Source organism: Thamnophis sirtalis, unplaced genomic scaffold, assembly GCF_051295495.1.
Source record: "Thamnophis sirtalis isolate CommonGarterSnake01/CBP01778 unplaced genomic scaffold, rThaSir2_p1.2 scaffold_3, whole genome shotgun sequence".
Taxonomy (NCBI): domain Eukaryota; kingdom Metazoa; phylum Chordata; class Lepidosauria; order Squamata; family Natricidae; genus Thamnophis; species Thamnophis sirtalis.
In genome coordinates this window covers 151430043-151502131 of record NW_028261383.1, presented here as the reverse complement: position 1 = coordinate 151502131, position 72089 = coordinate 151430043, and the positions used below count along the sequence as shown (strand labels likewise).

Sequence of the window (72089 nt, the reverse complement as noted above, 5' to 3'; positions counted from 1 at the left end):
ACTATTTGTGCCAATCAGGGCATTTGCACATGCGCAAGGAGCGTATAGCGCCTGCACTATGCTCCACCGAACAGCTGGAGCATCACAGGCAGTGGGTACGTATGCACATGCTGCGCACGTGCACATGGTGAGCGCCTGGCCCCATTGCACCGTACCGGTTGCAACAGGATATGGATCCCACTACTGCTTCCCACCAAAGGTGGTTCCCCTTTTTCTATTTGCATTTTTACATGCTTTCGAACTGCTATGTTGGCAGAAGCTGGGACAAGTAACGGGAGCTCACTCCGTTATGTGGCACTAGGGATTCGAACTGCCAAACTGCCGACCTTTCTGATCAACAAGTTCAGCATTTTAGCCACTGAGCCACTGCATCCCCTATTGACTTTTTAATATTATAAGTAATATTTAAAAAGTGCCAACTTCTATCATACATTTTATTTTAATCATGATTCAGGCCCAAACAAGCCTCATAAACTTGATACATAGCTGTGAAAGTTTTATACAATCTGAAGAGAAACCAGAGTATCTCTAACAATCTTTGGACCATTGTATTTACTCCTATACTTAACAGCATTGCACCCAGGTAAACCAGGGAGTGACCCAAACAATCTGAGAGCATATATGTTATTTTCCACTTTTAACACCAATACTTTTTAATTATATCTTAATGTCAGTACTTTTTAACATATTGTAAAAACTAATGTGTATTGTTCGTCTTTAACCGTAATAAAGATTTACTTACTTACTGATACATAGCTGCAGCTAAATGTTAAACATGCTCCCTTGTTCAGAAAAAGGAGAATGATAAGCAGTGGTAACAGGGAGGAACTGGCTAGTAGTAAATCAATGGTTTATAATAGGTTCTAGAGGAGGGGTTCCCAACCGTGCGAGACAATATTCCTGGGGTTGCAAAAACTTGGGTTTAGAAGTTTCAGAATAGAATAGAATAATAGAATGGAATGGAATGGAATGGAATGGAATGGAATGGAATGGAATGGAATAGAATTGAATTGAATTGAATTGAATTGAATTGAATTCTTTATTGGCCAATTGTGATTGGACACAAGAAATTTGTCTTTGGTCTATATGCTGTCAGTGTACATTAAAAAAATACATTTATCAAGAATCATAAGATACAACACATGATAGTCATAGGTTACCAAGTAAGCAATCAAATTATACTAGGAAACAAATAAAACAATATAAATCATAGAGATACAAGCAACATGGTTATAGTCATAAGGTAATAGAAATAGGTAATAGGAAGGATGAGAAGAATAATAGTAATACATTCTTAGTAAATAGTTTGACAGTGTTGAGGGAATTATTTGTTTAGCAGAGCGATGGCATTCGGGCAAAAACTGTCTTTGTGTCTAGTTGTTCTGGTGTGTAGTGCCCTATAGTGTTGTTTTGAGGGTAGAAGTTGAAACAATTTATGTCCAGGATGTGAGGGGTCTGTAGATATTTTCACTGTGTGTGTGTGTGCGTGTGTGTATGTATGTATGTATGTATGTATGTATGTATGTATGTGTGTATGTATGTACATTGTCAGGCTGGGTTTTGGGATTAAAGTGTGATCGGAGATGCCATCTTTCTATAAATCTTGGTGGGGGGCTTTGTTTCAGTAAGTGGAATGATTTGTTGTGTGGTTGTATCATGATTGGTAGATTGGTCTTGATTGGTGCTGGCTGTGTGTCTATTGTTGTTTCGTGTTGTAATGGCCTGGGTGGTGGGTGGGGCTCGTTTGTTGACTAGGGCTGGTTTCCAGATGTCTGGTAGGCGAGAGGTATCATCACGTTTATTCATGTTGTGGAGGTGTTTCTCTACTTCGATAGCTTCCATAATTATTCTCTTGTTGAAGTGTTTTGTTTTGGAGATTAACCTGGTTGCTTCAAAATTAATTTCATGTCCTGTAGCTTTAAGATGCTGGAAAAGGGAGGAAGTTTTTTTATTTTTTTCTTACTGCGTTCTTGTGTTCTGCGATATGTGCATTTATTCTCCTGTTCGTTTGTCCTATATATGTTGCAGGGCAGATTTTGCATGGTATTTCATAGACTCCTTGGTTTTCTAGCTGGATTTTGTCTTTGGGGTTTCTTAAGATGTTGGCTATTTTTTGGTCAGTGTTGAAGACTGTCTTGATATTGTGTTTGTGGGGAATTTTGCTGATTTTATCTGTGGTGCCTTTGATGTAAGGGAGGAGGGTGATGCCGTTGTCCTGTTTTGTTTCTTGGTTTTTGGGGGGAGTCTCCCTTTGGATTAGGTTGGTAATTGTGTTTCTTTGGAATCTGTTGGAGATTAATACATTTGTGAGAGTGTGTAATTCAGTTTTCAGGTGGTCTTTGTTGGCTAGGCGTTTGGTTCTGGAGATGGGGGTCTTGGCTACAGAGTTGATCTGTGCAGGGTGGTGATGGGATTGTGCGTTTAAGTAGCGGTTGGTGTGTGTTTTTTTCCGGTAGATGGTGTGTCCTAGGGAGCCATTGGGTTTTTTGTAGATTAGGATGTCCAGAAAGGGGAGTTGGTTGTTTGCTTCTATTTCCATGATGAATTGTATTTTGGGGTGTAGGCTGTTGAGATATGTGAGGAAGTTGTCCAGTTTTTGTTTCCCATGTGGCCAAATCACAAAAGTGTCATCAACATATCTAAGCCAGAGTTTGTGTTTGTGTTCAGATTTATCTAATACGTTAGTTTCAAAATGTTCCATGTATAAGTTTGCGATGACGGGTGAGAGGGGTGATCCTATGGGTGCGCCTTCTATCTGTTTGTATCTTTGTCCATTTTGGATGAAGTATGTGTTGGTTAGGCAGTGGTTGGTCAGGTCCAGGATGTGTTTAGGGGGGTTGTGTTTGTTCTGGATAGCTGTCAAGGCTTCTTTTATAGGCACTTGGGTGAAGAGGGATATGACATCGAAACTCACGAGTAGGCCACTGGGTTGTAAGTTTTGTTTCTTTATTGTTTCTATGAAGTGGAATGAGTTTTGTATGTGTGAGGTGATGGATTCTGCATAGGGTTGGAGTTGTTTGGTGAGGAATTTGGCAAGATTCTGTAGAGGTGATCCTATGGAGCTGACTATGGGTTTGAGTGTTGTTCCTTCTTTGTGTATTTTGGGAAGGCCATAGAGTTTGGGGCATCTGGAAGATTTCTCTCTGGGGATGATTCTTTGCTGGATCTCTTCACTGATGGGAGAGGCTTTTATTTTGGATTTGGTGGTTTTTTTCAGGTAGGTGGTGGGGTCTGTGTTTAGAGGTTTGTAAACGGGGTATTGGAGTAGGTTGAATAGTCTGGCTTGGTAGTCAGACGTGTCCATCACCACTATGGCGTTAGCTCTGTCTGCTGGGAGAATGATTATGTTGTTGTCTTTTCTCAGGTTAGTGAGTGCTTTTTCTTCTTGTTGTTGTAAGTTGCTTCTGGGTGGATTACTGGAGCAAAGGACGTTGCTGACTGCAAGTCTGATTTTATTGGCTTCATCTGGGTTGATTTTGGTGAGTGTAGCTTCAACTCGCATATGATGTCTTCAGTGGGGATGCGTTTAGGGGTGACTGCAAAGTTGAATCCTCTGGAAAGGACATTGGTTTCAGCTGTGCTGAGGGTTCTGTCTGATATGTTGTCTACTGTGTTTCATGAGTTGCTGTGGAGGGAGATTGGGCTTCTGTTGTTTTTCTAGTCTGTGGAGTTTGTTGGTGTGTTTGTCTGTCTTGTAGGATGTTTCTGTTTCGGCTCTACAGAGGGATAGTTGTTTGGATTTGTCCCAGAGTGCTGGGTGGATTTTGTTGCTGAGTTTGAGGTGAAAAGTGAGTAGGTCTCGGTTGGTTTGGTCTAGTAGGAATCTTTTCCTTTGGACTTTGTTTCTGATTAGGGCTAATTCAGTTCTTTTCAGGATCCTTTCGGTGGCTGAGGTTTTTGAATGGAATATGCATATAATTATTTATTTTTAAGGAGTGCAAGAATATATCAGAAGTGTTCCAGGGGCGTGGTGTATAGAAAAGGTTGGAACCCCTTGTTCTAGAGAGAGATATTGTACAAATAGACAAAGGCTTCTGCAACCTTTTTACAAATATGTCCACAATATATTCAAACACTCCTAATATGCTAAAAAGTTGGGGATTTCTGTTCAAATCTTATATGTGATCTTATTATAGCATAGTGCAATATATGAACCCAGTGTATACTTATTTTCACTGATAATGGTGTTTAAGGAAGGAACAACCTTACCTATATATCCAGCTGTTGATTATTCAATGCAATCCCACACTGGAAAAATCATGAATGATTTTCTGTATTCTTTTATAGCACAGATGAACTATATTTTGCAACTTTATTTATTTATTTATTTTTGTCTTTAAGTCTTTGCTACTGACCTTTCCTAAAATGTTAGCATTGTGGATTGAGCAAAACTAGACCAGTTTTTCCTAGATGTGCTCTGCAGATAGTGACTGGAGAATGAATGAAAAACAAGAAAAACAGCAACCTCCCATCTTATGTATCCACCTGCCTCCTGCCAATGATTTGAAATATTACAACCCCAACAGTTGAAGAAAAATGAAAAAAGAGAGCTTCATTTATCATGAATGCTAGAAATAGTCAGTGAGAAAAGCTGAGTTTTGCTTAGAAGGGATTGTTTCCATGACGTTCAAAGTAACTTCAAGAAAAAGAGAGAGGAAGTCAGAATTTATTGGCTTCAGGGGTAAGAGGAAAGAATTTTCCCTCTGGGCATTTATAACTCAATGTCTCACAAAGGACAAAGTCTCTTTTTGATGATTTATGGATTGTACAGCCATAACGCCAGATTTATTGACCATGAGATAGAAGTTATTGTTAAGTTAAATTAAAAAACACAGGTTTTCAAGGGGATGGTGGATAAGTTATTCACAATTCAGATATACAAATAGAAGTGAACAGGTCAGAAGTTAATAAAATGGTGCTTTTCCTGATAATTTAGCTTATCTAAACAAGAAGAAGCAAAGATTTGGAGAGGAAAGTGTGATAGAAGTACTGAGCAAGAAAGAAAAGCCTACCAAATTAATCTGGAGGAGAAAAGGATTTTGAAGGATTCTTATTCACTGGGGTGGAGGGCTTAGGGATTACACACTGGAAATATGTAAAAGTGAATTAGGAGAAAATTCTCTAACCTCAATGGTTGTCACACAGAGGTGGGTTGTTCCTGGTTCAGCCTGGATCAGGTGAACCAGTAGTGGCGGTGGCGGGAGGCTCTGCCCACCCATCCGGATACTTCTGTAAATGCACAGAAGCATCACGCGTATGTGCAGAAGTATTGCACAAATGTGCAGAAGTGTCATGCGTGTGCAAGCATATGTGTGCGCACGAGCGAACCGGTAGTAAAAAAAATGGAAACCCACCACTTTGTCACAGCTATTAATGCCTCATTGAGGTTTTTTCAATACGTTCTTCAAGTTCTCGTTCTTCAAAGATACTCTCAGGTGACTAGTTACCATCCAGTGGTGGGTTCCTACCGTTTCGGACTGGTTCAGCCAAACCGGTAGTAGCTTGGCGGCCTGGGTCACTGGAACCGGCAGCCACCCAGGCCTGCCACACCCCTGAACCAGTTCTCCCATCTTGTTTTTTGCTTCTGTGCATGCGCAGAGCAATTTTAGTTGCACTGTGCATGTGCACACAGTACATCAAGCATGTGCAAAGTGCACACGCATGCAAGGCGCACCCCTGAGCAAACCAGCAGTAGTCTCTGCCAAACCCACCCCTATTACCATCAGACAATAATTGTCCAAGACTATCAGATATCACACCTTCTCCCACAAAGCATGAACTACCTCTTACACCCAGATAGTCACAACCCACCGACCACCCACCAACAGCCTAAAGGACCCGAGAAGGACATGGTAGAAATCCCCATGTAGATCATTCTAGAGAAAACTCCATAAGAGTTCACAGGTTTTAAAAAAACTCCTCCCAAATAGTATTACAAATCATTGACACAATGACAGCATATAAGTATGAGCCCTTGACTGCTGTATTTACTGTGGTAGCTCTAACTTGAGTTTTTTCTCTTGCTTGGTCAGATGGTGTTTTTTTTCCTTTCACTTTTCTCCACTGGTACAGTATACCAGGTATCATCTTTGCTCCTTCATCTCCAGCAGTTTTGAGTGAATCTAGGAGTTCCCTAGGAATGACCAAGAGGGAAAATATCCTGGTTGCCTCTCAGTTCCAAGTCCCCACCATGCTGTTGGAAAACTTTTCAAGCACTTTTGGGAATTCATCTGGATATATTAAGTGCATTGGGGAAATCATCTTAATGGGTCGATCTATCTTACAAAGACAATAAATAATGACAAATCTCACCTAGACCACAACATGACCCAACCATGGCAAAGGACCCAGTCACCCATTTCTAGTCCAACCATCCACTATTTAAAAGTAAAAGACAGTCCAAGTTATGTCTCTCTACATATTGAGTCAGCTACTACCTTTCACATCAGTCAATGCCACGATTGTATTATTTCTGAGCTATAAACTATTTACCATAATAAATCCATTGCTTTCTTGCTCTGCCTGTTGCCAGCTTTGGGAAACGGGGAGTATAATTCAATCTCAAATAATTAGATTAGATTTATTAATAACCCTATACATTTTACATCATTCAAATTCAAATCAATCATTTTCTCTGCTCCCCAATCCCATCAGCGTTCATAGTTTGCAGAAGTGCTTGAGGCATGAATTTCCACCTAAAATCAATTTAGCTCCAGGGCCTATAAAAATGCATAGAGCTGATGAATCAGATTCTGGAAGTAAACAAAACTGGGCTTGTCTGTATTATACTTATTATCGGTAGAATGACTAAGTGGAATTCTTTGTTATATCTTCCAAGCTGTTTTGCAGTTTGATGAGATTTTTATATAGCATCAGTTTAGTAAATGTTGATTTAATAGACATTGGATGTAATGAATGAAGTGTACTTTTGGAATCCCTTCAAAATAATGAACAAGATGTTCTTCATATTCAAGTAGCACAGGAGATGCATGCAAATTAATGTGAAAGAGAAGAGCAACAAAGATGATTAAGGGACTGGAGACTAAAACATATGAAGAACGGCTGCAGGAATTGGGTATGTCTAGTGTAATGAGAAGAAGGACTAGAGGAGACATGATAGCAGTGTTCCAATATCTCAGGGCTTGCCACAAAGACGAGGGTGTCAAACTATTCTCCAAGGCACCTGAGGGTAGAACAAGAAGCAATGGGTGGAAACTAATCAAGGAGAGAAGCAACTTAGAACTGAGGAGAAATTTCCTGACAGTTAGAACAATTAATCAGTGGAACAGCTTGCCTCCAGAAGTTGTGAATGCCCCAGCACTAGAAGTCTTTTAAGAAGATGTTAGATGGCCATTTGTCTGAAACGGTATAGGGTTTCCTGCCTAGGCAGGGGTTGGACTAGAAGACCTCCAAGGTCCCTTCCAACTCTGCTATTGTATTGTATTAATGTCATTTGTATTCATTCCCATCTCAGTGTGATCCAAAAGACATAGATTGATACAAATTATGTACATTCTGATTTATCAGGATTAAGGTATAACTAGCACCAGTCTCCAAGAATGGTCTGTTCTGTTAAATACAAACTGCACTGTAACAGAATGTTTCAAAATTACCATCTTCTTGGGACATTTTATTAAGCATTTTGTACCCTCTACTTTTCACCTGGAAATGCTTAGATATTCCACCAAAGAAGAAACTTGCCTCTAGATCAGGGGTGTCAAACTCACATCATCACAGCAGCGTCACATGACGTGTTGGGGGCTTTTTCCCCCTTCACTAACCCGGGCATGGGTATGGCCAGCACATGACACGTCTGGCCTGTGGGCCAGGAGTTTGACAGCCCTGCTCTATATTTATATTTAGTAAAGCGTAGTAATGTGAAAAATTGTATAGTAGGAACTTTCTCTACACTAGCATCTCTATCCTCAGTTCATCATTTGTTTTATCCTCCAAATTTTGCCCTCAGGGAAACTGTCAAAATAGAAATGGAAATGGCAAATAAATTTTTAGCTGTCATTTCTTCTTGGTAATGCAAGAACATTTATCCAATCTGCTACATTATTATCTCTGGGCTTCTATGAAAAATATAAAAATCCTACCATCCTACAGAATATCTTTCCGACTCTTTTCTCGTTCACCTCTTCTTTCCCCCATATAATACATGTAATATATTCGTTAATTTCAAATAACTCATTCTTGAGTTGGAATAAAGTTACACAGTTTGTCCTCCAGAGTTGTTTCTTTTGAACTTTAATAGATTTTACTGTCAAATGGGAAATTGACAGATAAAAAACAAGGTTGTCATGTGTGCTAATGTTTCATTCCTATTTAGCAAATTTTGTTAACCAGGGAGCCCTCAGAGTAAACTTGGCTTCATGGCAAATTTGGTGGTCCACTAGAAATTGAATAAACTTCTTCATTTTGCTACCTGAGATTGTAATGGCAGACAATTTATGAAATATCTTCAAGGCCCCAATGCAGCACAAATAAATTGTGCATGGCTTAATGGATAACCAGTTCTGATGTATAATAAAAGTAGAAATGACCTGCTGTTGAAATGTTGAAGTACAGAGGCCAAAAGTACATGCCATAAATATTCAGAAAGCCACAGTTCTGGCAGTGAACTGGTGCAGAGATGGAATAAGCTCCAGCTGATATGGATACACCTGCGTACACATTTTAAGGAGAATGATTATCAGGATTCAGGGTGTGTTCTTGTTTCGTGTGCATGTGAAAATAAATAATGTGTGGCTAAATAGATTGTAGAGCCTGACTCCCTTTAAGAACAGACGTGGAAGGAATTTGGATCATGCATTGGGCATGAGCCATTTTGAACAAGCAGATATTTCATTCTCCATCTCCAATGTGGGAGCGGGGGATACAAGAAGCCAGTTCTCTCAGTCAAAACTGCCTTCAGTCAACAGAAGCTGAAACAGACCTTCCCAGTGATACCTCTCTAATAGGCTCTGTGACCTTTGTGATTTTTTTTCCCCACCAAATTATTCCTGGGAGGATGATTTCTAAGTCAAACAACAAATATTATATTACAATAATAAATCTTGTCTACAGGTAGTCCTTGCTTAATGACTGCCTAGTTTAATAATTGTTTGAAGTTATGACAGTGCTGAAAAAGTAGCTTTATGATTAGTCTTCACACTTAACACATGTGTCTTGCACACATTGCAACATTCCCACAATCACATGATTTAGATTTGGGTGCTTTGCAACCAGCAGATATTTACAACCATTGTGGTGTTCCATGCTCAATTTGTGTGCTTCACAAACGGCTTCGGACCAGCAGAGTCAATGAAGAGGGAGGGGTTGAAATTTCACGTCACGATCTTATAATGTCTCACTTAATGACACGAGCCAAAGTAAGTTCATGGGTCTGAGGGAGTCATGTCTCGCTTCATGATCACATCATTTAGCAAACAATTAATCAAGGCTAGCCTGTATTATCTTCTGTTTTTCCGGCGTTGATGAATTTAGACCGGTTTGGTTAGCCTCAATTCTTAGAAATATGAGAGAACAAGCTATTTGTGGATTGCCTCATATCAATCACGATGCGATTTGGTTTCCTGGCTTAGTATACATGTATACAGGTTTAATTACTCTTAGTAATATGAGTAACCCAGGTATTTGGTGATTGCATCATATCAATCAAGACCCAGTTTGTTTTGACTCACACATTTTTTTAAAAATAGGGCATCAGCCCTGTCCAAAACCCTCAGGGAAAATGGATCTGCATTGCCAAAAAAGTACACATTTGATCTGCATTATACGGAAACGGTGCCTCTGACAGAGAAGGACACCAGGTGGCACTCGATGTGGCTGCCTGGACTTGCCTTTCTTGTACATAAAATCATCTTTTTACCATCCATCACCTGCTGAAATGCAGAAAGGAAAGTGGGTAAAGTCAACTAAAGAACAACAAGTCAGTGTGTTGTTTATCTCTTCCCTCCCTCCCTCTCACACACACAGACACACCGGGGGTGGGTTCTGGATTCTTTTACTGCCGGTTCACTCAGGGACACGCTTTGGGCATGAGCATGAGTGTTTTATTTGCGCTACGCGTGCATGCATAGTAATGAAAAATTGCTTCTGTGCATGCGCAGAAGTAAAAAACAAGATGGTGGCGCCTACGGTGCCACCGATAGAACCGGTTCAGAGGCATGGGCAGCTAAGTTACTATCTATTCAGCCAAACCAGTCCGAACCAGTAGGAACTCACCTCTGAGACACACATCTGTAGCCTGCATTGTATGCAAAAAGCTCTGGGGATCTCATTGTCAGGTTATAATGTCTGAGTCCATCACATCCTTCAAAGAGCTCAGGGCAGCCTTTCAACATCTTCTCAAAAAGCCCAAATGAGCTCATTTTAAAATGAAGTAAGATTTAAAAAGAGTGACTGATCCATAATCATCCATTGTAGCTAAATGAAGAAGGCCATCCACCCATCCATTTTATGACAGATAGACTGGAAGTATTAAACTCTGCTCTTGCCCAGAACATAGAAAAGACAACACATTGAGTCCCCAAACTTACTTACATGTAGTTCTCAATAATCATTCATTTAGTGACCCTTTGAAGTTACAACAGCACTAAAAAAAAGTGACATGATCATTTTTCACACTTATGAGCGTTGCAGCATCCCCATGGCCCCATGATCAAAATTCAGGCTACTGGTTCATATATACGATAGTTGAAGTATCCCAGGGTCATGTAATCCTGTTCTGTGATCTTCTGACAAGCAAAGCCAACGGGGAAGCCAGATTCACTTAACAACTGTGTTATTGACTTAAAAATTGGAATGATTCACTTAACAACTGTGGCAAGAAAGGTCGTAAAATGCAGCAAAACTCACTTAACAGCTGTCTTGAACTATTTGAATTCTGAATGTTCCTGATGAAGCACTGTCTGGGCCTGAAATGTGTTTGGCCGCTATCTCAATTTTTTCTTCTCTTTTTTGGATTCTTTTGGGAGATCCTATTTGTTTTAGTTCAACCACATCCTGGATCAACTTCCTGCTCCCACAAAACAGTGCATGAATTAAACATAAACAAAGGTTCATCGCAGCCTATGGATGCTATCCATTAGAAGAATATTACTCTATTTGTTAAATGGTTAGATCAGAGGTGTCAATCTCAATTTCATTGAGGGTCACTTCAGGGTTGTGTTTGACGTCAGGGGGCCAGGGTAGGTGTGGCCAGGAGGGGCGTGTGGTGCAGTGGTGGGTTTCAAAAAAATTTAGAACCTCTTCTGTAGGTGTGCTCTGCTTTGTGGGAGTGGCTTGCTGGCCATGTGACCGGGTGGGAGTCACTTGCCAGCCATGTGACTGAGTGGGAGTGTCTTGGCAGTCATGTGACTGGGTGGGCATGGCCAACTTGTAAAATGTGGTGAAACTCACTTAATAATGCTCTTGCTTAGCAACCAAAATGTTGGCTCAGAAACTCGGACATTTGAAGCACGCAGATCTTAAAGCTGTCAAGTTACAAGACCCTTGCACCCCTAAACCTTTAGAAAAAAAACCCACGGATGTTCAAACTTGACAGCTTTAAGACTTTAAGGTTTAGATAGGACTCTTAGAGGTGGGCAGGGCAATTGGTGAGCCAGCCAATCAGTGAGCGACAGGCAGGGCAAGCTTGATGTGGATAAGCAGGGGGAGGGAGCTGGAACCAGTTCTAAACGGCACAGTAGATTTTTGGAACTTCTTCTATAGAAGAGATTAGAACTGGCAGGAACCCACCCCTGGTGTGGTGGCTTGAATGCTCTGCCAGTGAAAATGGGCTTCTGAGCTCCATTTGTGGCTGTAACAGCCTCCTGCAATCTTGTCCCAATGAAAAGGGGTTCGGGAGGGCCGCATGCAGCCCACCCGAGCTTCGTTTTTTTCTGGAAGAGGCAGCGCTTTGCTGTTTCCAGGACGGCCCCATGGGCCAGATCTAAGCACCCCATGGTCCAGCTCCTGGGCCTTGAGTTGGATACCCCTGGGTTAGATCAACACAACGCACAAATTGTAAGCTGACATTTTGGTGGCAATGGTAAATTAAGTGAATTTTAAAATATGATTTGGGATCAGGTTTCAAAATCCAAGATGTTTTTTTATTATTATTATTCCTGGGAACTACAAGAAGGTCCACACAACTAATAGATAAGATCTGTCAGTATGTTGATACATGATCAGTAAGAGTAAACAACAACTTGATGGTACATTGTAATGTTTTTTTAAATGAATAATCAGCTGAGGCGACTGGTTCAAGTAAAACAAGCTTTATTGATCAACACTAACTAGAACTAGAACTGAACAACAGAGAGCCCGTTAGACAGCTATTTATACGATAGCTGTCAAACGGGCAACCAATCAACAAACATTCTTTCTCCCGCTGGAGCTTGCCACGTCTCGACCAATCAGAAGCTTCCTGTTGACAGCTGATTGTCCACGGTCGTAAACATGGGGACTTTACACCCATAATCAATCGAACCTCAAAATGCCATTCATTGTAACACTTATTCAACGTACCTGGTATAAACATGGAAATAATGAGAAATGGGCATGTAAAGTATATCATTAGCAACAGCGATGTAACTTTAGCAAGATGAAATCTAAGATCAGATATTATATGAGAAATTACAAAAGTCTGCACATTGCAAATATATCAGAATGAAATAAATTCATTGCAAAACAGATTCATACTTGTGTGAGTTTCACAATGTACAGTTTGGATTGAATTCCTCAGAACATTAGCATTAATATTAATAAAACAATTTTTCGGTGGCATTATTCTTTATATCTAGATTTCCATCATCTGACATGGCTCCTAATTGCTTAATCATAACAGTGGCTAACAGTCCAGTTTTGAATGTTTACATTAATTTTCAAAGTTGTATATATTCTTGCAAAACAGATTCATACTTGTGTGAATTTCACAATGTACAGTTTGGATTGAATTCCTCAGAACGTTAGAATTAATATTAATAAAACAATTTTTCGGTGGCATTATTCTTTATATCTAGATTTCCATCATCTGACATGGCTCCTAATTGCTTAATCATAACAGTGGCTAACAGTCCAGTTTTGAATGTTTAAATTAATTTTCAAAGTTGTATATATTCTTCCTGGAGAAGATATAAATGATTAAAATAGTGTCTACCTAGTAACATCTTATTTGGACATCTAGAATATGTTCTGCGTGGTACTGCTTCCAAAAAGTATTTGGTCATGCTAATTTCTGATGCCTGAATTTGTGAAATGCTTTTTCATTATTGCTTCATTTGTGCTGTTTGCCAAATTGTTTTACCTTTGAAGTTCTATTTGGTAATCTTCCATAAGCTGGTACCCTCCAGATGTGAGAACCAGATATTTTGCAACAGTATAATTGATATTCCCTAAGGGAAGAACAGATTGTTATACATTCATGAGAGTATATTTGGGCGTTCTGTTTTGATCAGACTTTGCAAAAGGGTTTAGTAATTTTAGGATTTAGTGAAAGAAACACTTAACATGTATAAGTCTAACATCCAGATAATGTGCATATGTGGTGCTCTAGCTGTTGAAAACATTACGTGTATCTTGTTTGATTGTAAAATATACTCTGTGGCGAGGGCCAGGATGTGGTGACCCGGGGCATGGCATGAAGGCAACACAGTCAGAGAATTGGTATGATTCCCTTTATTGGCTCCAACTTTGCTCCTAACATCCCGTTTACTCTCCGGCCTGGAGAAAAGCTCTCCCACAAATCTGCAGCAGCCTCTGGCTGCAGATACTCCAGTCCAAATGCTGTAAGGAGAATGACTGCAATCAATTACTCTAGTAGGGCAAGATAATGAGTCCAAGAAGCAAAAAATCACGGCAATAATTCCAGCAAGGCAAGATAAGCAACAGAAACACAGCAATAATTCCAACAGTCAGGAGGAATGCCAGGAATGCAGGCCACAACTCTCAACATTAAATGAATTCAGCATTTGTTGAATGCCCCTCCCAACTGCCTCTCCTTTAAACTCCATCCCCAGGTGTGCCTTGTGAAGGGAATCGGGCCCTTTCCTTCCTCATAAGCCACACAACCCACATTGCTCTCCCCTGTGTTCTTCCCTGCACGCCCTAGGATGAAATGGGGGGGGGCTTGGTCTTCATCTGACCCCTCTCTCCCTTGTTCTACCTCCCCCCTGCTCTGCCTGACTTTGCCCTTCCCCAGTTTCCTCCACAGCCAAAGGAGCCACTCTCCTTCTCTCTGTCAGCTCTTCATCTTCTGACTCAGATTCAGACTCCGACAGGGGCATGACACAGGACACTTCCCTTTTGCAGAGAAATAATGTGCATATTACTAGGAATACATCTTTTATGAGGGTGGCGGTCCATTCTTCAAGCTTGCAGGTGTCAGGGTTGGTTTACATTTACAAATGTTTCTTTGTTTCTCTTTAAAGCAGTTTTCAGGCCCTTTAATTTTATTTTCAACTCTACAATTTCTTTTTTTTAAAAAAGTTTACAAATGTTTCATTACCAGACTAGGTAACATCTTCAGCAGAATTTAGGGAATGTCAGTAGGCTTTATGATGCATCAAGCGAGGGTGTTGTGATGGGTGTAGTGATGGGTCTTCTGAGGGGTCAGGTGTGGGTCACATCAGGTTAGGATCATTGGAAGGTGAAGTGCTGGTTGTGGGGGAGTTTGTATGGTTTGGTTGAAGGACGGTGCTGTCGCTGGTTGGTTATGCAGTTGATTTGAATTCTCAGGGGTTCATAGTCTGGTTGTAGGTCAGTGTGTCTGTTGATGGATTTGTTTGTGGAGTGCCAAACTTTGATAAACTCGCATGGCGGATGGTAGTGTGGCCAATGATTGTTGTATTTCTCTAATCAAATTGATGCTGTTCAGTGTCAATGTGGGTAACAATTAGGGATTTTGAATTGTGGCGTTGACTTCCAGCCAGCATCTTGTATATCAAAGACTCTTCTGAGGAGGATCAATCACTTAGCACAACTACAAATACACTGAGAGGCAACAGCATAGCATCCCATGGTCATGTGCTCGGATTTTGCAATTTTCCAGCAAAAAACACCCATTGGATAAGATGGATTTGATTTATGATCATGGGATTTGTTTAAATATCATGTGATTCACATAATGACCATGGTGACTTGCTTAATGACTCATAAAAATGATCGTGGAATTGAGCCTGGACACATGATGACTCAACTCACAATCACAGCAATCAAAATTTCGGGATCAGTTACGGTCTACCTATATGGACTACCTATATTTCATTTTTGCCTAACTGCAGGTCTTATTATAGGGACGCGGTGGCTCAGCAGGTAAGATGCTGCTCTTGTCAATCAGAATGGTTGGTAGTTTGGCGGTTCGAATCCCTAGTGCCACATAATGGAGTGAGCACCCGTTACTTGTCCCAACTTCTGTCAACCTAGCAGTTTGAAAGCATGTAAAAATGCAAGTAGAAAAATAGGAACCACCTTTGGTGGGAAGGTAACAGCGTTTCATGCACCTTCAGCATTTAGTCATGCCAGCCACATGAGCACAGAGACAACTTCGGACAGCGTTCACTCTTCAGCTTTGAAACGGAGATGAGCACCGCCCCCTACAGTTGGGAATGGCTAGCACATGTGTGTGAGGGGAACCTTTACCCGGAGGTCTTTTTGGAGGGACTAAACATATTGCTGCCTAAAGATTTAAGAGGATAGCATTTTCAAGTGTATATCAAAATGTGCTCACAGTTGGAGTCAAAGGAGCAGACCAGCAATGAGTAGCAAGCTCCAGAGACCCTAACAGGTGGCTAACTGCCAGCTCCAGCACCACCACCCGGGCAGTGAGAGGTGACCACCCGGGCAGTGAGAGGTGACATACCAGCAACCAGCAAATACAGCTACAATCTGTAAATGAGGATAAAGAATTGCAGTCCTCTCCCACCATAAAGGCTTAGTGGCCTACAAAGAGAGTAAATCAAAAGTGCTCTGCAAGACTGCTCATGCAGAAGGAGTCTCACCTTGCTAAATGAGTTACTCCAGGATCGTTTCTATTAAAACGGAGCAGCAAGCACAAGCTCTTTATTGACAACAATCACCTGTGAACTCCCACTCTGGGTGTCTTGGCTCATGAACCTCGCAACCCTGATTTTGAACTTGGATGCTTGGACTTCATCTAAAAGCTCTCCTATGTGTCACTTGGATTTGGAACTTTTGTAAACCAACTATGCTGAACTTTGGGGAAACTTGCCTCTATACTACAAGCATGTATGTTTGCAAGCTTCATTTAGTAAAGAGAACAAATCCACCCCTTAAATCTTTTGGGAGTGCATGACCTGGGACAGGATACTGCACAGACCTGTACTTAATGGGGGGAAAGGTAAGAAGTATTGTGGTGCAACCGATCTCGTACTCAGATGATTTAATGATGTATCTCCACATATTCATTAATTAAAGAATGCCATCAATTACCGAGTGCATAACAATGGCTTTGTTGTGTTTTTCATAACCCATATTACAATTACACAGTAGTGGGTGGATGGGAAAAGCACACGAGTAAAAGAAGGGATAACTGCAGCAAGGTATACATTGTATACTTTGCATAAAACATAAACAAGAGGCTTTAAAGTTGTAGAGAATTCCTGTAGCGTTTCTTCTATTTCAGAAGCAGTTTTTTAAAAATAATTGTTTTTATTATTACTTAAATACAAATAATACAAACATAGTAAATACAAAAAAAAGTAAGAAAAAAGAAAAGGAAAAAAACCTAATATTACAGTGCATCCCCACCCCACGGAGACCTTTTTTTTACCCTTATATTTCTTCATCTACAACAACTAAAAGATATACAATATATTCCAATTGTGCCCTTACCCCCTCCAAAACAGCATATATTCTTGAGTATGTTTATTCCCTTTGCCATCCACCAATACATTTTTATAAAATCCTCCCCAGAAGCAATGTAGTGTTGTTGGAAACTGCACACCAGACAACTGTTTGTATTTGGAAAATGTGGAAAATTATACCACTTGTTATACTTATACATACGGTAATTTATCCAGCACGTACCATTGTCTCTGTGTCAAGACAATGGGTGTAAAGCATTCCACTGGGACAGAAAGCCAATGGATTAAACAAATTGATGTTGATGTCTTCAGAATTTTAAATGATGCTATTTCTTTACATAAAAATACTTAATATTTGTTCTATACATAGTGTTTCATCGAATCTTGAAAATTACCATATTCCACAATCAAAATTGTGTTGAATTGAGAAATGTCTATAGAACGTTTCCTAACAGAAGATGATAAAGATTCTCTGAACAATATTCTTATTTATTAGGATTATATTTTTATTTAGACTGTCAACATTTCTACTATCTATTTAATAGAATTATTTCTTCTAGTGGCAGATTCAGGCATCTGTCAAAAAGATATAAGGCTGTTGATAACTTTTGCCTAGAGTTGTTCTGTCTGTTTCAATGGAGCTAGTGATTTAGTAGCAATTTTGTTCAGTTCTGATTTTTTCCCCCAAACTTATTCATTTACATTTGAGCACATTTACTTGTTTAAAATCTCCAGAAAGAAAATTTAATATTTCCACATGCGTTTCTTCTACATCGAACATTTTATTCTGGGCTTTTTCTAACATGTGCAAACAATTTGTTGCTCATTCTTTTTTATAAAATAATTTAATGTACAGTTTCCCCAAGTATATTGGAGGGGGGGATGTATTCTGCATTAGAGAATTTTGAAAAATATACTTTTGTTCTGATTCACATATAATTTTGTTCGGAGGGATTAAAATGCAGTTGAATGAATTTCTTACTGACTTGGGAATAACGGAAGAGGTTATTCTGATCCTTAATGCCCCCCTTCATTGTGATAACTTTTGAAGACATTATCATAAAGTACCACATGTTTATGAGAACAAATGATCCTATACATATTTTGTTACTATTTTGGAGGACCATTATTACTAAAAAGCTGTCTACAATTTTACCTATAAAATGTTACATAATTTAACAGGATTCCAAATCAGTTAGGGCAATTTGGATTCACTGAAATTTATGGAAGATTTTGATTTCCACGGCACACTGGCACCATAGCAGAAACTGTATATTCTCTTCTGGTCCCTGCAATCTTTTAGTTATTATAGCCAATTAGAGCTGGGGCAAATCTGCCTTTTTAAATTGCAGTAGATATTTGGAAAGGTCCTGTTTACAAAAGTATAAACAGGAAAGGTGGAAAAACACCTTTTAAAGAAGTTATTACTCCCACGCCGTCACAACAAAAGGGAAAAAAAGCAGGAAATTCCATGTCTCTCACACATAATGCAACCACTTCTCCTCCCACAGAATATTTCGCTTAAGTATAAGCAAGGTTCATTACAAATACATGTATGATTCTATATCTTCCTGTCAACTTGCATCATTTTTCTGACATCTCAGCTCTACATCATTGCCTTAAGGTCTTGATAGGAGAATGGGAAGACTGGAAACAGGAGCATAGGAGGCAATTCTATGGGAATATTGTTTTTAAAAATGCATACTTTTTAAACATTTTTTTTCTACAATGAAGGACTAATATAATTTACATTTCAAATCCCTCCTTGCTCTATGCACAATATTTATTATTATTTGGTTATAATTTATATTTATAAAGCAAAAGAGCAGTGACATTGGTAATAAAATATATGAAAGAGATGAAAAATGCCTTCATAATGCCAAAGGAAACTTGACACTGAATTTAGGGCGTCAACAGAGAGGTTTGACTGGGGACCCAGAAAACCTGACTTACAGAATGTAAGTCAATTAGTGCTTATTTCTCAACATAGTAGGTGCATTGCAAGTGTTCTTTGAAGAAATGGTGGAGGGACTTCATATAGTTGGAGCAGTGGTGTCAAACTCGATTTCATTGAGGGCCGCATCAGGATTGTGTTTGACCTTGGAGGGGGTGACTGTGGCCAGGGTGAACGTGTCGAGCTTGATGTCACTCATGTTGGGGCACCTGTGGTGGCCTGAGCGCTCTACCTGCGAAAATGGGCTCCCAAACTCCATTTTCGGCTGCAACGGCCTCCTGCAACACTCTGCCAGAGAAAACGGAGCTTGGGACGGCTACATGCTGCCCTCCCAAGCTCTATTTTCACTGGCAGAGGCACTGTGGGCCAGTCCTTTGCTTTTCCTGGGCACTCCTGCAGGCCAGATCTAAGCATCCTGTGGGCCTGATCCGGCCCACGGGCCTTGAGTTTGATACCCAAGTTAGAGGAAGTAAAATATGGCACTGATGTATACCAAATGAGCAGCCTTAGTTGAATGAGGTTTGGGAATATCTAAGACCTGCCATTTTGATAATCTTGCTGGAATCTCAATGAAAATATTGATTTTTTCCCTATTTCAATATTCTGTAACATGGAGGACCTACCTTCTCCTGGCTCATTATACTGAATGAAGGGCATGTTAAAATAATGAAGAGCAAAATCAAGAATGGAGAACAAGGGAAATAGCTATCAGGTGCAAGGCCATGCAGGACCATTCTCCAAAGTTTACACATCTTGTGTGAAAAATATTTACAATTATGCAAGAATGGGGCATTCTTGTCTCTGTACCTTCCCAGTGGTGGGTTCCTCCAGGTACAGTACGGCATACCGGTAGTAGCTGAAAGCAGCTGACAGCGTACTGGTACGGTGGCTCATTTGGCCCACCCACCCCTGCCTACGTTCTATACTTATTTTTAAAGCAACCAGCCAATTGCACATCCGCGTACAGCTTGCGGCACCTGCGCGAGCCCCAATAAGCAGCTGTGTGTCGCAGGGGCGGTAGATTGCACATGCGTGCGCAGCCCACATACACGAACAAGATGTGCGGCCTTGTAAGCAGCGTACCAGTAGCGACGGTAAGAGCAACCTACCACTGTTGCTCACTCCAAACATCAAATAAGAGTAGGGCATGCTTTAGCACAGTTTTCAGAAGCTACAGAAAATCATTTTCCATAGCTGCTTCAAGAAGGAAGGCCTTGTTTGACGCAGAGCAACCTCAGCTGGGCCTCAGGGGCCTGTCAGTAGAAAGAGAAGGCCACCTGAAGATAAGCATTTCACAGCAGACCCTGAGGAGTGCTGGGCCACGGGGGCAATTTCACCTTTCTGTAGGCTAGTATGCCTTGGGCAATGGTACAAGGCAGCCCTTTTTGAGTGGCAGCGCTGGCTCTAGGGGTGGCCTCTATTTCAGGCCTAGGTTTGGCAGTGCTGCTGAGTGCCATGCTTCAAGGTGGCCTAGATGGAGTGGGTGTGGGAGATAAACAATTGTCTTTTGTTTGGAGGAAGTGATATGTCAGCAGTTACATTAGGCATTTTCTGAATTTTTGACATGCCAAGCCCAAGAGTTCCCCATCACTGATTTAGAGTAAAGAAAGAATAAGTTATCCAGAGACTAAGGATTTCTCATTCAAAAACCTAATTCTGAAGACTGATAATTCAGAAATAGTTGTAGTAGTTTAAACTGTTTACTCGTGTCCAATTCTTGGTGACTTTATAGCCCATGCTACAACATGTCAAGCACAGCACTTTGCAGTTGTTGGATGTTCATCCTTCTAATAATTAATAAATTACTGATAATTCAGAAGACTAATAGTTAACTTTCTGCCAGGTCAAGGAAAAGGGAATATGCAGCGGCCATTTCACAAAGGCCCAGTGGATTTTGCAGTCGACTCTAATAGTATTTTTGCTCTTAAAATATATATTTCAGTTTTATTTTTCTTACACTTTAATTACAAGAAATAGTTATTCAAATTAAGGGATATCTACATTGGAATCTTGACTAGCTTAAGTTCGCTAAATTTCACTGCGCTGCAATTTCACAGAGATACAGAAATTACTGATAAACTAGAGACATTGTATATTATGCTTGACTCCATTAGCATCAAGCATCTTTTAACTTACCTAAATTCCCCTGGGAAAGCAGCCTAAAACAACATTTTAGAACCATTTTCTCAGTAATAATCCTCTCAGTGATCTATCTTTTGCCAGCCATAATTCTTTTTCTAAACCTTTCTTGGAGAACATCCCATTCTCCTTATTTTAGATGACATCAAGCCAGTAAAATTTCATAGATTGAACCAATAAAAAGCAGAAGCTGAACCATTGTTCCTGCACCAGGGAGCAGTTATCCTTGGTGTAACCAGTTGAAGGTATCATTAGCAGACCAGACATCTGACCAGAACAGTCTAGTGGCTTTGATCTTTACAGGTCTCTCTGCAATGCTTCATGGTGACAAGCCACAGAACAGCAAATTTGAGCTTAGGTCTAACCATGACTGGTGTAAAAACGTCGAACAATCCACATCTTCATATCAATTACCATTTATTAATTATAATCAGATCAGCTTTGGGCCATGCATTTTTTTTAAGAGAGAGATAATCCCTTTCCCTGATTTGGCACGTTCAGACTGGTAAAACAGAAAATATGATCAACATTTTGTTTTGACTGTGTAGAAAAACAAACTTGCTAATTTTGATAAAATTGAATTGCCAAGATCACCATAGAGCCTCAGGTATCTGGTAAGGACAGGAAGCATTTAGGAAAGCTTGAATATCTACAATATCCCATTGCTTAGTTTTGAGTGGAAAGTACAGATCGCCTTTCCAGAACTAAAAAGAATATAAATAAATATCCAATTAAGGTTCCAGCAGAAGTTCTTCTTCCCATGTCAGTTAATACAGAATAACAGTCCATAATTACAGTACTTCCCAAGCCTAGGTAAATTACCCAAATTTGGGTAAAAGCAGGGGTGGGCTGCTGAGGGTTCACAGGGGTTCAGGAGAACCTCTAGCTAAGATTCTGTGCAGTTCGGAGAACCCCCAAATCTCACTCCTGGCTGGCCCCGCCCACCCCTCCCCTCCCACGCAGCCTGTTTTGGATGCAGGTAAGTGTAGGATGCACACACAGGCTCGGGGAGGGCAAAAAACAGGCCTATTGGAAGTTCGGGAAGGCCAGAAATGGGGCCTGTTTCCAGCCCCCTTGAGCCTCCAGGAGGACAAAAACGCCCCCCACACACACCGTGATGCAAGAGGCTGACTAGGCCACTCCCACCATGGCCACACCCAGCCAGCAACCGGGCAAAGAACTCCTTGCTAAAAATTTTGAAGCCCACCCCTGAGTAAAAGTGTTTGGGGCGGGGGGGGGGGAGAGTAGCAATACATGAAACCACAGCAGGAACATTTATATTGACTTACAAGTTTTACCTACATTGGGTAAAAACAACTTTCTATTGAACAATTGTAAGCAATGAAGTAGAAAGTTTGAGAAGCACCGCCATAGCATATAGATTTAAAAAATTGTGAAATACAGCTGGCAAAAGAATTCATAGAAGATATGAAGCCTTTCTTACCAATATAAGACACTAGATTTCAAATGTGTATTACTATCAAGAGCACCATGTATTTATTATAACAGCAGCTGGGGACCTATTATTTTTTCAAAAGCTCACTAATGTCATCCTGTGTGGATTTTAAACCAGTATTTTTAATGTCTACTAATCCAAAGAAAGAGGTTTCATTTCACTACCCTCAACAAAGAATTTAATAGTTGTTTTCCCCTTAAATTCCTTTAGCCACTTCATAAGGGTTGCCAGATATTCTCCTTTATATATCATAGTAATTAAGTAAAGTTAAATAGAGAGTTATATATTATGTAAGCGCAAAAGACTAGATAGAAATCAGGTTAACTTCTCATATAAACTATAACTAACTGTCCATATAATCAACTACCCCCTTCAAGAATGTTCAAGAAATTTTCGTTTTATGGAGGCCATTGTTTAATGTTTCTTCTCCATTTTGGATGGAGAATAAATACTTTGAGGTACAAGTCTATGGAGATTCTCATTCATCCAGAACTGAAGAAGCTTCTTAGATGAGAAGCAAAATATTTTTCAAGGGAAAAAAAAACAAGTCAGTTGCCTTTTGGAAAGGCACCTTTGAGACTTTGAAGTACAGATGATCTTTAAAAGTTAGATTTTTAGAAGATAATGAAATCGCAACTACGGAAAATACCAAAAGGAATGGCAGGAACCGGCTAGATTACTTTCGAGATTCCAGAAGCAGTCATATCAGTCTAGAATAGATTAGCTCAGAAATTGGTCTAAATTTACTCCCATTAAGTGCAATAGAGAGACAATTTAAATGAAAAACACAGGAAGAACACCCTTACATTTATTCTTCCTGCTCTTCTGAGCCACTTCTAGTCAGGCTTTAGGATTTATTGGAATGCTGACTTTGGAACACCTTAATTTGAATTTAAGATTGGTCACTTTAGATGCTTCCAGATAAACACTTCTATATAATACCAATCCTATGCTGGTAGAAAAAAAAGATGGAATAATGGCAGAGAACTGTATGATGATTACAAATGTAAGGCAATGCACTATGTACAATGTACAATGCAGTGGTGGGTTTCAAAAAAATTTGGAACCTCTTCTGTAGGTGTGGCCTGCTTTCCGGGTCCACTGGTGGAACCTCTTCTAACCGGTTTGGTAGATTTGACGAACCGGTTCTACCGAATAGGTGCGAACTGGTAGGAACCCACCTCTGGTACAATGTAGAAAGCAGAGGCTTTGTATATTAAAAGTCTAATCTTTAAATAGGGTCAAAATTCAGTTAAAATTAAAACATTTAAATCAGATTACTTTCAGTGGCTTGTTTTGCATGCATAAAGGTGCATCAGGTTCATATTTGGATTTAAACATCTTTCTAGGAATCATGGGTGCTCTAGGCGGCACAATGATGTCATTGGCCACACAAGCGCAAGATGGAAATGATTTCATTTTCCCTTTGAAAAAGTTGTATAGCATTGTGTAGTCCCTAACATTCTTTTGAGGTACCACTTTTTTTGAGCAGCTGAGACCAAGTCTAAAATAAAAGACTAAAAAAAAATACATCTCTGGGGAGTATATCACAATACTTGCACTTCATCTGAAATGTCTGTAGTTTATTTAACTAGCAATATGCAACACCCAATGAAAAACAAAGAGTACAAATACCATTGTCTAAGAGTGACACAAAACTCTTCTTTGTATGACAAATTTGGGAATGAATTCTATTTTTGATCTATGTTTTCTTAATAATATGCTTACTTGTTCTATCATGCTTCCTCTTTTGTTTACTTTTTAAGCCTTCTCCACCCACAAATATGTAATCTTTCTAATGAAGTCAGACTGCCTTAAAAATATACTCCATTTGTAAATCTGAGGGATAGCTTAAGGTAAACAACTCTTTGGCAAATATGATTTTTTTCAGTTCTTAGGAATTGTGAACACTGAATTATTCAAGCGTCTTTTCACTGCAGCCTAATTTAATCCATGTGATTAAATACATTAGTATCCCCACATTTCCTATAAGCATAGATAGAAATAATTTTGTGTATTTTGGAGCTTAATCAAGAGGCTTTGATTAGACAAGTCAGACAGAAAAGTGCCTGGAATCTGTCTCAGTATTCAAACTGCCTGGAAACTGAACTACCTGAGCATGCAAAATATTTAATTAGCATTTTACAATAGAAATGAGCAGTACAGTCATTGGAGAAAAAGCAGGGCCTGAATGTTTTGACATGTTAAACTCTCTAAGGCTTCCTGCTCTTGACTGATCTTGAGGTTCAGCCAAGATAGTGTCTCTCTGTTCAAGTCTCTTGTTTGCCATTAAAAGCTGAGGAAACCTCTTAACCTCCTCTCCTCGGGAAGCAAGTCGAGGGAAGCTAGGGGGTAATTTTGATTGGGGGTTGTTTTTTTCCTCCCTCTTTTCCTACAAATGTCTGGGCATATGTGCTCACCTCACAAACAAAACTACAAAAGGCGGGAGGGAAAGGAGGAAGAGAAAGAGGGAGAGACAAAGCCAACAGGTTGATCTGGATTACATCAACAGTCACACCCTCCTGACTTTATGAACATTAGGAGAACAGGTGTTTGTAATTCATTAGCTAAACTGAGCTCAGCAGAGACAGGAATTAATCTACGCTGCTGTTCCCCAACCTGCTACTTCTCTCCCTCGTAGCTGACCTAGTGCTTCTTTGCTTTCCCTCATCATAAGGATGACAAGTCATTCTGGGAACTTCAGTACCAGCTCCCTTACTTCTCCCAAAGCCTCTTATAGCTGGGAAAGAGAGTGCTCTCCTTCGCATTCTCCTCATTCTTTAAGGGATGGGGCCTGCAGCAGTCCTACCATGGGAGAAGCCAGCAAGAAAAGCTTCAGTTCCTCCAGCCTCACAGGACATGGCTACTATTATACATATCCAAGAGTGTCTTTCAACCAAGATCTCTTGGAGCCAATCCACCTGGATGTTGACCCAGCTCTCCAGGAGATAAAGACCAAGGAGAAAGAAGATATCAAGATGCTCAATAACCAATTTGCTGCCTTAATTGGGAAGGTAAGATGAAGTTGCTCCTTATCTTGAGCAGAGGGTAGCCTTGAAATGATGTGCCATGAAGAAATGGGAGGCTAACTCAACTGACATCTAGAGCATCATAAGAGGATGATGGTAGGGATGATGCTGAGAATGATGGTGATGATATTCAGAATTGTATTTCTATAAATATGTTGCTGATTAATTTCCTACTTGAGGAGCTAAATTGTCAGTGGCCAGATTTAATTAAGCCCAAAAAGTATATAATAGAAGAACATGGGCTGCTTCTTAGCAACAGAGTCATATTTCGTCCGATAGGTAATTGTCTGGGTTTTGATGGGAAACCTCCTGTAAGCATGTGAATGAAGAGATGGAGAGATTAGCCTTTCATTCATTGAATTTTTTTTAAAAATGTGGTTGGCAGCTCAAAGAACTGAAAACAGTACTCTGAAAATATTAACCGAGGTTTATGAAAATAAGCATAATCTTGCAAGTGTCTGATATTTTTAAAGATTGAACATATGTTCCTCTACCTGAACTGTATAGAAGAGAGGTATAATGAAACTTCATGCTTACAATCAAATTTGAACTGATATATTCAAAATGGAGACAAGAAGAAAAATTATTTTCCTTGGTTTTTATTTTCACTACTGACACTGAGACTATCCGGTCTCTGAGTAGCTACTGTCTGAGCACAATATCAATTTAAGATGTTTTATTTTACCAAATAAGCTGTCATGACTTCTCCAATGAATTCTGATAAATTTAGCTTGTTGAAAATGCTAACACAGTACTACAGCATCACAGTTCTGATACTAGCCCGTAAGGATGCAACTTTTATGCATTTAGATAAATCCTAATTTGAAAGGGTTAAGGCAGATAGCTGCCATGTTACTGGGAATCAACTGGTTTCCTTTCATATTTCTAATTATTTGCACCACAGCTGGCCTTGTTTTGGCCTAGGGCTTATGAAAACATTGCTGGATCTAACTTTATACTATTTGAAAATAGCAGGGGTGCAACTTATATTTAAATCCTGGTGTAGCATCATTCCATTGAACAGCGCTGTATGAAAGTTAAATGGGTTTCCTTATTATAAACTGCTGATGAGGAAGATGCATGACATACAGAATAACATTACACTTGATTGTGGAAAGACTCCAAATAAATAAGATGATTTACAATAATAATAGCATTCTAGAACATGCCGTACCAGACTGGGGAGAGCTGTCCTGTTCCTAAACCCATCCTTAATTCAAAAGTTCTCATACCTAATACATCACATCATTTTAGGAAAGTTCATTCCTAGATGCTCTAGTTTTCTACAAGAAGGGAATTATTTTTGAGGTAGAAGCAGGGCAGACCATTAAAAAAAATGCCTACCTGCCCACTGATGGCTACAGTCCAAAATTCTCTATTGTTATTTTTCTGATGTGTGTATTCTGCAATTTTGCAAAATCAAACGGAAATGAAAAATACAATCATAAAAACAAACAATGGATTTCAGATTAAATAAAGGCAATAGTAAAATAATCCTGTTAAAAGGAGAATTCCTACTCATAAAAGCAAACTGATGGTGTTTAAGGCAAGGAGAACCAAATGCTTTAATGTGGTGACAAAAGGAAGTAGTGGAAGCCCCTACAAACAGTTCTATGATGTAACAGCCACCTCAAGTAAAGCCCTATTGTCCATGTCAAAAGGTGGCAAGAAGTGGAGAAATCCCCCTTAATCATTCTTAATGGGCAAGTTTAGGTAGTAGAAACAGGCCTTTCAAATGTTAAAAGTGTGGGCTGAGTAAGGCTTTAGAGGCCTTTAAACAAAAATACTCACTGGAGGAGAGCCTAATGCTGGGAACGATTGAGGGCAAAAGAAGAAGGGGATGACAGAGAATGGGGTGGCTGGATGGAGTCACCAAAGCAGTCGGTGTGAGTTTAAATTGACTCCAGAGGATGGTAGAGGACAGGAAGGTCTGGAGGAACATTGTCCATGGGGTCATGATGGGTCGGACATGACTTTGCAACTAACAACAACAAACAAAATTGGCAGGAGTTGAGCTTTTCAAAATACTATTGTCTTAGTCTTTCATATCATTTCCTACAGTACTGGCATACAAAATGTAGTTTGCCAACAACTTTTCCAAGACCCTCTAAAATAGGCAAGGCTAAAATTTTCAAGTTTTTGAATGGTCATATGTGCATGTTTTTATTTTTGGATATTGGGATATTAAGGGTCAAAATATTTGCCTTCTGCAAGATTAAGGACCTATTTTAAAATCTCCCAAACTGTCTACCTTGTCCGAGATCTTGTCCCCGCCCACTGTAGGGTACCTCTTGAGATGTAATAAGTGCAATGGCTATAAAGCTTGGTCATTGGTGGGAGTGATGCTACTTCTCGGGAAGCAACCATGTCTTCACGAAGCAGCAAGGTTATATCTCTGCTACATTTAAAAAGAAAAACAATAATGATTTATTGGTAATTTATGAGGGCAGAGATGGAATGTTATGAGCTCAGAGGATTCATGCCAGATTTTACCTTGTTCCTTACCGATTCCAATGTCTAAAATAAAACTGATGAAACAGAAGTATATCAGTAAGATTATAACAGGGCCTCATCTGGCTTGCAAAGACATAATTGAAGAACCTATTTTGTTCATCAGTTTAAGTGAGCCTATCATCCAAAACGGCATTAAAGTTTTACAGAATTATTAGCCTTTAGAAATTGTGGGGTGGGGTGGGAGGAATAAAGCTGCAATGAGCTTAGGGTTTTTCTTTATTTCTTTCGCTCTCTTCTCTCTCTTACTGGAAAGTTGTTTATGTAGTGAACAATGAACGTAGAAGATTGTTTTCAAAGAAAAATAGTTTTGGCTCTTCAAGGCAGGTTACTGCAAAGCCCTCATGCTCTACAAACAGATGTTAATCTAAAGTATTGCTTCACTAACATAGGCTGGAAATGCCAGTCTTCAAAACTCACACATACAAAATATGTACATTCACACACAGCTCAGAACGATATCTCTGTAGTTTAATGCTAAGAAGCTCCATTTGTTTCTCAGGTACATGAATACTATTTTTGTGTTTAGAGCATAGATAAATAAGCAGGCATGATTTCCAGTGCTTTGGAATGAGGCCTGATGTTGAGCTTTGGAAATGCTAAGAAGCATTTAAGAAACCTACCTGTACATATTTTAAGTGCGGTGCATTCTCTGCCTGAATGAAAAACACATTAGGAGCCAATTTGTTATGGCAGCACAATGTGGAATTTTTTTTAATAGTTTCTATGGAAAATTAATGTTTTCTCAATGGTGACACATAATAATGAATTATTTCCTTTAAAAGAACCATTTAACAACTACTACAAATATTGCCTTGGATTTAAAGTCACAAGGGAATGTGTAGATTATTTCCCCCATTTATGAAGGACAGAAGGGACAGCAGGCCTGGCCATCAATTTCTACAACCTTCCCCCAAATCCCCTGAAACATATGTGTTTGCTTAACAGATATACCAATATTCCTCAACAGAAATGTCTGCATGGAAAGTAGTCACTAGGAGTAGCAAAAAAAGTTCTTTAAAAAAATGATCTAATAGGAAATAGAGGACTGGGCTTAAACCTAGAACCAAATAACAGTTAATTATTTAAATCCAGTATCTTTCCAGCAGCCATAGGACTAGGTGATATGATGTAATTGTGCTTATCATTTTTCTAATCATTCTATCTTTCTCTCTAGAAGTCAATTCATATATATTTTTTGTGCAATAAGTATTGAATGGAAGCAGTGGTGGGATCCTGCTAGTTTAACAACCGGTTCGGTGAGCGTGTCTTTCTGCTCAGACAATTCAATTCAGTTGGAGCTATAGGCTTTTAAGATGTCTGCTTCTCTTTTTATTTACCCATATACCTGTAGCTCTTGGAGGTATCTCAATTTTTTCCAAATTATGGTCTTTCAAGTGCATGGCTTATGGCATTGCCAATCAAAATCAAAAATATGCATAAGCATACTTCTTTTTTTTGGGGGGGGGGGGGGGCTTTGCAGATTTTATTCCTAAAAGAAAATGATGGCCTCTTAAGCATCTATAAATTTTGTCAGTGAGCCAGTGGAGTTTTACAATAGATGCCTCATCTGGAAGCCTCTTGTTTGGGAAAAGATATTTTTCCTATGGTTCTACAAAGGTAATTGCCCAGCAGGGTAATTATTCTTATTCAAAGTCTCCAGATTGTATATAATAAAGGATACAGGAAGGAATTTCTCAAAAATATCCCCATAGGTTCAAACAAACATAAAGTTTGAACTAATAGTGATAATTATGCTTAGGAAGAGGAGACCAAAGGAGGGGGCTGACTCCTTTGTCACAGATAAAGGGAAACAGATGCCCTTTAAAGAGATAATACCCTAAACATGGGTTAGCAAGCACATTATCATGGCACTTTGAACTAAAGCCATTAATCTATGAAGGGGTTTGCACTAAAATTTACAGAAGACACCATACAACATTATTTCCAGATCTTTCACAAAGATCAACTAAATCAAAACTTTCCACTGGAAAAATATAGACTCTTTCTGTTTTTTTGCCACCATAGAGTAAACATGGATGTCCTGCTACAAACACCAGTGTAAGAGATGCTTAGGAAGGGACTGTATCTCATAAAGATGGGAATAAATGTGTTTAGAAGAATGGAGTGATAGTGGGAGACTTCAATGACCCAAATATCTTCTGGGAAACTAACAAAGAATGGGGTCCCTCAGACTTCTAATTTCTATCTGACAGCTGTAATTTTCAGATAGTAAAACAAAGAGATCAGTTATCTTGGATCTAATCTTAATCCACAGACAGGAACTGGCTAATAAAAGAAAATGTCAGGCACCTTCAGGAAAAGTGACCACGTTGAAGATAACTAGACAAGGGGAAGTTGAAAGATGTCTTGCTTGAACTACAAATTATGAGGATTATTTATACCACAATTTGAAATCCTAAATAATAGAGAAGAAGATGGAAGACTTGGGGAAAAAAATAGTGAATGTATTGTCACAAATCATCTTTGTGAGAGAGAGAAATGGGGGGGGGAGCTTTAACAGGATTATAGAGATGAATACCAATAATGGTGACAAACTGGGAAGAGAAAAGAAGATACTTAAGAAATGGAAACACATTGAAAATTAATTAAAGAGGAATGAATACAAACTGATAGCTCAACTCTGTAAAAATGGAGTCGTAATATTTCCATTGTATTCGGCTTTGGCTGAACTGCATCTGGAATATCTGGTCCAGCCAAAGGCATCACTTTTATAAAGGGACAAAACCAACAGCATTTAGAACAGGTTCAGAGAAAAGTTACATAGATGATAGCAGGTCTGGAAATGAAGCCCTGTGAAGTATAGTTAAAAGAGTTGGCTGTGTTTGGTGTGCAAAGGAGAAAGAGCAGACACTATGAGCATCTATCAATAACAGCTGTTAAAGGGACAGACCTGTTTTCTGTTGAAAGAGTAGGACAATGACCAATGAGCTGAAATTAAAAGAAAGTTTATGCTAGAGATTAAGAGGCATTCCGTATGAGTAGGTGCAGTTAACAGAGGAACAGTCTGCTTGGAACAGCAGTATGCTCTCCTTTCTGGAGGGTATGAGACAAGTGCTTGATGGCCATCAATCAGGGATCAGCTGAAAGGTTGGCAGTTCGGCGGTTCAAATCCCTAGTATAGGTCTCCTGCGTGAGGGGGTTGGACTAGATGACCTCCAAGGTCCCTTCCAACTCTGTTACTGTTACTAATAGACTTCTGCACTGTACAGGGAAGTAGAGTAGAGAGTTATAAACCCTTCCAACTCATTCATTCTCTAGTTCCATGATTCTTTACTCAAAGATTCTACTTAATCTGAATCTACAGTAATGAAAGTTTATGAAGTTTTAACAAAAATAGGCTACAGCATGATAATGGCAGAAGATCTCTTCAAAAGAGGTCTACAAATATAACACTGGCTTTCTATATTTCTGTTTGCTCTGGTTATCCATTCCTCTGCACTATCCCCTCATGGTCACATATGTGTAAGTGACTTCTGTGAGAGCTAGGGTTTCTTTAATTTGCACAGAGGTTGGAAATCACACACACACACAAAAAACAACCACCACCAACTGGTCCCTCTAGATGTTTCTTCATTTTATCAAACAAGTGTGAGTCAGAGAAAATTCTACCTCTCCCAAACCCTCCAGCAGTTGTGAAAAGCTTGGAAGGAGACAAGTCTTTCTGCCTTTTCATGAAATCTTTGACAACATAATCGACTGTGAGAGTAATTCTTGTTATTTATTTGTATTTGGGGCATGCGACTACAATCTTCATATCTCTATTGTGACATTTGTAGGAGAGAGTCTTTTCTTAAAAAAGCAAACACAAAAACCTAATCCAAACTTTGGCACAAAACCCAAGTAAGTAAGGTGTAGGATGGTTTAAATGGAAAACTCAAAAGACACTGAGCAGCTATTTTAGCTTTTCTTCCTTAGAGATTATCTGTGATAAAATGAAAGAATAACAGCAGGAATCCATGGGTAACGAAATATAATGTCATCTGTGAGCAAAGAATATCTGTGAGAATCAGTTGGGCTGTGCTATTATGCAAAGTTCATTGTAGATGACTGTCCTCTATCATGTGAAGAAATATATATTGACTTATACCTTTTTCCTTTGTTCAATAATTATACAATTTATGTTTTGGAGTCTATTAGCTATGATCCTGTAGCTCATTAGTAAGAAATATTTATTTGCAATCCATTCTCTTCTCTAAAAAGTTGAGATTCATGAAATGAAAGTTTTTTTTCTTCCTTTTACCTACACTCTGGACTGAAAAGCAGTTTGCTTCTTGACATCATGTGGATCAAGGCAGCAGATTGTGGTGTATTAGCTACTTACAAACTCAGTACAGATAGTCATCATTTAGCAACTATTCACAAGTATGATTATCAAATACTAACTTTGTGATCAAATATCATATTTCTTTACAAACCTGTAAAATAAAGGAAACTCAAAGTAAAATCATAAGTACAGTTGCAGTTTAACCTAGGGATCACTTCACTTAATGACTGAGTTGCCAGTCCCAATTGTGGTAGCTAAACAAAGATAACATTTTACCCTTATTCAGCTATAACATCCAGCTGCATTGGAATGTGAGGTATAGTTTACTTATGATCACAATTATCAGGTGCTTCTGATAAAAGGATGCAACAATGCTCGTATCAATGTATGGCTTGTTGCCACAAATGACTGGCTTTTACTAGTAAATATTTTTAGCTTTAGTATCTATTTCTGGTTTCCCGAATTTTTTCTAGTTATAATTTTCTAAGTAGGAATAGTTAAGAAAAACAAAGAAAAACATTTAAAGTGACAAGAGATTGATTCTTTATCATATTTCTGATATCTCCCACTTTCCTACTGCATGATATTTCCACATGTATATTTCAAGTCTGAAAGCTGTCAAAAACTTCTGACAAATATTTCTGTGGAGATTCTCAGTCATTCAGGTCAAAGTTGTCCCAAAGGTGATTTTTCAAGAGGCAACTGGACTTTCTGTTTTTTCCTTGAAGATGTTTCAGATGGCCTTACTCACTAAAAGAATGCAAATATCCAGTTGTCTACAAGGAGTATAAATCCTTCAATTTCCCACCATCCAGTCAGAGTTGAAGAAGAAGCTTCTTGGATGAGAAGTGAAATGTCTTTGAAGAAAAAACAAAGTCCAGTTGCCTCTTAAAAAAGCACCTTTGGGATTCTGGCAGAGATGTTTCAAGGGGTATGGTGAAGCTCCTCACCAAGAGAATGATATTTGAGACTTCTATATAGGCTTTTGAGCCAATGTCTCCCACAAGGATGGAAATCAAAATATCCCCTCATTCACTGAGGTCATTAGTGCAAAAATCAACTTTCAGTATTACTCTCTTTACTAAGATGCTACTCACATCTATTGAAACCATTGCATTTGGAGAGTTGGCACAGCTTCCATCATGGGAGTTACATCTGCAGTTATTGAGAAAGATGCTCAAATCAATCATTAATAGACAAATGGGAGAATATGTAATGAATATTACCCCAACTTAGTGCCCTCCAGATAGTTCATCTCCTGTAACCCTCCAGTTAACATGGTTGGAACCTCAATTACTATGACTGTGTCCTAGTCAAAGGTTCATGAAACTGAATTCAACAATTGTGAATGACATTTTGGTTAGGAAAAGCTTTGTGAAAGGATCTGTCCTTCACTTTTAGAATTCATAGTCTGAGTCCAGCTTCATGAAAATCAGGAAGAAAAGTGATGGATCATATTTTTATGATCCTGAGACTGAAAATAATGGAGAACATAAGGGTCATAGTTATCCCATAGTTGATTTTTTTTTCAAGAGGCAATGGGACTTTGGGGTTTTTCTTTGAAGACGTTTTGCTTCTCATCCAGAAGCTTCTTCAGCCCATGTCTGTTAATCCCATTTTGATTCTCTTCATCCCAAAAAATACCATACCAGAAAGCTACTTATTTATTGAGTTATATATTTGAGACAAGTGATGTAGATATAAAGACACCATTTTCTACAAGTAAGTTGGTATGGTATGGTATGGTATTTTATTATTTGTATGCCGCCCTTCTCCGGGAGGACTCAGGGTGGCGAACAATTCAAAGGGGAAAAAAAGGGGGAACATAAAAGACAAAATACAAATAATAAAAGTAGGCAACAGTCGCACAACCATACATGTTGAGAGGGGAGGGAACTCATCACCCCCAGGCCTGCCGACAAAGCCAGGTTTTGACGGCTTTTCGGAAGGCCTGGAGAGAGGTGAGGGTCTGAATCCCTGCGGGGAGTTCATTCCAGAGGGCCGGAGCTGCCACAGAGAAGGCCCTCCCCCGGGTAATAGCCAGGTGGCATTGGCTGGTAGATGGCACCCGGAGGAGGCCAACCCTGTGAGATCTAATGGGTCTGTGGGAGGTAATTGGCAGCAGGCGGTCTCTCAAGTACCCAGATCCAATACCATGAAGGGCTTTATAAGTTACGACGTTGTTGTGTTTTAGTATAGCTTTTTCAAGGGTTGTGTGAAATTTCCATTTATCGGTATATTTATCTTAAATGAATTATTCTGGCAACACCTGTCTATTTGGATGCCTCCTCAGTTATCACTGTTTTAAAAGTTTGGTGCTGTTGCTTTTTTAATTTAAATCTTTAATGAAATTACAAAACACCTAATTAGAATAAGAAGGTTATCATCTCTGTTTCGCCTCTCCCATTGTTATCTGTTTTAATTTCAACAATGAATCCTTCTTGAGGAACAGGGATGATAGCATATGATTTGTTTTCTTAGGCACAGTTGGAGTTGATTTGCTTTAGTTTATTTATCTACTTTCTCTCTTAGCTCCTTTTCAAGTATATCAAACCTGTCATCTGATCTCTAGGTTATTACAATGATCATTGTAAGGAGGAATGTGTTATCTCTGGGGGACTTCTGTGAATATAAGCATCATAGCTTTCTTTTTTTTTTAAGCCGTGTTTTACCCTGCTGCAGATAGCAATTTATAATAGCAGATACTATAATATGACATACTGTATTTTCATTTATTTAAATGGCAGTATCAGAACAAGAAGCATAATCCTAGAATATCACTGCCAAGATACGTTTCTGCCCTAACTTACCATTGACCAGAAGAGATATGAGTGCAGAGTGATAAAACAATATAGGCAGGGGAACAAAGGCATTCTGAACAACTGATCGATATTAATCATTTTGTTTAAAAACCAGTGAAAGAGCAAATTTAAGTATGAACTAATTTTGTCCACATACTAATTATTGAATCAACATCTTCATAATGATCACCTTATTTTTGCACTTTCTGTAGTTCTGCCATTAGGTTTCAGATTTCCAAGCTTCAATTTCTTAAGTTTCTGCATTGTGTTTCCATATGAAGCAGGATATTTTCAAGCTGTATTTCAGGTTTTCTGAACTATGCTAGCATTTGCAGAGAATGGGGATGCATCAAGAGTTGTTCATGTTAGCCAGTAGGATTTAACAAATATAATGTCACCTTTCTCCACAAAAGTAGAATGTAATAATGTGCTACCCAGCTTTTCAACCGTATCATTTGTCTGATGCTCTGTTAAAAGAGAGAGGTAGGTAGGTAAGACCATTGGTGGCATTCAAATAATTTAACAACCGGTTCTCTTCCTTAATGACCAGCTGGGTAGGCAGGGCTTGGTAGTCATGTGACTAGGTGGGCGTGGCCAACTCAACCTCACTCACATCGATGGGCGCTTCACCTTAGCTGTTACAATGTAATAATGGTTAACCTGAGAGGCAGTTTCTGTAAGTAGGGCAATAAAGATTAGGCTAGAAACAACACCAGAATGTTGCCTTCCTGCCTTCCTTACAGGATTAGCCCTATACAGTGAAAAAAAACCAAAATGAGATTTCTTCCAACAACCAGTTCTCCGAACTGCTTAGAAAGTTAACAACCGGTTCTCCCAAATAGGTGCAAACTGGCTGAATCCCACCCCTGGGTAAGATGACTGGGAGGCAACTATATGGAGGGGGTAGGGTTAAGTTGGAGAAATCATGGGAGTACTGTAGATATAAATAAATGCTCTTGAGATGTAACAGTAGTGCGTAAATGTGATATAGCAGTAACCTACAAGCAGGAACTCTTCAAGGGAATGTAATCAGTGTTATGATAAATCAACATTCAGGGCTCCCTCATAAAGTTTTTATGTGGTGACATAGTATTTACTCTGCAAACAAATCAGAAGGCTAAAAAAATTACCTGTATACACATGCGCGCACGCACAAAAACAACCAAAACAAAAACAGATGACGGCTGTTTCATGAAGAATAGATTAAACCTCTGTGGAAGGGTGGAGAGAGAAAGATGCTTGATTACACCAGTTGTATCAGTTCTGATCTGCAAGTAAGTGTGGATTGGATTGCCCTGTAAACCTGCAACCTAGATAGATTTTGTGTGTGTGTGCATATGTTTTCTCTTTCCCTGTCTTTTTCCGATTCCCTTCTTAAAAGTATGCTAAGCAAGTAGGACGTATTAAGGAAATATGCCATATTGATGCTGCTCCTGCCCTTATAAGGAGACAATTCAGTGGACTCCTTAAGTGACAGATGTTGTTCTGCAGTTTCACAATTTCTGGCAAGTGTAAAGGGAAAGATGCTCAGGAATCAAGCTTACTGTCTAGAGATCACATGGAAACAAGTGTGCAGTTTTCTTAGCCACAGTAGATAAATGATGTGCCCTGGCCTTCTTTTCAGATACTAAAATTTCCCCACTCTTGTCTACGGCCCTGTTATTTCTTTGTCCATACAGGTAGTCCTCAACTTATGACCAAAATGGAGCCCAAAATTTATGTTGCTAAGCGAGACATTTGTTAAGTGAGTTGTGCCCCCATTTTATGACCTTTCTTGCCACAGTTGTTAAGTGAATCACTGCAGTTGTTAAGTTAGTAACACGGTTGTTAAGTGAATCTGGTTTCCCCGTTTATTTTGTTTGCCAGAAGGTCGCAAAAGGTGATCACATGATCCCGGGACACTGCAGCCCTCATAAATATGAGTCAGTTGTCAAGCTGAATTTTGATCACGTGACCATTGGATGATTCAATGATCATGTGAAAAGTAATAATAAGTAGTCACTTTTTTCAGCATCATTGTAACTTTGAATGTTCACTAAATGAACTACCATAAATCGAGGACTACCTGTACTAATTAAAATCTGAAGTTGCTTGGCCTCCCAAGCCAAATAAAATTAGCCAGGTGCTGCACCTTGTTGAGATTGTCACATAAAGTAGCCTAAAATAATCCACCAGTCAACCAAGGTGTAAAATCTTAGATTCATACTATCCACCTTATGTTGTTATTAGTTGCAAAGTCGTGTCCAACCCATTGCATTCCCATGGACAACATTCGTCCAGGCTTTCCTGCCCTCTACCATCCTCTGGTGTCCACTTAAGCTCACGCCTACTGATTCGGTGACTCCATCCAGCCATCTCATTCTCTGTTGTCCCCTTCTTCTTTTGCCCTCAGTCTTTCCCAGCCTTAGGCTCTTCTCCATCTTGTGAGATTCAGGCTAAGGATGCTTCTTGAAGTCAATCAGAATCACATTATCTTCTCTATCAAACTGCTTTTTAAAGACCCACATTGTAATAGCCATTGGCCTTTTAAAGTTTGCATTTTTTAAAAAAAATGGTTGTTAGCACATCGTTAGGTGAACAGAATCAATAATTATGTACAAAAAGGAACTGTTTAGTTTATAGAGAAACCCATCTATCAAAGAACATTGCTTTTAGAAAGTTGATACTAAAAGTGTGGGAATTGATTTATGTTGTCATAATAATTAGGTTTCATTGGAAGCAGCCCAGAGTTGTCTGGAAGATGAGCAGTTATATAAATGTTTTAAATTAATTAACTAATTTAAATAAATAAATAATAATTAGTTGCAATGCTATGGGGAAGGGAAAATTTAACATGCATATTTGAGATGCTACTCTACTTATCCAAAAGGAAGATAATCTTGAATTCAAGATGGTCCCAAAAGAAAGAATAAACAGAAAATAGTTATTATATATATATACTGTATAATGTCCAGCTTTTTCACATCCACAAATGATGGTTGCCAAAAGCTGAAACTAGAAGAATCTGCAAGGGGATTGGTAGAGGGAAGATGATGAAATTAATGTCTTCTTGTGGTGCACACCTATGAAAGGAGCAGAATGTTTATCACCTAATGCTGCTGCTTTTCATTTTGATTAATGTATCTGATACTGCAGATGCCTCTGGCCGAAACTAATCCTGAAGATTCCCCCCCCCATCCCACATCTTATCTAATATATGTGTACATGTGACTCACGTTTGTGTGGGTGTGTGAATAAATGGATATATAGACCCAGCAGAAGCCACACTCACTAGAAAGGGCTGGGCCAGGCCAGAAATATAAATGCATATTAATTTAATTAATAACTGTCAATTAAAAATATTTGCTTATAAAATGAGGAACCCTATTTCCCAAATTAACTGATCCTCATCTGCACATACCAACCACTCTCTTTCATAAACTCAAAAAAGAAAATTCCTTCCTTCTAATAGGAATAACAAAAAAGAAGGGAAAGAATTGTCTAGACATTGTGCAAAGGGTTACATTCTAGACCAGTGTTTCTCAACCTTGGTGACTTTAAGTCCTATGGACTTCAACTCCCAGAATCCCCCAGCCAGCACAGCTGGCTGGGGAATTCTGAGAGTTGAAGTCCACAGGACTTAAAGTCATCAAGGTTGAGAAACACTGGTCTAGACAAAACAACCCCTCCCAAGCAGTAGCCACATTCAAAAGCATGTGGACCTTTTAGCTGATTGCAATCAGGTTGCTTCCCCCCCCCCCCAGCTTTATTTCTCTGAAAATAAAACAGAGTCTTATTTTCTTTTGACCCCCGAAATAAGCGCTTGGCCTTATTTTCAGGGAGGTCTTACTATTTTTGAGGTGCAGGAGGCCACTTAACCTCAACCCACAGCCCGCAGATCAGCTGATCCAGAGAGCGCCGGAAGTTCTGCCTTTGTTTCTGGCACATTCTTGCCAGCCGTAGCATTGTTGGGCCTGCCGTTCTTTTTGCGGCTGCCACTAAGAGAAGGGGCACAATAGCTAGGGTTTGAGGAAGCAGCCTCTGCGAGGCCATTCCATGTGGATAGCAGGTGCATGCGGGGCATGTGGGGCATGTTCCCCGCCCCCAGGAAATGGCAGGGACCGGCTCTGCATGCTTTTCAATATTTTAGGGGAGGGCTTATTTTGGGGGGAGGGCTTAATTTAGCGCATGCACTCAAAAGTCCAATTGGGTTTATTATCTGGGGAGGTCTTATTTTCAGGGAAACAGGGTACTTATTCACAGATAATTTTGGGGAGAGGGCAAAATATTCTCTTATCCTTTCAATATGGCAATGTTTATGTTGTGGCAGCAGCTGAATGAAGAAGATCCTTATAGTCTTCTCCACCTATTCATAATCCACAGGTGCAAAGTCTGGAACAACACAACCAAGTTCTGGTCACAAGATGGAACTTTTTGAAAGAACAAGACAATTCCCTTTCTGATTTCGACATCAAACTTCTCTATGACCGGTACATGAATAAACTGAATCTCGAAATGCGATCTATAGATGCGGAAAAAGAACAGCTGGACTCAGAAATTGATGAAGTGCTAGTTTCTATGGATTCCTTCCGAAACAAGTGAGTCTCTTTTCTCTTTTTCTTTTTGCCCTTCACAGGTTTGTTGAACATACCTATAAAACTTTTCCATTTTTCTATGCATTTTAATAATTGCATTCCTAGATACTGCATAAACGAAATTATGCCAAAAGTCCTCTGTGGTGAAGCTTTTGTTACCATGTAATGCAAAGTTCCTAGTGATCTTGAAATAGGAAAGGCAATCACTAACTTCTGTGGCAGTGGTGGGATTCAATTTTTTTTACTACCCATTCTGTGGGCTTGGTGGGTGTGGCATGGCTTGGTGGGCGGGGCAGAGGAGGATACTGTAAAATCTACATCCCTTCCCCACTCCAGGGGAAGGTTACGGCGAAATCTCCATTTCCTCCTGATCAGCTGGGCCTGGGGAGGCAGAGAATAGATGAGGGCGGGGCCAGTCAGAGGTGGTATTTACCGGTTCTCCGAACTACTCAAAATATCCACTACCTGTTCTCCAGAACTGGTCAGAACCTGCTGAATACCACCTCTGTTCTGTGGTGCAGAAACTTCTTTTTCCTGATGGATTTTTGTGGCCATACCCACCATATAACCCTCTCCAATTCTGTCTTATTCTTCACTCCTGAAACACTGAAGTTGGTTGCTCAGCCAAAAGGGTTAGAAGAAGCCCTGCTTCTAATTCAGTATTGTGAGTGCTATGAGTATCAGAGTGAGCTTTCCCGTAATGCCAAAATGGACTTTCTTGATTCCTCATTCATTAGACATGTGAATAGATTCTAAGGAAAGATTAAGTTACACATAGCCACATTCTTGACATTATGGGGCCTGTATGAAAGGTTATTCCCTTTTCAGACAAAGACCAACCCCATAATTGTAGAGTTTAGTTGATGAATAATGTTTTTAACCTCAACGTGGTTTGATGGATATTGTACACTGGTTGAAAAGCCGGTGCCTGAAATCCAATCAAAAAGAAAAGAAATGCGAGAGGAGATAAACATGTAATTATGTATAAATATAATATGCCCTTCTCCAGTGTCTCAATTCTCAACCTTTCTTTTCTTTCTGTGTCCTACTTTCTTCAAATGACAACCTCCTTGAGTTCAGGATCAAAACATGGTTATTCCCCCCCTCTCCCATCCTTCTTTTCTTCCTCTCTATCTGCGAGCATGTTTTACTTTTTCTATTACCAAATCCACACCTAAAATGTTTTAAGAAGTATTACTTTACTGAATTATCTCCCTTATTTTTTTTCTTTTGTATTCCTATATATGCAAGCAATGCCTCTCTTCAACCTTCTATATTTAATATTTTTATTACACATAGCATAATTCTGCCTGTTTTTATAAATAATAATGTAAAGGTAAAAAGGTAAACGTTCCCCTTGCACATATGTGCTAATCGTTCCCGACTCTAGGAGGCAGTGCTCATCTCCGTTTCAAAGCCGAAGAGCCAGCGTTATCCGAAGATGTCTCTGTGGTCATATGGCCGGCATGACTAAATGCCGAAGGCGCACAGAACACTGTTACTTTCCCACCAAAGGTGGTTCCTTTTTTTCTACTTGCATTTTTATATGCTTTCAAACTGCTAGGTTGGCAGAAGCTGGGACAAGTAACGGGAGCGCACTCCATTACGCGGCGCTAGGGATTCAAACCGCCAAACTGCCGTCCTTTCTGATCGACAAATTCAGCATCTTAGCCACTGAGCCACCACATGCATATCCATAAATAGACTCTTTAAAAAGATATATGAATGCAGTTTGCAGCCATCTGAATTATAAGTCTAATTCAACAATGAAGTGTTCTCAAGGTGAACTTAAATGAGTGGATTGCTTGAAAGATTAGTGGATAAAATTGATGATAGAAAGCAAAAGGGCATATTTGTCTAAAACAAACCAAAATAAATCTAATTTGATGATCAAGTTCATTTATTCATTTCTAATTTAACAAATGCTGCATGCAATTTAAAGCTGAAATAAAGAATACAGAAATAAAGCTGAAACTAGAATAGGTTAATTCTTATCACATTTAATGTTCAGATTTATTTATTTTTTAGCAGCAGAAATATATCCAATTTACCATGAACCATATTCTTCACACATGCTGTTCCCCTGGATTAAATTAAAATTAAAATAGGTACCTTGTACAGACACAACCATGATGTCTAGATTGATATCTAGGGGTTTTAGGGGAGGATTAACATCCAACCACATTCCAGAATGTACATTCCTTTGTTTTGGCTTGGCTAGATTTGACTTGAGTTACATGAAGCTGCTTATGAATAGTGTCTTTTCTCTAGCATTTATTTAGACCTGATTCTCATCATATTTTATTTGATAAAATAAGTATTCCTAAAAATTAGCTTTTAAGCAGTTTTTCAGATGGGTTTCTAGCTATTCTACCCTTCACACTCTCATTTTTATCAAAAGAAACTGTGTGGGGGAAAATATGGGAAGGTTACCAGTGGAAGCATCTGAGAATTAAGCAAGAAGCTGCACAATGAAAAACTTTTAAAGGGACATGCAGTTGTCCAGCAATATGACAGCTCAGCCCGCACCTTTTTCCGAAGTAGTTTTTGTGGCTGATCCTTGGCCAAGGAATGAATGATGCCACTGTTTTTCTTGCCCCAAGTCTCAGAATCACCTTGAAAGCAGTCTGACACTGAATACGTCAAAAAGGTTCGTTTGTCCAGTTCCTCCTCTTCTTTATTTTATGTTTCTTCGCGTCTAAACCCATGGTCTCTTAAAATGGCATTGCACGCTTCAATATTGGATGCAACTAGTTGGCCATATTTAAGGGCTGCTCTCCAATGTGTCAACCAGTGGAAAAATATGATGGTATAAATTGCATTGTCCTTACTGATGGTTCCTATGCAACCTCCATCATGAGGCTGGGGAGTGGAGCTGTCCTTCCTGCTTAATGTGGGACAAGTAAAGAAAAGTGATAGCTACCCACCAACATTTCCCCCACACACACACAAAGTGTCACCTACCAGTGGGGCAAACAAGCAACAACTCTTCTTTATGTGGGATGAGATGGGGATGGGCAAGAGTAGGTAGATATTTGTAGTGGTTGGTTTAGCAATCTGTCAAGTTGGCCCTCAAACAAGTCACAGGCATGAAAATGCTCATAATATGGACTAGCGCTTTTCCATGTCCAAAAGTAGTCATGGCTGGGGAGGAGATGGGGGGGGGGAAACAGGAGACTGCCCCTGCAAGGGAGGAAGCAAACTCTGCGAGGAAAAGGGAATGGGGCAGGGAATGGCCCTGGTCTGGAGGGCAACATTGGAAAGGAGCCCGAGGGATAGGTAAGATGACAGAGCAAGCTAAATTGCTTCCTTCCAAATTATAAAAATTGGTAAAATATAGGCCATGCATAATCCTTTATCAGCAAAAGCCATGGAAAAGCTGTACTGTGCTCACTACTGCCAGAGCTGGCAGAATCCTTCCCTCTTCTTTCCCATTTTAAATCAGCCTTCTGGGCAGAAAAGTACTAAAGCTACACATGGGAAAAGCTTGTGCAAAACCTGACAAGAGCATCGTAAAGCATCTCCTTGATGTAATTGTATATGTTTCTGCTTGTAAACCTTTCATTTTCCAGTTCCCATTTTTAAGGTAAAGGAAAGGAGGGGGAGGGGAGGAGAAGACAGAGGAGAAGAGATTTTACAATATTTTCTGCAAATCCTTTCTCTAAAAAGAAAAATGCTTAAAATCTACATGTATCTTTACTTTCTAACACAAAAGTGCCATCTGGAAAATTCCCATAATTTTGACACAGTGTTCCTTTATTACGAGGGACCTGCCTAAGATCAATGTGCCAAGTTACAATTTGAGATCTCTGGAAAGATACCTATCTTCTAATGTTTTTAGCCACCAGGCAAGTAATAGGCTTTCATATTACACTCTGTTGACTTTTCCAAAGGAGGTGGGGACCAACTGCAGGCAAAGAGCAAGCAGGGACAACACATTTCTTTGTGAATCTTCTTTGTTTCATTATGTCACTGTTGTTGTTTTTAAAAAAATAATAGGATAGTTAAATGTTTCCTTGCTAATGCTAGACAATTTGCAGCTGGTTCTTGGGCTTGCTTTGATTTGATTTGAATAACAGAATTTTCCAATAGGATAAGAAGTACCAAGTTAGGACTAACCATTCTTCTATATCTAAGGACTTTTTAAATCTCTTCTGTCTTCAGTCCCTGTTTTAGGATTACCTTTTAATGATCACAGTTCAATTATCCTGAATAATTTTGCTTTTGCATTTATTGTATCCACTACATTTGTTTATTTTGAAGCACATTAAAGGATGTTCTTTCTTTTTTATAAAAGACACAGAGCCAACCTTGAAGAAAAATCAGTGTACATGAGATGCAAGTCTGTGCATCTCATGTTGTCACCTAGCAGGGCACCATATTCCCCTCCCCAATTGCCTATCCTTCTGCTACAGACATTGGGAGTTGGGAAGGAGCCTCTATTTCCATTGAATCTTTGATACCAGACTCCTCTGCAACCAGTTCTGGTCAGAAACCTGTGGCAGGTTGGAACCAGTGGTGGGATTCAGACAGTTTGCACATATTCGGGAGAACTGGTTCAGTAGTGGGTTTCTAATTTTTTTTTTACTACCGGTTCTCTCATGCGCACACATAATGGGTGGGTGGCGGAGCCTCCCGCCACCGCTAATACCGTTCGCCCGATCCAGGCTGAACGGGAGCAACCCACCTCTGAACCAGTTGTTAACTTTCTAAGCAGTTCCAAGAACTGGTTGTTGGAAGAAATCTCCTTTTGGTTTTTTCCACTTTACAGGACTAATCCTATAAGGAAGGCAGGAAGGAAATATTTTGATGTTGTTTCTAGCCTAATCTTTCTTGCCCTGCTTACAGAAACTGCCTCTCCGGTTAACCATTAATACATTGTAACAGCTAAGGCGAAGTGCCCATCGACATGAGTGATGTTGAGTTGGCCACAACCACCCAGTCACATGACCACCGAACCACACCTACGCAGCTGGTCATTAGGCCAGAAAACTGGTTGTTAAATTATTTGAATCCCACCACTCTTTGGCATGCTTTGTTTGGAGAGCTCAGGTATCTTGAAAGTCCTCTCTCTGGATGGGCTGGGGCCGTAGGAAGTACTGGTATCAGTTCATTTGCAAAGAAGAGGGAAAGAGGAATCTGGCTGGCTATATTGATGAGGCAGGCTCTAATTAAGCCTAACAGCCTGGCTACAAATCAAACATTCCAGCCAAAGGGCAGAAAAACCAGAAGAACCAACCTTTCTGCCATTATACATCTAATGGGCCTTATGAAATAGGTAGCTCCCAGGGTGGGGAGAAGGTTCTGTCACCACCTGTTTTGTCTTTGGAAGAGCGGCCTGTTCCTGAAGCCTCCAGGCGTTTCTGTTGCTGAATCCTTTTCATTTATAGCTGCTGCAAACATGTCATCTTTGCTTCTGTCTCAGGGTCTTCAAGGTTTGGCTTGGGAATCCAACTTCTGAGGCTGGGACTTGGCACGCATTGAGTACCTGCCTTTCTGCACATTCAGGCCTCAAGAGTCCTTCCCCAGCTTAGAAGGACAATGTAGTTTGCAATAATTGACAGCATGAAGTTTCTGAATGGGTTACACCTGGTACAAATAATGGGAGGGGACACTCGTTTTGACTAAACAACTAGCTAGTATTTTGTGTTTTTTATGCACATACCTAGGAATCCTGGAGCAAAGTGGTTAGAATGCAGTATTGCAGGTTAACACTGCTCACAGCCTGGAGTTCAGTCCTGATGGGGCTTAAGGTTGACTCAGCCTTCTAGCCTTCCAAGGCTAGTAAAATGAGGACCCAGATTGTGGGGGCAACAGGCTGATTCTGTAAACTGCTTGGAGAGGGCTGTAAAAGCACCGTGAAGCGGTATATAAGTCTAAGTGCTATTGCTAGTATTTTACACTCATTGCATTTCTAGATCTGTCCATACCTAGCTTAATTTCTTATTTCAGATCTGAAGCCTGGTAAGGCTGTTTGTGGCTTATTTAGACGTTACCCTTCTTTGTGAATAAGTAATAGTGCAGAGATGTGTAGATGTAGATCAGGGCTGTGAAACTCATGGCCCGCGGAGTTAGAAGGGAGATCTTCTAGTCCAAACCCCTGCTCAAGCAAGAAACCCTATAACATTTCAGACAATTGGTTGTCCAATCTCTTCTTAAAAGCCTCCAGTGATGGAGCACCCATAATTACTGGAGTTAAGTCGTTCCAACACTGTCAGGATATTTCTCCTTAGTTCTAGGTTTTCTTGTCCTGTCTTCAGATGCTTTGGAGAATAGGTTGACTCCCTCTTCTTTGTGGCAGCCCCTTAGATTTTGGAACACTGCTATCATGTTATTCCTAGTTCTTTTCATTAAACTAGATGAATAGTTCCTGCAACTATTCATATGTTTTAGCCTCCAGTCCCCTAATCATCTTTGTTGCTCTTCTCTGCACTTTTTCCAGAGTCTCAACACCTTTTTTATATTGTGGTGATCAAAACTGGATGTAATATTCCAAGTGTGGTCTTACCAAGGCATTATAAAGTGGTATTAACACTTCACATGAAAGTAGGGATGATTATAGGTAACAGCCTGTTTGCCAGGGAAAAGCCTCTCTTGTGTCATTAATAGATTCTAGAATGGATTTCCTTCAGAATTATAACCCACCAGTATTTCTCTGACATCTAATTATCTTGAGTTCTCTGTGATAACACCTTCCCTTTGAAACAGCATTCCCCAAAAGATAAGAGTGGCCCCCACCTTGTTCCTTTTCAGCAAAACCTTGGTTTTGTCTGCGAGCTTGGGGCCCCATTCAAAGCAAATCAAGTGACTTGATTGATTCTGTTATTGTCATGGGGTGGAGGGTGTGGGGTGGATTTTTTTTTTAAATGTGGATTTTTAATTGTGAATTTTTAATGCTGTCACTGCCTGGATTTGCTCCATATGAATTGGGGAGCTATATAGTTTCATTTAATTAATAGAAAAATTAATCACAAGTGAGGATGTCATACTCTCACCCTATCTTAAGCAGCAAAGCAATAGCCCCTCTCCTTTAAACATGTATTGACAATCCCTCTTTGGGGAATAAGAGGATATCACCTTGTATACATTTCCATCACCTCTGGAACTGTTCATTGTTTGCTAGACATATTGGGAATGCTTACAGATTGAATTAATAGGGATGTGGTGGCTCAGTGGCTAAGATGCTGAGCTTGTCGATCAGAAAGGTCAACACTTCGGCAGTTTGAATCTCTAGCACCGCTTAACAGAGTGAGCTCCCATTACTTGTCCCAGCTTTTGCCAACCTAGCAGTTCGGAAGCATGTAAAAATACAAGTAGAAAAATAGGAATCACCTTTGGTGGGAAGGAAACAGTGTTCCATGCGCCTTTGGTGTTTAGTCATGCCAGCCAGATGACCGCAGAGACGTCTTTGGACAGCACTGGCTCTTCACCTTTGAAATGGAGATGAGCCCCCTAGAGTCGGGAATGACTAGCACATATTGTACTTTTACCTTACAGGTTGAATTAGATGGAATAGGAAATAAAGAAATGGAATAGGAAATAAAGGTCAGCTGTCTTTATTTGCTGTAAAATGCTCTGCTACACCTCTTATGAAGAATGTAAAACAAAATGAAGTACAGCTGATTACTGTTTTCATCTACATGAGCAATTAATATATATGTGGCATATGGGATACAGCTGGAACAACCGGAACAACCAAAGGATGTAATTTCAGAAAACTACCCACTCTTGTTGTTAGGGAGGAGTGACTTAAATAGCAGAAAATCAAATCAAGTTAGTTTACAACCATTTGGAGAACTGGCCGCCTTCTCCCTGAAGAATTACTACAATGTGAAGAATCTTATTGGAGGAACATTTGAGAGAATACCTGTGGGCTGCTACTATGTCTTATTTAAGAGGCACTTGCTTTGCACTGATAAATTCTTCATTCATATTCTCATGTTTGGTTGGGTGTTTCAGAAACTAAACAGGCCAGCATCCTCCAGGAATCCGACAGTCATCAGCCTTTCCCTTACCACATTGAACATAACACTCCAAAAGGAAGTAGTAGTCTGTCTGCATGTGGCAAATTCAAACTGAAATCAGACTCAGGGAAAATGAGTCAGTCAGGAGAAAACAAGTTCATGTCACAGGATGTATGGTTCAGAGGTATTTTGGCATCCATCAGTCTCTCCGTTGTCATGTAGTCGTCTATTAAGTCACTGAATGTGTCATCTCAATGATCTTTAAAGCTCCTGTTAGAAAAGGAAGCAGGACTTGGAGAAATTTGCCAGATAGTGTAATCCCAAGAGCGGGGCAACATTGATTCTATAATGCTATAAATGGGGGCTATATTAGGGTTTTTCCAGTATTAGGACTTTGAGAAGCAAGCGATCAAGGTTGCTGCTGTGACAAATGAGAACAGTTGGAGGGTTTTCAGGCAATTATTTATATATAAATCATGGGAAGGGGTAAATCTTAGCCTTCTGTTTGGTTTAGTGTTGGTGGGAAGAAAGATGTGCATTTTTTTATGCACAGACCCAAGGAAACCCCAGAGAGTAGAACAAGGCCCTCCACTATTAGCCACATTTGAAGCCTAGAACTTCACCATATTTAGGTAGACTGTCGCGGGAGATCACAAAGGAGAAAATCAGTTTAGAGCTCCTCCTTCCATATCGTGACCCGACAAAAGCGCGAACGTCATAAGCGCACCGACAAAACCGCGCCGCTAAAACCGCGATGTCAAAAGCGCGTCGACAACAGCGTGCCGACAGAAGCACGATTTAAGTTAAGGTAAGGTTTAGGGTTAGGTTTAGGGTTAGGTTTAGGGTTAGGTTTAGGGTTAGGGTTAGGGTTAGGTTTAGGGTTAGGTTTAGGGTTAGGTTTAGGGTTAGGTTTTGGGTTAGGTTACAGGGTGCTTCTGTCGGCGCGCTGTTGTCGGCGCGCTTCAGGGCTCATTCGTCGCTCATTCGTCGCGCGGTTTTGTCACCGCGGTTTAGTGAGGCGCGCTTTTGTCGTTCGCACATTTGTGGTGGAACCCTTCCATATTACCCAGGGGTGGGCTGCTGGAGGTTTGCAGGGGTTCAGGAGAACTTCTAGCTAAGATTCTGTGCAGTTCAGAGAACCCCCAAATCCCACTCCTAGCTTGTCCCACCGACCTCACTCGCCACTCCTCGCCCCTCCCAGGAGTCCCCACACAGCCTGTTTTGGATATAGGTAAGTGCACGGTGCACGTAGAGGCTCGGGGAGGGTGAAAAAAAGGTCTCTGGAAGTTCGAGAATGCCAGAAACAGGGTCCGTTTCCAGCCTCCCAAGGGCCGGGGGGGGGGCTGTTTTCATCCTCCCAGAGGCTTGAGGAAAACCTCCAGAGCACGGGGAGGACAAAAACACCCCACCCACCCAGCTCTGATGCAGGAGGCCGACTAGGCCACACCCACCATGGCCAAAATTTTTGAAGCCCACCCCTGAGTAAAAGTGGTTTTTTGGGGGGGGGAGAGGCAGCAATACATGAAACCACAGCAGCTCCTCCAAAGATTGTTTTCAAGTAGGTAATTTTTTTTTAATGTGATAGAAACGGGAAAGTATTGACTACACAGAGAGCAATATCTTAATTGTACTTAATTAAATTGGGATTTAATGAGGTTTTAATTAGATGAAACTTGTCCCATCCTCTGCAGAATTTTCAGCCTGCCATTCAAAGAGCAAGTGTGATCATCCTCCTGCACAAGGCCATAGACCACATTTAAAATCAGGGTCCTGCTTCATAGGATCTTAATTGATGACTGTGTTTTTATTCTTCTGAATTTGTGGAATTTGCTGTAATTTATCCAGGATTGATAATAGTGACAAAAATATGTCAAAACCCATTAAAATATTTTTCAAACACTATTTTCCGAATACATGTTTATAGTAAATATTGTTTAAATTAGTGGTCCTTAAATTGAGGGTAACTTGGGTATAAGGGGGCGGGGGTAATAAAACCATTTATATTTGAGTTGAGGGTCCAGTTTGGGACTGCTGTTGCTAAGACACTTGTATAAAACACCACCATCAGTGGTAAGAATAGAATAGAATAGAATAGAATAGAATAGAATAGAATAGAATAGAATAGAATAGAATAGAATAGAATAGAATAGAATAGAATAGAATAGAATAGAATAGAATAGAATAGAATAGAATAGAACAGAACAGAACAGAATAACAGAGTTGGAAGGGACCTTGGAGGTCTTCTAGTCCAACCCCCTACCATTTCAGACAAATGGTTATCCAATCACTTCTTTAAAACTTCCAATGTTGAAGCATTTACAACTTCTGGAGGCAAGTTGTGATAATGGCAATGGCATTATGTGAGATCAGGAAAAGCAGCAATTTGGTCTGGACGGAAATGATCGTATATAGAGCAATTCATCTATTCTGCCCTACAGATATTTGGGTGTCCGTAACAGTTGTGCCCACAGTTGTTTCGCTGCCCTGCTTGAATTATTGTTAATTATTGTTATTATTTCCAAACCTTTGGGCAGGGATTGACTCATAGGAAGAAAGCTGGCCAACATGAGTTATGACAAATAGCATCCCTTAATGTTTAAAAATGAAAAGACCTCATAAGCATTTTTAGAAAAAGTGCTGAGTGAGCACATCCCAAAGCTTTACTTGAAGTGTATCTCCCCCTGGGATGTAAAGGCATTTTAGGGGATTTGTAGGACAGGGAGCAAATTGATGAATGATAATATCATTCATATTAGGCTACCTAATATGACAGCCATTTTGTGAGAGTGCCCATGACATGATTTCAAAAGCCAGATGTACATTTTGTTATTTGTTCAAATCCAATGAAAAATCCTTTGTGATTTCCTCAGATGTAATTTGTGTATTCCATGACAACATTAGTGGCACCTTGTAAAGGCAAACATTGGCATAAGAGCCAGCAATATATCCTGGCTAAACATGCTTCAATTCCCCCGTCACTCTGATAGCAATGCCAAGAATGTTAATATTTTATGAAGCTTGTTTAGATTATATGAGCAATTCCTGTGTCCCTTCTGCTAGCAATCCCTACAGGTGGGTATGTAAAACCTGTGCAACTGATATTAATTAATTTAAGGGACTGTGTCATTATGATACAGGCAGTCCTTGAGTTACGACCACAATTGAGCCCAAATGTTAGGTTGCTAAATGAAACATTTGTTGAGTTTGCCCCATTTTAAGACTTTTCTGGTCACAGTTGTTAAGTGAATCATTGCATTTGTTAAGTTAGTAACACAGTTGTTAAGTGAATCTGACTTCCCCATTGACTTTGCTTGTCAGAAGGTCGCAAAAGCGGATCACCTGACCCCGGAACAGCAACTGGCATAAATATGAACCAGTTGCCAACCATCTGAATTTTGATCATGGGGATGCTTCAATGGTCACAAGTGTGAAAAATGGTCTTAAGGCACTTTTTTTCAGAGACGACGTAACTTTGAATGGTCACTAAATGAACAGTTGTAAGTTGAGGACTACCTCTATTGAGATGGCCAGTCTGTGGCTTTCAAACCACAAATGTTGTGTACCAGGGAAGGAAATGGGACAAATTATTGGAAAGAAATGTCTTTTGTTCCTTGAGGCAGTCAAGTATGAAGTCACACTAATTGTCGTTTGTTCTAAACTTAGTTATATGGTCATTACTTTTTTTCTGATATTATTTCCAAAATTATTATTTTGTATATTATTTACCCAGACATTGTATAGCTGCTTTGGTAACTCTTCAGGGTAGAGCTAGTCTCTCTTGAGTGTGCACCTACACAGCAACTAGTATAATAGAACCATATGTTGGTGTTTCTAAGACAGTGTTTCTCAACCTTGGCGACTTTAAGTCCTGTGGACTTCAACTCTGGGAGTTGAAGTCCACAGGACTTAAAGTCGCCAAGGTTGAGAAACACTGTTCTAAGAGTTATAATAATTCACAATTACATGAACAGATGGCCAGGTGTAGGGTTTTTGTGGGATGTTTGTGTGTCTGCATTGAGATCACTGATTTTATTTCCTAAACATAAAGGGAGTTAACGTAGAAAACAAATTATACAGTCTCTTTTAATGATATCTTTTGGGCATTTCATTCATACCAACCAACCCTCTTTCATTTAGATACGAAGAAGAAATAAACAAACGCACTGGGATGGAATTCACCTTCACAACACTCAAAAAGGTAGGCAGAGAAGCATTCTTCAGATCCAAGCAGAGAACAGCAGTTCAAGGCTCTGGGTAGATAAATCATCTGTAGGTTTGATTTGGGCTTTTATACAGAATTGCGCATTTTTAAAAAAAGTAGTTTTGTTTGAATTGGATTCACATTGTCTGGTAATTCCGTTTTTACATTTTCAAAGTTTAGCTTTAATTTTCACCTTTTAAAAGCTTTTATCGTTACCACAACTTTTTCACTGCCACTTAGAAAGCAAGTGTAATCCAGAAAGCAATAATACTAGATGATTTTTATAGTGTTCCTTACAGGTAATAATCATAGATGTGCTGGTTTGGGACCTTGGTCATGAATTCTTAAAAAGTTTTGCTTGATTGTAACTTTTCCTCCAAAAAGCAATTTAAAAGAAAGGAATTCAGGTCCTGTTTGGAATAATCTAGCATTCACTTATGGTTTTTAAAATCAAGCATGTAATTATATTGAATATATTTAATATATAATGGAGAATTTTCCAGCATTACCAATTCTAAACTTTCTAAAGATCCATGTCCCAGTACAAAATTCACTTAGGCTGGCGCTAAAGGGATGATTTTTCAATGTTAGTTGGGGTGATTTATGTGGTGCTTAGGCATCAAAAATTCTTATTAGGGCAGGCTGCTATTATTAACTGTAAATTTCTTTTAATTGTGTTCATCCTGTATTAAACATAGTTGCCTTGTTTATTCCCCTGATGTCTTTTACTTATGACTAAGGGATGACTAGTGAGCCAAGCCAAATTCCTTTTTTAATTTCCAGTGTTATTAAAATATTGTGGAAATCATACATATGGTAGAAAATGAGATCTGAAGAGGGATGTGCATAACCTGAATTCCCTAAATTCCCTAAATCTAGAATCCAAAATTTGAAACTTAGAAAGGCAAGGCAGACAAATCTTACTCTCCACCCTGACTGTATTAGTGGTAACAATCTGGGTGGGATCATGCCCCTCTTTGAACAGGGCACCCCCTGAATGATACACTAGGAACAAGATTGTGCCAAACAATATCTGTGCCACTTCTCCTTTATTACATCAGCAAGTGCTGCTTATTCCTTGTTAATGTTATTGTGTTTGTCAATTACTATTTATTTTTACAGATTAAAGTACTGTATTTATAAATTGCTGTAGGGAATGCCTTAGAATCTCTCTAGCAAATATGCCCCAAGAAACTATTCAGATGTTGTGGCCCGCCAGCAGCCAGCAGAGCTAGCAGCAGAATCGAACAGTGAGGAGGTTGGGGAGGAGCATGGGCCAGTCCTGGAGGTTGGGGAAGGCTTGGACGAGGGCCTTACTGGAACGGTGTTTTGGTGGGCCCACCAACCCGCCTGCATTCCTTAGCTCTATTTGAGGGAAATGGGCCACTTGCGTACGCGCGCACAGTGTATGGCTTCTGCGCGACCTTGCCGAGCAGCTGGGGCTTCACAGGGGGGTGGCTTGCCCGTGGTGGACATCCAGCCCCGTCGCACCATACCGGTTGCGACGGGATCCAGAACCCATCACTGAGCTAGAGCCTGTTCGCATGTGCAGAGCTGCCAGAAGAAAAGAACAACTCAGAAATCAGGGTAGGCTTGGGAGTAAAGTCACAGGTAGAAGGTGATTGGCCCCTCCCATAGGAAATAAAGAAGAACAAAAGGGAAGTGGGCTTTTGCAGGAAACCTTCATTTGCTCGTTAGATTCATTTCAGGAGTGTGAAGATCTGTCCGTGAATCTTAGAGACTCTATGCCCAGTCTTTCCTTGCACAGCACCTCATTTGGAAAATGTTTACATGGCAGCTTTCCAAGATAGATAAAGTCTGTAGTCATAAATATTCCTTTGAAAGACTGTTTGCTAGGCCTTGCTGAATGTGAATGAGAGGAAATCACATTTGTTTAATAAAAGGGGTTTTTGTTTAATAAAAGGGGTTTTTGGAGAAGCCTAGGTCAGAACATCAGAATAATAATAATAAAAAATCCAGTCCACAACCTCTAACCTCTCAGACATCGGTATAAGTGGTGACTTATGACAGTTGTTTAGTGATGGTTTGAAGTTCCAACAGCCCCCCCCCCCCAGTCATGTGATTGCATTTTTGCCAATCAGCAAATGGGCTGCATATATGACTGATTGCAGTGTCCCATGGTCACATGACTGCAATTTATGGTATTTAACTTCAAATTTCTAACAAAAAATGCTGGATTTGTTTAACAACTGCAGATTTGTTTATCAACTGCGGCAAAAATTTGTAAAATTGGGTTGGTCTTGTGATGACCTCTCTTACGACTTACGATCAGAATTCCATGCTCAGTTATATCTAAGTCACCTGAATGTCAATTATAGAAAAAGAAGACTTGGGTCATTTATATTATTATTTTTTATTTCAAAATTGTATAATTGCTGGATTCATGTCACCAACGGGGAAAATTTTGGGAAGATATTTCAGGGAAATTGGCAGAGATTTTTCCGAATTAAAATCAAAAGTTCTGACCAAATGCTATTTTCAAAGGGCAGTGGCAGAATGCTAATCCTGCAAAGAACAATCTCTCCTTCCTTTGCTTGGGACTGAAATTTGTGTCAAAAGTTCCAATTAAAGTGAAAAGTCTCAAACTCTTTTTCTCTGTTAATCCATAGGACCTGGACAATGGCTTTCTCCACAAAACAGAATTGGAAACAAAACTGAGTGGACTTCATGCTTGGGTGGAGTTAATGAGTACCATCCATGAGCAGGTAAGAAAGAGGGGGGAGGGAGGAGAAGAGAGTGAGGGATGGGGAAGGAGGGAGAGGGAGAAGGAGGGGGAGAGAGGGAGGGGGAGAGGGAGGAGACAGAAAGAGGGGGAGAGAGAAGGAGGGAGAGGGTGGGAGAGGAAGAAGGGGGAAGAGGGAGAGGGAGGGAGGGAGAGGGGAGAGAGAGGGGAGACCGAGAGAGAGGGAGGGAGGGACAGATAGAGAGAGGGAGGGAGAGGATGAAGGGGGAAGAGGGAGAGGGAGGGAGGGAGATGGAAGAGAGAGGGGAGACCGAGAGAGGGAGGGAGGAACAGACAGAGAGAGGGAGGGAGAGGAAGAAGGAGGAAGGGGGAGGAGGAGGGAGGAGGAGGGAGGGAGAGAGAGAGAGAGAGAGGGAGAGAGAGAATGTCCTGCAGTGTGTTAGTTTATATCCAACATCTACGTTTAATAACAGCTAGTATGATCATCATTTAAAGACTACTACTGCTTATTTGAATTTTGGAAGTGCCCCAAAGAAAAGGACATTTACTTCATGAAGGCCAAATATATGTTTGCACACGGATGATGCTTGTATTACTAGATGCAAGGAACATCAGGCTTAAAAATAGGTGGAACTGACCTATCTTGGGAAATTAAACAGCAGATCTACTCTTCCCCCTCCCCCCGATTTTATCTCCTCCCTTTCTTGTACTGTCACAAGTAGCTTACCATAAATATTTGAACCAAATTTGAAGCTTGGAAAGATGGCTGAAATAATAAGGAGGCAAAGTATAAAGTGACCATTATACAGATTTTCAGAGATGGACTTGAAAACTTTCATATCTGCATAATGCTCCTCAGGCTTTGTGCCTTGGAGCATGTGCAAAGTGAATCAACTCCCACTCTTTTATTATGTTTACATTGGACTGCTGTCCTCCTTTCTGCTAATCATTAGCTTCATCGCATGCCAGATCAATTGTAACCTGCAATATCTTGTACACGTATCTTAACTTAATTCTAGGTTACGTGAAGCAGTTATGGTGGCACCCAAGAAGCAGACGCAGTAATCTGTGTCAATCACGGGCATTCCTGAGTGCACCTAGTGTGCAATTACGTACATCTGTTACTCATCCTAATTATTTTCACCTGGTTCAATAAAGAAACCCCTGCTACTCGCTCAGCCTCTTCACTGATCTAGATACATATACATAATCAGACTGGCATTCATCTTTCTCATAGCCTTGAGCATATGCTTCATAAAACAAGCCGTTATGAAATCCCCCATTTTTACAGCCTTCTTATCTCTGTCAAGAATAGCTCACCTGCCCTGCCTTGGCCTCTGAGCTCATTTCCATTCACTTAAGCTTTATTGTATTAAATACAATAAAGGGAAAGAGGTGGAGGCGTGCTGGTTGATTGCTTGTCTAAGAAGTACATGTGGGCTGCCTTCTATACTTGTTTCTAGTCCTTCTTTTCTCCATTTTATGTTGCATTAAAGGGTTTCCTTATTCTTATCCAATTCAATTGCTAGAATTAAAAGCACTACTGGCAGAGGTAATTTGCTGTCCTTTCTCAATGTATCCAGTTCTTTGTCCCAAAGGTGCTTTTTCAAGAGGCAACTGGACTTTCTGTTTTTTCTTTGAGGACATTTTGCTTCTCATCCAAGAAGCTTCTTCAAGCTTAAAATACTACTTCAAAACTCTTCTCTAGTCCTGACAAAGTGGACAAGGAATCCCATGGAAAATTTCTTAATTTTGCAAATCATGTATTCATCCTGAAAACTTTACCAATCTCTGCCTCAACATCACAGGAAATTAAACAGGGACTTATCGATATTTTCTCTGATATCCTCTCAATGTTCTTTTGGATGCACTCTAAATTCTTTTTCTCTTAGTTCCAGTAAAGCCAAATTGTCCAAATCTTTCTCCATCTCTCTATTTATAACTTTTATTTTACTTTCCAAATCTTCCACCTTGTCATTAATTTATTTTAGATCTCCAGTTAATTGTCATGCAGATTCTTCAATCTTCTTAACTTCCTCTTTCATATCCACTTTCATTCCTGCAAATCCTTCTCCCGTTTCCTTTTTTAAAAACATCCAAACAATTGGCATCCATCCATTGCAGTTATCTTCTTGCCTCAAACATTTTCTGTAATAAATCTGCAAAAATGTATGGTTGTAGCAGTGCTGGGTTCTGGATCCTGTTCCAACTGGTACGGTTGGAACAGGCCCGGCGTCGCCCACATAGATGCGCCCAGCACATGCGCATGCATTGTAGCTGCCAGCGACGCCTCCACAAGCCTCCACGACGCTCCAGCTGCTCGGCGGAGTGTTGCACAGGCACTGTATGCACCATATATGTGCGCAGAAGTGCCGAAGGCTTTAAAAGGACAAGTAAGGAGCTCGGGCGGGCGGGCGGGTGGGCCCTCCGGAGCACCGTACCAGAACGGTATCCAGTGCTCCGGACAGGCTCCGGCAAGCCCATATGATGGCGTACTTCCTGCAACCCACCACTGGGCTGTAGTGAACCTCTCCTTTCTTCTCCGAATTTTGCTTCTTTTCTTGTACTTGCTATATGAGAAAGTGAAAGTATGTGAATTACTAGAGTGAAGGCAAAAGATAAGCTTTTCCTTTTTTTCTGCATGGCTTTTCTCTGTTTAGCCATTTAGTCCCAATTAACTCTCTGTTGTTACATTACACAGTCTGGCTCATACTATCCTGTTTGTTTTGTAAAATCCAACAATCTACTTTCCTTAAAAATAAGCAATCGGCATTCCCACTAAGGTCCTTTTAATTAATGTTACTGTTTTCAAAGGCATTTTGAAATGCCTTTGAAAAAAAATTCTTCTGTTTTCTAAAATTACTATCCTCTTTATCCATTTAAAACTTTCTTGAATTAAAATCTTACTAAGCTTTTTACTTTTAAATTAAACCCTTTAAGATAATATTGTTTTCTTAATTCCAAACAGAATGCAACTCACTTGAGTGTCTTTGTTCTTTTCTGCCATTTGGAATATTTGTTTTAGGTTGTAAATTAATTATATCCAGAGAGTTTAAGAAAGTGAGGTTTCTTGCCAGTTATACATCCATAAAGGCTGCATCGTAGTTCTGGGCAGATTGATATTCTCTTAATTCCCAAGCTGCTCAACTAATGGATGAGCACAAGAAACTTAATTCTTGTAGTCTCCCTGTGAGGAGCAGCTATCCAGAGTCAAAATGGACAATCCCCTGATCATTCTTTCCTTCTGGAGATTCTCATCACCCAGAACCCATTTGCTGGCTGCAATTTGGTACGATGGCACTTGTGGTACTGATCTTGGTCCGGATTGCGGGGAAAACCTAATCTACCATAGGATCTCACCCAGAGGTCAATCAACTTCCATTGCTGGCATGTATTTCTGTTGCATGCATCTAAAATGGATGCAGCTGGATTGATGAATTAGTCTTGATAGATAAAATGCAACAGGTAATGTGTCTTGTGGGCCTTATGACTTACTGCTTTGGGCTTAATTAATAAACAAAAGCAATTTCAATCTATCAGGAAAAGGAAAGAAATTTTGGGATAGACATCTTAGATTTTTAGTTGTAGGAATGAAGTACTTGAGTGCCTGAGTACAGATAGCCCTCACTTAGTGACCACAACCTGGACCTTAAGTGAAGTTGTCATTAAGTAAAACTGTGCTTATGCTTATGAACTTTAAGCATTTTCTCCTCTCCTTTATCATATGAGATGATTGAGTCATGTAACCAATAGCTCTTGCAACAGCAAATCACCCAGCAAGCATTTTGCTGATTCCTTTTAGTAAACAACATTAGGCAATAAATACCCTAGTTGCTGACAAGCCACTTTTCCAGCTCCAATCATCATAAACCAGATTCTAACACATGTCCTCATGAACCTACCCTGCCTCTGCCTTGACATCATCCCTCAGCTACTTCCCAAAGTTGACAATCTTAATTGCTTCAAAGGCAATAAACCCTGTGGCCAGAATGCTGTTGTCAAATGATAAACAGTGCCTTCCATTCCTAGTTTTGGCCATTCCAAGCAGGCTGAGAATCACTACAAAAAAGTTATAACGTTGCTGCTTTGTTTTGCTTTTCCCTGAGATCAGGAGTGTAAACCCTGTGGACCTTTGCGATCATAAATAATTTTGACTGGAGGCAAGTAAAAACTCAAGAAAGTAGGACATTAGGACTAGCCAAACATTCAAAGGGTTCTGATTTCAGAACTCTCATGCAGGGTCTTGCCTGCCTGTTCGTGATACAAGGATGTGTCTGTGTGGTTTAATCACTGCAACATTTCCTGTGAAAGCTTCTATGCTGGAAAATCTGTCTTCTTTGGAAGTGACCTTGAAGCCTCTTTCCCCTTTATCGTGATAACATCAGCCACTCTGAATATCCACCAGAGATAAGAGAGTTGCTTTATTCTGTTTTTTAAAAAAAGATAACATGGAAGGAAGGCAAGGGAAGAAGATACATTTGCATTTCTTTTTATAGTTTTTGCATTGTATACCAGTCTTGGGTCAAAAATAAATTTTGAATGATGTTCTATTTGTTCTAAGAATGGTTGATAAGATAACTTGGGGGATGACTGCAGTTTCCAAGCATTGCTGTCATATATGCGTCAGTTTTGTGGTATTATAATTCATGTCACAGGAGTAGAGTGGCTTCAAAGTTATAGAACCTGCTTCAAATTGTTCTCCACCTTTTTTTCCAACTTAGGACTTTAAACTCCTTACCACAATGGCCAATTCCATGTCACTTTTCAATTCCCATTCCTTTCTTTCGGGAAAGTTGTTTTCAGGGCTCACTCTGCTGTCTTCCCTCTGGAGAAGTTTCTCGTTTAAAAAAAAATTTAAAATAAAACAATCTAGCAGTAATCTTTTAAAATTGTGTTAAATCTGATCTTTATTCGCTTGCTTGCTTTTCTTATGCTGCTGTAGGAATATGAGCTGGAAATCTACTCTTCCTGAGCTTTCTTCCTTAACCAGAAAATAATTTCTTTGTAGATCTCCATTATAGAATTTCAGACCTGCGTTTTGGGTAATAATACTGACCTACCATATCTACCATCATATATTACTAATGATAATGTATGAGGCATACTAAACACAAAAAATGGATGCATAATATTAATTAATAGCAGTAGACTTTCAATAGCAGTAGACTTATATACCGCTTCATAGGGCTTTCAGCCCTCTCTAAGCGGTTTACAGAGAGTCAGCATATTGCCCCCAACAATCTGGGTCCTCATTTTACCCACCTCGGAAGGATGGAAGGCTGAGTCAACCCTGAGCCGGTGAGATTTGAACAGCTGAACTGCTGATCTAGCAGTAGCCTGCAGTGCTGCATTTAACCACTGCGCCACCTCGGCTCTTTTTAACAGTATATCCAATTCATAGCTGAGCTTCCAGTGCTGAGTTGCCAGATCTAACCACTGTAAACTTAATGTATGATTTGCATATTAATCTCAGCCCATGTCCTTTTGATCTAGGAGCTTGAGGAAGTCATGTCCCAGGTCAAAGATGTTTCAGTTGTGCTGGGGATTGACAACAACAGATACATTCCTGACCCCCAACAAATTGTGGAGGATGTGAGAGCTCAGTATGAAGATCTGGCTATGAAAAGCTGGGAAGAGTTGGAGGCACTTACCCGACTCAAGGTATACATTCACGTACCATTTAAAATTGTCCTAAGTGCTTTTTCTGAACCTTAATTGTAATGAATACCATGGCAAAAGGAGAATAATTTACAGATCCTTGGTTTTGCCACAGCCCTTCATGCCTAACTGAACTTAAAACCATGGCACAAAGAAATAGAAAATGGAGGTCGACAGAAAATATGACAATGAGCTTCAACTACATCAAGAAAGAAATAAAATCTGGTATAAAAAAATATCTGGATCAAATACAGTGATGAGGCAAAAATGGGAACAGAGAAGAAAATAAGAGAATTCATATGAATGCTAACAAGAAAGCAGAAAATAGATTAATATTCAGATATAAAGCATTTCAATATATTGTTTTAGTCACAAACCTAATGTTACTGTATATCAGTGGTGGGTTCTGGCCTGGCGTTGCCCACATGGACGTGCACGGTGTGCACACACACATGCGCAGTTCGTGCATGCATCGTACCTGCCAGCGATGCCTTCGCAAGACGTTCTAGCTGCTCGGCAGAGCATTACACAGGTGCTGTACACGCTATGCATGTGCACGGAAGCGCCGAAGGCTTAAAGGACAGGTAAGGAGCTCAGGCAGGTGGATGGGCCCTCCGGAGCACCGTACCGAAATGGTATCCGGTGCTCCGGGCAGGCTCCAATACGCCAGTACTGCCTGCAATCCACCACTGCTGTATATGGTCTGGGCATGTTGAGTCTAGAGCTCCAGATGTTTGAGGCAGAGAGATTTTGACTTTAGTGAATATGGGCCTTAAAGATAACAAAGTAATAGTTGTGGGGAGGGGTGACTTTATATTCCATGCTGTGGGTGTTGCAAGAGGGCAGGGCAGGAAGCCTTACTGTGTGTAATATTCTTTTAATTCTCGCCTTCAGCTAAATGAAAGGGAAGTGTTATGTGCTAAGTATGGGGACCATCTCCTTAATGATCGGAGGTTGATTGCTGAATTAAATATACAGATCCAAAAACTGAGGTCTTGCATTGTCTCTCTGAAAAGCCAGGTAAGAACGTGACTGGTAGAATATTGCAAAATCATAATCCTCCCCAAATACATAGAAATGTGCAAATGAAATCTATGCTCTTGGCAATAGTCTAAGGCCAAGATGGCGAACCTATGCCACACGTGCCAGAGGTGGCATGCAGAGCCCTCTCTGTGGGCACACATGCCACCACTCCACCTCACCAAACTGGTTATCGGGTTTCCAGCGCTCCAATACATGTGCCTTCCAGTTTGGGTACTGTGTGCCTAAAAGGTTCGCCACTACTGGTCTGGGGTATGAAAAAAAAAGACCTAAAATAAAATAAAACATGACCAAAATCCTATAATGTTATACATTATATGAGGTTCTGGTTATTTTATCTCATTTTAAGTTTTCAACACGAAAGTGTTTGTGATCACATGAGAATATATTTGTTGTTGTTGTTTTACTTCCTTCAAGTCAATGTGGACTCCTGGCCTGGCTCAGTCCCTGTAATTTTCTGGGCAAGATTTTGGAAGTAACTTGCCCTTGCTTTCTTCCTAGGGGTGAGAGTGAGTGGATGGCCCGAGATCACCCAGCTGGCTTTGTGCCTAAGGCGAGATTGAAACTAAGAGTCTCCTGACTTCTAGTCTGAAGCCTTGACCACTAGATCAAACTGGCTCTCAGAAGAGTGTCTGTGTGTACGCTCACATGCGTATAAGTATAGATATATCTGAGAGAGATGGGTGGTTCAGAAATATGAAATATAAATAAATAGGTATAGGAATAGGTATAAATATGTTTAATTTGGGTTTGTGTGGATCTCATTATGCATGTTGAGAGTGCCATGATATAGTTAAGTACCATGTTGTTGTCATAGTAAATTTACTTCTCCGTCAGTGAGTCGCCACATATTATAACTATCAGTTTCCATCATCCCCAGCCAGATGTGCTGGAACTGAAGAGAAATGTGGCCCAAAACATTTGGCAGAAACCAGGCTGGGAGAGATGGTCTGCAGGAATGTCTGCACTTATGACAGAAGTTTTGAATATTAATATCTCAAAGAACAAAGGAGAGAAAAATTACTACTGGAGAATTTAAGTCCAGGAAGCTCATCTGACCATATTTGCCCACTCAGCTTTGTTTATTTACTTGGTGTGGTTGATGTAGTATCTGATTAAAAAATATAATTACATATGTTTTTCCTTTTCCTGTGTGGCTTAGAGGTATTCAAATGTGATGGTTATCCAAGCTAATCGCAACAACCAAACTGTTCCTGTATATTAAAGTTTATGGGGTAATAAAGGAAAATTGCAAGTGGTAAAAGAAAATGAGCTGGTGAAGATACATGAGCAGACATTTCTCTATGATTGTCTGTGCGCTTGGAGACTTGCCACAATTTGCATCTACTACTGAAAAGTACTGATATGCAGACATTTTTGTCTCCTTCCCAGTTCAACTTTGTATTTATTTCAAATGGGAAGATGCAGGTGAAATAGGGGGCTTGAGAAATCACCAAGCTGTTTCCCTTACTTGTGATGTTCTGTGTACTCAGTGTCTACATTTAGAAGATAACATCAAAGATGTTGGTCTACAAGGAGAAACGGCCCTCCACGATGCCAAAGCAAAACTGGCAAAATTGGAAGATGCCCTTTATAATGCCAGGCAAGACTTGGCTCAGCTGGTTAAGGAGTACCAAGAGCTGATGAATACCAAGCTGGCTTTGGACATTGAGATTCTCACTTACAGGAAACTAGTAGAAGGAGAAGAAATCAGGTAACACTGTTTATTTGAAGCTTCTAGATATATAATCTGAAAAGAAAGTAGAACTTAGGTTAATTTGCCTCCAAAATATCTGTTCAAGAGAGATATTGAACTTCCTTCAGAAATTATTTCATTTTCAAACATCTGATGCCTACAGCAAGTCATACCGGGAAAGTTTTTTTCAACATCAAAATAAAATGTAAAAAATCAGGAAATGTTGTGCTGCATGAATGTCAAAATCTAAAGGAAAAAATATTCAGAATACAACTTTGCATTTCAAACATCAGATTCAGATTCTGAATAGGAAAATTGAAACATTTAGCAGGTTTATATTACCATACTTTTTGTTCTGAAAAAACTATAGCTTTTTTGATACAGACACTACGATGTAGAGTTAGTTACTTCTGCCTGAAGAACTAACATTCTAGATCAGGGGTGTCAAACTTGCAGCCTGCAGACTGGATGCATCACGTGCTGGCCACACCCACCTGTTTTAATGAAAGGGGGGGGGGAAGTTGTGATATGTCACGTAATGATGTGTCATTGCGAGTTTGATACCCCTGATCCTGCATTCTAGATCCTGCATGTTCTAGCATTAGATACTGACACTAGATACAGTTAATGTTCTGAATCCTAAAATCCTTGGTCACTAAATCTAAAGTCTGGTAGCACTTTGTCCAAATAACATTATTTTTTTTTAATTAAAATTTGCAGCTATAGCTCAAATGATCAGATGTAATAAATGTTAGTCGGAAAAGCTTTGACCATACTGTTTTTTATTTTATTTTTATCAGAGACTAACATGGCTTTCTTATTGGTCAATTGAACTACATTTCTAGATGTTTGTCGTGAAACATAACACTAAAGCCAAAGATTAGTTCAAAATTGATTTCCAAAATACAGATTTCTGCCCTCTCTGGCTGTCTTCATGTTTTGAAGATATCCAGATGTTTATTATTGTATGTCTTTTATAGCAGCAGCCTCCAATCTTTTAGGCTCGGTGGACCAATGGAGGCAGTCATGGTGGCAGTGGCGTGAGGGAAGGAGAGTGGATGGTTTTGCGTGCACGCATGCAGCACAAATGCAGCTTTCAGCGTGCATGCGCACATGCGTCCTCACCCACTTCTTCTGAGGCTCAGTTCCAAATGGGTTAGGGGCCAGCACCAGGCTGTGGACAAGAAATTGGGGACCCCTGTTCTTCAGCATTGCTCCCACTCATAGTGTGGGCATCTACATAATGAAGCTGTTAAACCACCATTTCAGGTCACATGGCAATCTAATCCAATCCAGGTTCCTTCTAAGTCAAGGATGAATATTAGAGTTTGTGTGGTTTTAGTGTGAAGAGAGGTCTTTGAATTTGCACAGGTTTGATAGTTAATTTAACAGTTATTAACAAAATATGCCATAGAATCGTCTAGTGCTTAGAATTCCAGAGATGCCTGTTCATTGGAATTCTAAAGATTCAAGAGTTGCAAATACCTTTGTATTTACTATCACCTATTTTATTAAGTGCTAAAAAGAAAAAGGAGGAAGCACCAGTGACAAATATTCTTTACATATATCTGCAATTCTTAAGGATATATCGGTGTAAGAAATAGAGTTTTCCATCCTGGCAGCAGGCCTCTGTTATTCTAGAAAGTGTTTAATTTTCTAGAATGAGAATCCTCAAAGTTTCAAGAACCTAAGAAGGTTCCTAAGTTCCTTATTTTTAAGTCTTGCTTATATTGCTATATGCTTCTTCCAAAAACTGGTATTTTATAGTAAAACTGAGCTAACCATAATTGGCAAACCATACATTGCACCTGTGTCTGGTTTGCCAATTGCACAGTGGCAGATAGGACAGCACTCAAGAGGGTCAACGTCATTGCCCAGAGGATCATTGGTTGCCCTCTCCCCTCTTTGGAAGAGCTTTATAGCGCCCGCTGCCTTAAGAAAGTTCAAAACATTCTTAAAGATCCATCTCATCCTGGGCACCCCTTTTTTTTTTTTGCACTATTACCATCTGTACAGAACAATAAAAACAAGGACAAATAGGCTGAAAAATAGCTTCTATCCCAGGGCAGTTACTATATTAAATTCTACAGTATAGTGCAATATTAATGCAATATTGGGTTTTCAATTTTAATTATATAGAATGTGAAGGATGTGTGTTTGTATTTTTATTTTTTTAATGTACAATGAAGATGGCATTTAATTTCATTGTACAATGTGCAATGACAATAAAGTAAACTAATTTGTTTTTGTTTTAATCACAGCATGGAGTCTCCATCACCTGCATTCATTAGCAAAATATACTCCAGACCAAAGTGCTGTAAGTTTGTTCTTTAATATTTCTTTGAAATGATCATTTAAAAAACAAACCATTTGTTCAAATTTCATTTCCTTACCCAAATGTTGAAGAACCGAATGGGTTGAGATTATACAAAGCTAGTGGAATACAACATCAAAAACTTGTGGAATGCTCTTCAAAATTATGTTAATTCAGGTGTATGAGTATTGAAAGCAAAAGTAAGATAGAAAATAACATTAAAAAGTAGAAAAAAAAACCTGTGTTTTGTATTTTGCCTTTGCAGTTTTACCCGACTCTGGCATCCCAAATGTCCCACATGTGGCATCAGGAGCAAAAGATTTGACAAATAAAATGATCCATAGTGGAAGCAGTTTGATAACTGGACTTTCTAGAAGTCACAATGAAAATGAAGCCCTGACTGAGACTCTATTTGCCAGAGCCCCCAGTGAGACGCGTGACAATATCCAAGAGAGCTCTGATTTTGGAAGTCCAAGTCCTAGAAGTGCAGAATTTTCCAGAACTCAAAGTGGGGAAAGCAGTAATTCCTCTGGACGTAGGTACCATAGTTGCAGAAAAGAAAGTGTGCCAGTTGGTTACCGGTCTCAAAGCCAAGGCAGCAGAGAGTTTACAGAGAATGCTTTGCCTAGAAGTCTCAGTGGTGATATCTCAGAAGACAGCCTTTTTAGAAGTTATAGTGGGACTAGCGCGTCCTATGTAGAAGGCTGGCTTTCTAGAAGCCAGAGTAATGAAAATGAATGCAGAAATGTTCATGAAAATGAAGGATATGCCGAACCTGTTTCCACAATCCCAAATGCTGAAGATGATGGGATCTGTGAAGGTGGCATTTCTGGAACTCACAGTGAGATAAACAGGGATAACTCACAGGTCAGCCTATCTAGAAGCCAGAATGATGAACCTGAATCTAGAGACATCCCTGAAGAATTTGCTGAACCTATGCTTTCTAGAAGAAGAAGCACTGAAGATGGTGGAGTCCCTGTAGGTGGCCTTTCAGAAAGCAACAGCAAGGCCAGCAGAAATAGTTCACTGGATGACTTTTCTAAAATACAAAGAGATCAAAGTCAAGACTCTACAGATGCCATCTTTAGTCAAGGCCACACTGAAGGTACACAGGAGAGCAATCTTCATAATTACCCCAGCAATAGTAACACAGCCTATGTAGAGGGTAGTGTTTCTGAGAGTCTTAGTGATGAGAAAAAATCTGTCTCAAAGGATGGTGGCTTTAGAACCCCAAGTATAAGAAGTACAACATTAAGTGACAGTGTGTTTATCAGAAGTCCTACTAGTATAGATGAAGGTCTGTGTGAGGAAACGGATTTAAAAATTCATAGTAATGCAAGAGAAAGTGCTTTGGAAAGTAATATTTCAGGAGATCCTAGTCCCAGAAATGAAGAGCTTTCACTGCCTGAACTTCCTAGACTCCACACAACAGAGAACAGAGACATCCCAGGTAACAATCCTGGCCTTTTTGTGTATGGGAGAAAAAGCAAATCAGAGAGTGGTTTTTCTAAAAACTACGCCAACAGAAAAGGAGGCTTAACTCAAGGTGTTTTTGCCAGACCTCACAGTGTTCCAGATAAAACTGACTACTCTAGCAATCTGACTGATGGAAGTGGTTTCGTCAAAGCTGTGGTTTCTAGAATCAACAGAGGCATTTTGGAAGGTGATTCCTCCAGAGGTCAAAACAGCACAAGAGGAGGATTTCTGGATGTTGACCTTATGAAAGACCAGAGTAAAGAAATCAAAGAAAATCATGGGGATAAAAGATGTCCAGATTATGATGTCAGAAGTGCAAATGAGACAAAGGAAGGTGTCTTACCGTCTGGTCGTTCCAGAATCGAACATGAACAAGCAGTCAGCTTTTCTAGAAATCTCAATGATAGTATAAGTCCTGTAGAGACCTCCACTCCTATTCAGGTTCACAGAAAGAAGGAAGACACTGCTGAACATAGCTTTTCTAGAAGTCACAGTGAAGAAAGTGGGAGCTTTAAAGCAGCTGATTTCTTATCAAGAAGCTCCAACGAAGAAAGCAGAGATATCGAAGAGGCCAATATTTCTACTAGTTGTGACAAAGAAAATGAAAAATGTACAGAGGGCATGATTTCTAGAAACTACAGTTATAAATGTGCAGTTACCTCACACCCTAGAACTGAAAGCAGCAAGGCTGAAGGTGTTCTAGAAAGCGGCCAGTTCTGAAAGCGGAAGGCATTCCCCATCTGGAATTTATATAGGCCAAAGTGGTGAAAGAGAAAATCAGTCTGAAGTTTCCAGAAGCTACAGCAACGCAGATGAAGTTGCAATGAAAAATCCGCGTATAAGCCATGACAACAGAAATGAGTGAAAGGCCAGCATCCTCAGATCCCATTACCTTGCTCTGATGTGTATCACCTCTTCTGGTGAAATGTTATTATATTACAACCATTCACAAAGTAAGTGTCTCACAAACACATGAATAGGACTCTGATTCCACATTCTAGAAGCTTAAGTTCATCTAAAGACTGATGGATTGTGGATGGGGAATCCATAAAAAAGTTTCTGTTATCAACATAACGATAAGACACAGAATTCTGCAGGCTTGAAGATGCTTACCCAATCTTCTTTGCCTATTATAAGTTGTGAGTCATGTTCAGAACATTTTTTAATGCTATACTTTATGGTGAGGGGACTAATATTGCAGTTATAGTACAGATGTTAACTGCTACAAAACATAAGCCAACAGTATATAATTTTTAACCAGTATTATTTACTATATGTTGTTTGTTGTACCTTTTCTGTTATTTACATATATACCAAAGTTTAAATATGCATTAAAGCAAATTGCATGAGGCTTTGCAAGAAAGCATATTAGATGGAAGCCAGTTAGTCTACTTCATTGGTGATCTTTGGGCTGATTTCAGGAATTCTCTCTTGAGTTAATCCACTGCATTCTTAAAGGCAAAAAAAAAATTTTTTTTTTCATTTGCTTAGAAGGCTTTCATGAACCTTAATGGACACAGGTATGCTTAGTGAAAACTCACCAGCCAGTTCCTAAAGGCGCTGTTTTTAGCTGAGTCTGTTATTAATCTGTTTTGTTTTGTATGCCTCAGCATTCTCTTAGGTTGCTTCATTTTTATTATTTGCACACCTATGCAGATGGATAAGCACAATGCAAAGGCTTCGTACATTGCCTGGCCATTGTAGAACCCAATGCCATACATCCTTTTATCTTTGATTGTAAGCTCTGAGCACAGTCTCAAATTTAAATCTTCACTCAAGCCTTTGAACGGACAGCAATTCAGCTGCAGATAATTGAAAATAGATCTAATGCTTGCTTTTCAGTGAGGTGAACTTGTGGCTAGGAATGGGTAGAAATATTAGTAACTATCATTTAACTCATAGTTTTGTATAGCAATTTGCAGGCAGAAGAAGGAGGAGAGGGAAAATGTGAAAAGTATAGTTGAAAACAAGCTAATGACGCTTTGCCCCAATTTCGCTCATATTGTCTATCAAAACATAACCACATTATGTTTATGCTAGCATGTTGTAATTCTGGGGACATGGCAACAGGTGGGTGAATATTTTTTGTATATTTATATAAACCTAGATAGTGGCATATGCCTTTTCTTGTATTTTCAAACTATAACCAGAATTATAAAACTGAAATTAGGAATCTGGTGATCAGAGCTAAAAAAAACAATTGATAAGAAATTAAAAGTACAGCTTAACCATAGACTAATTGGTTGAGCTGGTTGGATGAGAAGTTACATATCTTCATTCTCTTATTCCTATCTGTGATGGTACAAAAGTTAAGTGCTCGAGTCTCAGGTTTGTTGTAGGACTGAATTTGATAAGTATGAAAATGCACCACTTCCAAAACAGGATATTTGTATTTAATTCCAGGTGTTGTATTAATGTCATTTGTCTCTCTGTTCTCCATCAATTAATCAGCCATTCGTTATTTTGGACATGAACAGGAATTATATAACCTTTTGGCCATTTCTTTTGAGCCATGGTGGCGCAGTGGTTAGAGTGCAGTATTGAAGGCTACATTTGGTGACTGCCGGCTGACTGCAATTTGGCACTTCAAATCTCACCAGGCTCAAGGTTGACTCAGCCTTCCATCTTTCCGAGTTGGGTAAAAAGGAAGACCCAGATTTTTGGGGGAAATATGCTGACTCTGTAAATCACTTAGAGCTGTAAAGCATTGTGAAGTGGTACATAAGTCTAAAAATGCTATTGCTATTTCAGAAAAATCATTAAGAGCAAATTACCATCTTTAAAAATGAAGATGGCAAAGTCAGATGTTATAGAGCAGTGGTCTCCAACCTTGGCAACTTTAAGACCTGTGGACTTCAACTCCCAGAGTTCCTCAGCCAGCTTTGCTGACTGAGGAACTCTGGGAGTTGAAGTCCACAGGTCTTAAAGTTGCCAAGGTTGGAGACCACTGTTATAGAGAATATGGGGCTGTGTCCCAATGCAGTACAGACAGTTAGATTAAGGGTGCCTGAAGATAACTGGAGCTTCGAATAAATGTAACAAGACGCTACTGATTTGCTCGTATGCGCGTGACACTTCTGAGCATGTGCAGAAGCATCCGGGTGGGTGGGCGGAGCTTCCCACCACTGCCACTACCAGTTTTGCCGATCCAGGCCAAACCAGGAGCAACCCACCTCTGCAACAAGGCCAATTAATAGGCAAACATGTAGAATCTGTGAAAAGGAGAAAGTTTCAATTGCTGAACAAAATGGCTGAATAATTGGCTTCTTTTGCACTAGGCCCTTTGACAACTACTGAGTTTTTTTGCTACTATAAATTAGCAGCATTCTCTTCCTACAATTCCACAAACCTCTAATTGATATCTTCGCTTTCTATAGTTTGTCTTATGTGCCATGGAAGGGAATGCAATTCCCAGTATTAGGTGTGGGTAATAGAGACACAGAACTTTGCAACCTGAACAGCCCTAATGTCATAGATGAAGCTAGATCAAATGATGGGAACTAAGAACAAGCAACTGCAATTTTATGCATAGATGTATAGGACTGATTGGTTGTTTGTTTATGTGCCGTCAAGTAGTTTTTGACTCCTAGAGATCAAATGAATTCACTGTAACTTGTCCCTGAACAAAAATGCAGTACAGAAACAAGCCAAAGAAGGGAAAGAATGCTTCCGACACAAATATGATGAGGGAAGGGCATTTTGTGCAACTTACCTTGTAACTTTATGCAACGTGAAGTCAGGAAACTGCACCGAAGAAGCAGAAAGCCAGGTGGAAAATTAGAAGGAGAGAAAAAGGCCAAAACAGTTGAGTGATTATCCTAACAATGGTTATTAAATAACCGTTGATCTTGATAATGAAAACAGTAAACGGGATGTTTAAAGTTGCCTTTATTATAAGGATCCATAGTGTTGTGTTCACCCGTTTCTAAAGCAAAGGTTTTAACACCTATGCAAACACTGCCATTGAAAATCAGATATTGTGCTAAGAAGGAAGTAGTAAATGAAAAATCAGAAATTATTGTCTGGGTATATTTGTGGCATTTGGCAAGATAATATATTTATAGCCCTTATTTTGCTCTTACTGAAATACAATGCTTTCATTCTTGCATTAAAATAAAAGCCTTAGCTAACATGTCTACGCACTGGGATCAGACATTTGTGCTACTGTACTGTTATTTAAATATTAGAGATGCCCAGGTGACTGGTTTTATTAAAATAAGATGATTAAATAGGTCTTCATCCCCATAACAATCAAGGGCACTTCTAAACAATGAGATTTTCTGTTAACAAACCCTTCCAGTTATGGTTTAAAAGGACATGTGATATTTCCGGGCTGTTCTCACCATTACAAAAATATGGTTATGAGGATGGGCATGATTCTGTTTGCTGAGAATATCTTCCACATATTTCTTCTTCCCCAATTTTCAACAAAAATACAAGTAATCCTCCACTTATAACAGTTCATTTAGTGACCATTCAAAGTTACAACAGCACTGAAAAAAGTGATTTTTTTCCCCCACACTTATGATCGTTGCAGCATCCCCATGGCCATATGATCAAAATTCAGATGCGTTGCAGTGTCCCAGGGCCATGTGATCACCTTTTGTGACCTTCTGACAAAGTCAATGAGGAAGCCAGAGTCACTTAACAACCGTATTACTAATTTAACAACTGCAGTGATTGAGCTAAGAACCGTAGCAAGAAGGATTATAAAATGGGACAAAACTCACTCTTGCTTAGCAACAGAAATTTGGGGGTCAATTGTGTTTGTACGTTGACGACCACCTGTATTTGGTCGCCTTCTGCGTGGGGTTCTTTTACAAGCTAATGTATTATACTATTGCAGGGAGGTGAACAAACTGGACTCTACCACTGAGAGTACAGAGGTCCTCTCCCCTTGGTAGGAAATGTTAGGGTTATAATTTTCACTGCCTTTGTGTTGCTGTTCCTAAGTGACAAAAGAAACAAGTAATGAGTCATTTGTGAGACATTATCTGCACTGTTACTTACATTGTCATCTGATCTATGGGGGTGGCTTCTCTGCAATTATCAGATGGGATCTCAAAGATCTTCACAATAACTAGATACTAAATCTGAGTAAAGTCCTAGCTCTCTGTTTCTGTACTCATAGTGTTCATTTTGCTCACTTTCTGTGGCTCAAATAGCCATTCAGTGAGAATCAACTCATTTGATGGCATTGAATGCAATATCCTTGTGTATGTGTATGTGCATTGTATTAAAATACAGCTGTGCTAAATAAAGTCTTAAGCTATTTAAAAAGGAAACAATGAAAAAAATAACTGGAAAAAAATGTCATTCATTCATCTCGAAACCTTGCCTTTCAGGTTGGAATAATGTGTCCCAATTTTCTCTCCCCAACCACTCGTCTGAGCTTGCACCCTTCATTGGAGGCTGATAACCCCAATAAACAGAGTGCAGAATGGAACTGCATAGATAAGGACTAGTGTCATG

At 39.7% G+C, this 72089-nt stretch overlaps 1 protein-coding gene across 1 annotated transcript; it reads left to right on the top strand.

Moving 5' to 3' along the window:
- Nucleotides 1-24919: 24919 nt before the first annotated feature.
- On the top strand, nucleotides 24920-69426 carry LOC106550835 (uncharacterized). Its single transcript, XM_087710439.1, is given in 10 exon segments — nucleotides 24920-25374; nucleotides 39352-39566; nucleotides 51665-51725; nucleotides 54359-54454; nucleotides 59926-60093; nucleotides 60985-61110; nucleotides 62625-62845; nucleotides 65089-65144; nucleotides 65407-67324; nucleotides 67326-69426. Coding segments are annotated over 10 exon segments (3354 nt in total). The 5' UTR covers nucleotides 24920-25038; the 3' UTR covers nucleotides 67483-69426.
- The last annotated feature ends 2663 nt before the right edge of the window (nucleotides 69427-72089 follow it).